General features: G+C 42.9%; 3 protein-coding genes across 9 annotated transcripts; 2 read left to right on the top strand and 1 right to left on the bottom strand.

Moving 5' to 3' along the window:
• The first annotated feature begins 11,223 nt into the window (after positions 1-11,223).
• Positions 11,224-48,487, top strand: myo7ab (myosin VIIAb). 2 transcript variants are annotated; one of them, XM_041953073.1, is made up of 47 exons: positions 11,224-11,292; positions 14,738-14,851; positions 15,751-15,903; positions 17,707-17,891; positions 19,310-19,431; positions 19,743-19,885; positions 20,055-20,168; positions 20,667-20,820; positions 20,956-21,032; positions 21,234-21,353; positions 21,787-21,929; positions 22,039-22,249; positions 22,429-22,564; positions 22,837-22,943; positions 24,782-24,919; positions 25,379-25,537; positions 25,703-25,795; positions 26,371-26,465; positions 26,650-26,734; positions 26,874-27,092; positions 29,274-29,591; positions 30,131-30,340; positions 31,196-31,372; positions 31,493-31,582; positions 32,655-32,782; positions 33,217-33,343; positions 34,345-34,464; positions 35,002-35,175; positions 35,270-35,497; positions 36,875-37,045; positions 37,131-37,248; positions 37,328-37,454; positions 38,592-38,761; positions 38,856-39,046; positions 39,416-39,540; positions 39,655-39,812; positions 40,782-40,935; positions 41,717-41,872; positions 41,953-42,058; positions 42,994-43,107; positions 43,237-43,324; positions 43,412-43,518; positions 44,299-44,484; positions 44,882-44,992; positions 45,468-45,551; positions 47,673-47,792; positions 48,102-48,487. In XM_041953073.1, the coding sequence occupies exons 1-47, from the start codon at positions 11,275-11,277 to the stop codon at positions 48,192-48,194; spliced, it is 6,537 nt and encodes a 2,178-aa protein (XP_041809007.1). In that variant the 5' UTR covers positions 11,224-11,274; the 3' UTR covers positions 48,195-48,487. The 2 variants fall into 2 exon arrangements, with proteins under 2 accessions (XP_041809007.1, XP_041809006.1); XM_041953072.1 differs by having other exon boundaries at positions 44,882-44,998.
• Positions 48,488-50,195: 1,708 nt separating this feature from the next.
• LOC121617250 (glycerophosphodiester phosphodiesterase domain-containing protein 5-like) lies at positions 50,196-60,241 on the bottom strand. Of its 6 annotated transcripts, none has more exons than XM_041952358.1 (17): positions 60,143-60,241; positions 59,252-59,374; positions 58,762-59,000; positions 57,990-58,093; positions 56,955-57,048; positions 56,169-56,228; positions 54,550-54,648; positions 54,372-54,465; positions 53,796-53,941; positions 53,570-53,652; positions 53,062-53,212; positions 52,270-52,494; positions 51,904-52,061; positions 51,676-51,823; positions 51,450-51,532; positions 51,277-51,356; positions 50,196-50,379 (listed from the first exon to the last, which is right to left on the bottom strand). In XM_041952358.1, the coding sequence occupies exons 3-17, from the start codon at positions 58,933-58,935 to the stop codon at positions 50,297-50,299; spliced, it is 1,782 nt and encodes a 593-aa protein (XP_041808292.1). In that variant the 5' UTR covers positions 58,936-59,000; positions 59,252-59,374; positions 60,143-60,241; the 3' UTR covers positions 50,196-50,296. The 6 variants fall into 6 exon arrangements, with proteins under 6 accessions (XP_041808292.1, XP_041808293.1, XP_041808294.1 ...); XM_041952359.1 differs by having other exon boundaries at positions 58,762-58,967; XM_041952357.1 differs by having other exon boundaries at positions 50,197-50,379; positions 58,762-58,981.
• A 4,695-nt stretch (positions 60,242-64,936) lies between these two features.
• Positions 64,937-68,001, top strand: LOC121617455 (aquaporin-11-like). Its single transcript, XM_041952643.1, has 3 exons — positions 64,937-65,579; positions 66,164-66,280; positions 66,752-68,001. Exons 1-3 carry the CDS (start codon positions 64,988-64,990, stop codon positions 66,856-66,858), a joined length of 816 nt encoding a protein of 271 aa, XP_041808577.1. The 5' UTR covers positions 64,937-64,987; the 3' UTR covers positions 66,859-68,001.
• The last annotated feature ends 2,810 nt before the right edge of the window (positions 68,002-70,811 follow it).

Genomic DNA, 70,811 nt, shown 5'->3' with positions numbered 1-70,811 from the left:
ATCAACAGTAATCAATGAATTTATTTATTTGAAGTGATCTCATGTGCATCTTTCATGTGTAAAGATGTGAGTGACATTCTGCTCGTGCATCCGTGGACATTAAAGGGTTAAAACTGACAAGGGGTGAACTGGTATTCATGAATGTGCCGTGTTGATGAAAGCTTTGCTCCAGTCCTCATAGATTTTATACTCCAGAGTTTCTCTTCAGCTGATGCCAGAACCGTATTTTACTTTGAGGTTTTCGGGCTTTCAGCGGCGACCGCTTGTGTTATTCCTCTGCTCCCTGAGTGTTTTATTTGTGTGGACGCGGCACAGAAACACGGCTGCTAACACACAACCTGGCAGCTCTGATGTATGAAAGTGTTTGAGCTTCAGCGTCACTGTGTCACTCACAATCCCACGGTAACAGTACGAGTCAGGAGCCAAAATAACAGCGTGTCGAGCTCGATGTGAAATCTTATCGAGGCTTTCCTCTTCAAGCTTCCACTCGTGAGCCACAGCAGTGCCAAAAAGACCGCTGATCTATGAACATGATGCATTGTGGGTGATGCAGTCACGCTGTGCGTTGTAAAGGTGTTTGATATGTAAGTGTTGGGCAGGTTCCTTATTTTGTTCTTTTTTTTTGTTTACGTCTTTGCTACGAAGCGATTCTTCTTGCGTTGCTATGGTTACTCATTGTAATTGTTGCACACTGATTCTTTGCCAAAAGTGTTATGGCTTTCACTGTTAACCACCACACACACACACACACACACACACACACACACAGTATATACACAAACACTCCAGCTACCAGACTAACCAGACGTGGTTGGAGTTTATGGACCTTGACTGGTTTTTTGACAGTTGCTATGAAGCTTATTGTTTTCCTGTACATATTTTCCGCACGGCCACGCCAAAGCAGGTTTGAAGAACACGAAACCGTTGGAATGAAGCTGAGCTGCTCAAAACGGTGGTGACTTTTGTAGGAATCCAAAAATGCCAGTGCATGTAGCAAAACCGCTTCCGATCTGCTCGCGCCATTACGGATCACAGAGTTCGTGTTTTTCTTTCTCAGTGTTGTGAGACATAACCCTGTTGCTACTTTGATAAACATACTGTGTGACCTAAGTAGAAGGCTTCTGTTGCACACTTGCATGCATTAAAGCAGTATCCAGTTTTCTAATATTTTGTATTCAGTAACCTGCAGTGTACAGTATGTATATAAAAGTAGCAGCAACTTGACTATCAGTTGTTATTATTATGGGATCCATGTTTTGATGGATGTTATACAATATATTCTAGACATTTATTTCAAGAGGATGATGTTCTTGTTCACTACTTCTGGAGATCAAAAAGAACACTTTGAGGAATCGAGTGTATTATTCACCGTTTTCCCGGCCTGATGATCTTGCGTGAGTTCTGGCCACGACTTCCCGTTATTCCTCTCACTGAACTGACGTCTGCAAGATTTAGCATTATGCTACAGGTGTCTTCTCTGTTCTTTGAGTTTTTGGTGAAATAAATAATGTGGGAGCACAGCCTGTCACTACTTAAAGGGAAAGTTAGACATTTTGGGAAATGCACTAATTGGCTTTTTGCTAGATTAGACAGTTAGCTTAACGTAGCACAAAGAGTGTAAACTGGGAGAAATGGCTCGCCTGTCTCTGTCTAAAGGTAACAAAATCAGTCTGCCAGCACCTCTAAAGCTCACGAGTGAACACATTTTCCACCTTTTTTTGGAAAAATCTGTGCACAGATTTGTCATTTTTACACCTTGTTTTGTGTGGATTTAACAAATGAGGTGTAACATGTTAATTAGCGATCTTTAGCGGTGCTGCAAGGTGGATTTTGTTGCCTCTGGACAGAGCCGGGCCCTCTGTGTCCCAGTTTCCAGTCTTTGTGCTATGCTAAGCTTCCCAGCCATGGCTTCATATTTACTGTACAGACATGAAAGTGGCATTGACCTCCAAATATAACGACTCACAAAGGGAGCGAATCAGCGTTTCCTAAAATGTAGAAGTTTTCCCTCAAACGGGCGAATGTGATATCTCTGCCTCCTGCTACTGATGGACGGGAGGCGACCTGAACAAGTGGTGCAGGTAGCAAAGTTAGCTTAGCTTTGTCTAAATCATGTGACAAGCCTGAAGTCAAGCAGAAACCTTTAAAGACTGGACAAACCACGTACAGTTTCCCCCAATGTGCAAAGATTTGTTAGTCTGTGAAGGAGCACAATCCTTACGACAGTAAATACGTTAAACACCCTGAGGGACTGGAGCTCCGGTGGCAGGCCACCCTGCAAATCCCACGAGAACACCAACTGTCATGTCCTCTCGTACCAAAACAAACATGGATGGCGACCAGCATCTTGCGCAGTTTATATGCAGAGAAATTTACTCTATAAAGACCAAAAGAAAGATGTTTTTTTTTTTTTTTTTGGTAAGCAGCTGGCAGCGACTGGATCTGAGTTAAGATTAGAATTTCTAACATATGAACTATGTAATTTAATCTGCAGACTTTCAACACCAGCCGACCCAGACTGGAACAGACCCGGTCCGCCTTGGTCCGATCGGTTGTAGTGTGCCTCCGCCTTAGCTGTAGTGGTGACGTGGAAGCAATCTAGTCTCTGAAGTAGCTCAATATGCTACCGTACGTTATCCAGGTCGTCCTTCCACTCATCGCTAGCAGGAGTTAGAGGTGTGATCACATTGTCTTGGATAAGGTGTAGCAGGTGTCGTACAGCTCCCTAACATCTAAAAACACGTGGATCCGAGTGGATCATTTTTTCCCGTTAATGACTTCCCGACAGAACAATGACATGATCGTGGCTGAGGTTTGCCTGCCTGCTGATCTTATAGCTCGCCAGCTTACGTACCGCTGCATGTGTCTGATGCTACGAGACACCGGTGATGGAGCTCCGGGAAGAGTGCACCAGGTATTATGTTTATCTCAATGACAGCGTTTTGTAGACTGTACTGAATCGACTCCGTTGCACCAGGTCACCGGATACCTTCTGCTTTCTCGTCATTGACATTTTTATCTGAGATCGTGTCTTGTTCACTCGAGGAATGAGCTTGTGATTCTTCTTGTATTTTTCTGCTGATGTTTATTAACTGGAGACTGGAATACCTACTGCATGGTGACACTTCTAGAAGATGCTACGGTCTTTATAACAAGTATCTTTTATCAGTATTTTATAACCTTGTTAATTTTATATATCCACTTGACCTTGCGTTCCAAACTGGTATGTTTACTGATAGCTAGGTTTCAGAGAGCTGTGCTGTATGTTCTGTACTGTGTGCTCGTCTGTGTGTTCCTTTCAGCGTGAGCTTTCTTTTTCTTTTTCAATGCGTGTTCGTTGAATTTGGTTCTCGGTTACACTGTGGTTATTTTATAGCTACGATCTGAAATTATTATTTTTTCTTTTGTATTTAATGTCAACTTGTGGCATGACTTTGAAATAAAACAGGAAAACCTATTCTGGGTTTGTCATCATTTTATTTTATTTCATATTTGTTCAGTCTCTCTCGTGTTTTGTGCAACCCCGATTTCAAAAAGAGTTGGGAAACTTTGCAAAACATAAATAAAACAGGATGTGATAACTTACTTTCTGACATGAGCTCAACTGAAAACAGCACAAATACAATATTTAATGTTTGACCTCATCGGTTTAAGTGATTTTTGTAAATAATCTGAATCTGATGCAGCAACACGTTTCAAACACGTTGGGACAGAAGCAACAAAAGACTGGGAAAGATGCTCCAAAAACACCTGTTTGGATCATTCCACAGGTAAACAGGCTGACTGGTAACAGGTGATAGTATCATGATTGGGTATGACAGGGGAGGATGGAGCGAGGTTCAACACTTTGTCAACACATGATTGGATGCAGGAGATTAATACATAAGACAGACTTGGCCAAAATGGCAGCGTAAGCTAGGTAGCACACATTGAACGGAAACTAGCATGAAGATAAACTCAACTCAACTCAACTTTTATTTATATATCACCTTTCATGCAATCATGCAGCCCAAAGTGCTTCAAAAAACAGAATAAAAAGGCATCAAGAAAGAAACAAAACAATAAAATGGCCATTGGAGCAAAATGATGAAATGGCAATAAAACAATTCAAGAATAAAAAATAGAAATAAAAAATAAAAATAAAAAATTCAAATAGACTAGGGCAAAAACAACAGTGTTTGAAATTAAAATAGTTAAAAACAGCAGTTTTTATCAGCCTGGGGTATAACATTATTCCAAATTAAAAGCTAGATTAAAGAGATGGGTCTTCAATTTCCTTTTAGAAATACAGAGAGAGCTCACCATTCTGATGTCAAAAGGTAATGTGTTCCACAGTTTAGGGCCATAAAAACAGAAGGCAGCTTCACCTGTTCTCACCTGGAGCATATGAGGAACTTTCAAAATAAAAGCAGTAGAGGACCTCAGTGTTCTGGCTGGTACATAAAAAGACAGAGAGTCTCTTATGTACATACTTATGATATGATTGATTTTCTTTGTTTTTGTCGGGACTCTGGCTGCAGCGTTCTGGACTAACTGTAGTTTTCTTGTGGACTTCATTGGCAAACCAGTAAAAAGAGAGTTACAGTAGTCCAAACGGCTAGTGATAAAAGCATGAATAAGCATTTCTACGTCTTTCTGAGTTAAAAAAGGTCTGACCTTTGCAATATTTCTAAGGTGAAAAAAAGATGTTTTAATGACCTTGTTAAAAATGAAAATTAAAATAAACTAGATAGTCAAGGAACAAAGAAAAAGGTTTTGTTTATTAAGTATAGTGTTTACTATGTTCAATATTGTAGTTTAGCATGTAGCATGCTAACAATATCTGAATAATAACTGATGATGGGAATGCTGTTAGTTTTGCAGGAATTTGGTCCTGAAGAAATGTTCATACTGAACATTTAAACGTCAGTTTTCAGTGCTGAGCGTCACCTCAGTTGTGTGGAGACTCTCTGCATGCTAAGATCCACTACAGGTGGGTGGGAACGTACGTCATTTCTGTGCACTGACATTTAAAGATGACTTAGTGGTAACTGAGCAACAACTTGAAAATCACGACCTGGGTCATCTCCCTCCCCACCTCCCAGCTGGTCTCCGTATCTGCCACCAACAGGCTCCACCTCCCAGCTAATCAGGATCAGCAGCCATGAATGAGACACAGCGAGAGTCTGGAGAGCCCCGTCACTGACCCAGACCGCAAACGCCGAACCACACAGAGGAGGCCGGGACCACCGGAGGGTGAGAACAGGTGAAGGCTGATGGAAAGATTTTTAACAAAGAAGAGGATTGACCGATAAAGACGAGAGAGAGAGAGATCATCCTCCAGCTTCTTCACCAGTCCTGTACCATCTTCATCACCCATCCTGCCAGCTCTGGGCCTCCTCACACCCTCCCAGGAAACACAGGACACAAAAGACGGGAAAGACCAGGAGGAAGAAGTGTGTTTAGGGGTAAGTGGGGCAGGTGAACGCGGGTCGAGGCCGAGGGTTTAGGCTGCAGCGAGGCCACGGTGCTGCTGCTCTGCTGTAGCTTTAGGCCAAAGCCTCTTACTGCTATTTGTCCTGTGCCAGCACTTAAAGGAGCCATTATGTGCCCTTCAAGTAAATACAGTAGGCTGCAGTGTGTGTGTGTGAGTCTGAATGGTTTCTTTACTTCCAATTTAGATTCCATCAGAGATTTCATGTTGCCAGATAAACCAACAGCTTTAAGCGTCTCCTGAAGCAGATCGAAATGGCACACAGGAAACAACGAGAGTAACCAAAGTGTTGCACTGAAGATGTTAGAGGAACTATAAAAGTGAGGAGCAATAATTATATGAAGCAGAGCATGAAGGCAGGAACCAGGAGGATAAGGAGCCATAAAAACTGCAATTACGTGCGTCAGAAAAAGATAAAATCAAGATAGCTTGGGAAAAAAAAAGGATCAGATAATTATTGCTTTCATTAATTATTAATCATACAGTCTATTAAATGTTAAAAAAAACAGAAAAACAACCCAGTGTTTGTCAGTTTTTTTACTATTTTTGCTTGGAAAATGACTGAAACGACCAAAACAGGAAATAAATAATAATAATTTTTCTGTTCATCGACCGAAACATCTTTTCTGAACATGAGATGCACTTAAACACTCCTGAATACGCTGCTAAACAGACCCAAAGTAGAGATTTTTAGATTCAAAGTATTTTTTCCAAGGTCAAGAATGAACTTTCACGTTCAAAATCGAGAAACTTTGTCGACAGAATAGAACAACGAGATGAACCAGTGCGATCAAAATGTGTGTTTAAAATGTCTTCGGGTTCAACAGTGGAATCAGTGGTTTTACATAAGCAACGCTGGACATATAATGAACCCAGTATTGTGACACACTTCCTCGTCGGGCCTCAGTGTTTCTGCAGCTGAGCTCAGAAAAATGTGAATTAGCTTCAAACAAAGCACCAGTTCAGCACGACTCGCTGTGCTGCAGAGGTTCAATCACTGGTCATTGTACCCAACACTGCAACCAGTGAGTGTCAAGAACATTTGATCCTATAGTTTTATATCACCGCTGACACCTTTCTCCTCATCAGGAGTTTTGTTAAAGGTATGACATTTGAGTCATTTGTTTGACATTTTGGGAAATGCACATACTAGATGAGAAGTATGGGAAACACTTAATACTCAGGTAAACATATTCAGCATTAACTAGTTGCTTAGTGTTTTACTAGCGTATTGGCTCTTTGATATACAGTGTTAACAGAGATGGCCTATGGATGCACATTTAGCAATTTTTACAGCCAGCAGCTGATTATCTTAGCTTAGCATAAAGACTGGAAGTAGACAGAAACAGCCTGGTTCTGTCAAACTGTATACAAAAAGCCTACCAATGACCCCCCCAAAAATTTAAATGCTTTGTTTTTTTCTTTTTTTGCACTTTTCTTTGTAAGGATTGAACATTGAACAAATAAGATATGATCTTTAGAGGTGCTGGTAGGCAGAGGTTTGTTAGCTTTGGACAGATGCAGGCCAGCTGTTTTACCCTGTTTCCAGTCTTCATTCTATGCTAAGCTAACTGGCTCCTGCTCCAGCTTCATATTTAACAGACATGAGAGTGGTATCGATCTTGTGATTTAACTCTTGGAATTGTTAAAAACAAGCAGTTACACAGAGGACAGATGTATTAAAAAGTGTGGCTACTCATAGAATGAAATAACTGTTTTGGGAAATGTTGCTTTATGTCTTTAACTTCTCTGCAGAAAGTGTGGTAGGAAAAGACGGATTTGGTTAAAATATTATTAATAATCAAGTAAAAAGTGACATATCTTCAGACAAGGGAGCAAAACTGGAAGAAAAATGGGCTTAATTGAAGTTATACAAGACTCAAACCAGCAACATCAGAATGCAGCTGTCAGTGAATCCTTATACAGAACTGTATGAATGATGGAAACATGATTTAAGATGTAGTTCCCAACAGTTTTTATTATTATTTAATAAAGGTATAAGTGTAACAAAACCCTTACCTGACACATAGGTTAGCTGTCAGGTAAATGGAGTTAAGAGTATGTGTCTGAAGTGAAGTTAATGCATAAAATGCATCGAATTCTGCATAAACAGTGTTATTATTACAAAGTCACGATTCTCTTCGGTGTTGCTTTGTTCTGCAGAGACCGAAGCACAAAACCGATGGAGGACTTGGAGACGCCAAACTTCCTTGGTGGAGTATGAAAGCGTGGCGCCTCTCTGTGCCTCTGAATCCCTGCCATGTGAGTCGGAAGTGACACACATACAGTACACATGCTTGTTCAGATAGCATTAAAGGCCACACACACACACAGATTAGCAGCTAAGATTGCTTTTGTCGTTACATGAAAATCTGTGATCAGCGCGATTCGGGGTCTCTGTGATGACGGAGAGTTGAGGCGTTGAACTCTGCTGCTGTCTGTTTTGACCGTGCGCTGCGTTTAGCGCATTGTTGTTATGGGTCGGTCATGCTAACCAATAGCTTTATTTGCTGCAGTATTGCACAGCAAAAGATCTGTCAAACACAACAGACAGAGACGAAAAGAAGCAAGAGATATAGAGCTACTTTCCATTCATGCTACAAGCTAGCTTAGCATATTAAAGGTGCAGTATGTGGGATTTAGAGAGATGTATTGGCAGAGATGGATTATGGAATTGCTAAGTAGGGTTTTGGTAAATGACAAAATGGCAAACAATGAACATTAAAAGCATCAAATGTGAGCTGATTATAGAACCAAGGAACCAACGGTGCTACCAGTGTGGCATGTGACATCTGGAAAGCCCCACTTTTCTAATGTCACATCAGGGTTCCTCAACCTGCTCTGGCCCATAAACATGTTTTAGCCTTGCTAGCAGTCAGTCTGTCCGTCAGTCCACCACTCTGGTCCAGACTAAAATATGTCATCAACTGTTAGATGGACTGCCATGAAATCTGTGTGCAGATTTGCACTGACTTTGGTGATCACCTGATTTTTCATGTAGCGCCACCAGCAGGTCAAATTTTCAGGTATTCAGTGAAATATCTCATCTACAATATATATATATATATATATATATATATATATATATATATATATATATATGGATTGGGATCAAATGATATGTGGACTAAAATATCTCAACACAACTATTGGCTCAATTAGCTTGACATTTTGTATTGTATTTGTAAGACATTGATTGTATCCTAATAACTTTGATGATCATCAGACTTTTCATCCAGGACCATCAAAGTTTGAATTTGTTCGAAACTTATGACCAAAAACCTCCCAAACTAATGGTATTCACAGCTACTTTGTGTTTAGTGCTAATTAGCAAATGTTAGCATGCTAACATGCTAAACTAAGACAATGAAGATGGTAAACATTGCATCAGAATGTAGCATTGTCATTGTGAGCATGTTAGCAGTCCTGCTAGCATGGCTGAAGTCTGCCGTCTGGTTGAGTCTGAGAAGTCTCCTATAGACCACCCAGACCCAGACCATGCCTGTGTCTTTAAGACCTGACCCAACTTAACCTGACAGGCACTGCCAAGACCTGAACCTGACCTGAGACCAGAGGGTGTGTTCTGCAGTCTGATGCAGCCAAAGGCCTCTGGTTGTCTGACACAGACAAAGAAAGACACGTATTTCTTCAACTTTACCCCTAAAGCTTCAAACCTGAGCATGGATGCTGTGAAGTGCAGCACAGATCTATAGGTCTGTGTTTGGGACAGCTGCCAGATTAGCACCCTGTAGTTCTGGATAAGAGGCTCTGTCTTGGCATTAGCAGAGCATATTGTGACTTGCTGCATATGGATGAACTTGGTTGGAAATGAACTGCATGCTGTTTGTCTGCAGCGCTGCTCCGCCGAAGCTTTGCTGCTCCTCTTCGAGATGTGTGGATTTTTTTTTTTTGACATATTAAATTTGTCTAAATACAGATCCCTTTGATTTGTAGTGAGGCACATCCAAAATGTTAATCTACTTATTGAACCACTAATGGATCATTAATACACTTAGCCCCTCCCCCGGTGACATGGGCTATCTTCATCACTCCTGTTGTTTGGTTTTTTTTTAGCCACACAAGCTATTTGTGCTGCCAAAAAAGAATTAACAGGGAAAAGGTCGTCTCAGTTCCTTTTCACCCTTCATCTGAATCAGTTCTGCTTCTGTGCTTCATTCAATCTGTTAGATCACATTAAAGCTGTAAACTGGACCGCCCCCCGTGTGTTAAACAGAGCATTTAAACATGGACTGAAACTAAATCCAAGTCATTTTTCTGTTTTTACTATGAAAATGATTCGTTTACGCTGCGTGGCCCCCGTACTGTACGCTGTGCTGCCCCATCATCGTAAACCAGGCTAACAAAGGAAAGACTGCTCAGCGGGGGGGGGGGGAATGATTCAGCAGTCATAACTGCGATAACTATGGCTCATACTTAAGCGATGGGATTAGCCCCAGGAATTTAAGTAAGCCTTTAACAGCCCCCACCAGACCCTTCGGCCCCCCTCCCCCTTTCCTTCACTGCTCTGCCATGTCCAGCTGAGCCACATGGCCGCTTGTCTCTGACTCTGCTTTGTCCAATATTACTGTGCAGTGTGAAGTTTGATTAACATGCGTTTGCGGGCGTCCATCTCAGACCCGTCTACATGTTATTGATTGATTATTGGCTCCCCCGCTTCTGTGCACCGTGTGGAATTTAAGTACGTCTCTGATCTAATCAGTATGTATATACAGTATGAGCGATTCATTTAACTCTTTTAGTTTATTGTTTTGATTTTCTTGACTGGAATCAGCTTGCAGCCAAAAAGCTCTGCAGACCGACAAAGTTAGCACCTAGCTGCCGGACATAGTGGAGACGTCAGCAGCTAAACAACCACGTATTTCCCTCAGGCGTTGGTGGAGGGAAAAGCAGAGCTAAAGGATAGCTTTTGTTTTTTACAACCTGGACCTTATTTGTAGCATTAAATACGACCATTTACTCACCCAGACAACTTTGGTGGCATTTGGAGTCGTTTTGAAGAAATTAGCCCCAGAGGAGCGGCCCGTATATCCGTATAATGCGAGTACTCGGGGCATCCATGCGCAGCCTCTATATAACACATAATCTGCGGAAACTCGTTCATATTCCAATATTTTGTTATGATATGCTGGTGCTATTCCCCTCTGAGCCGGCGGTCGGCTAGTTTAGCTGTAGTTTGGCACAGCTATGGTTCGTTATTGCGTATTCGTAGCCGACCGCCGCAGAGCTAGCCGTGTTTTGGCTGGCTGCTCGCAGCGCCCGGCGTTCTGTAATGACATCATCCACGTCAGAGGTAGTTGTCTAGAGACGATATTGATAAAATGCCACCACGGCAAGACCCCCAGTTAATGCTAGTGTTCCCCCACATCTGCTGGATGTGTTGATAGGCGGCTCTTTGCTAACAGGCTCACCAGAACTTTGTGACCATAACAGTAAGCCAGATGTTTGCAGCAGTTCCGCTTGTAGCACCTGTAAAGGTAAAGGTTTAGAGGCGAAGCTCGATGCTCGTCCGTATAGTTTGATATGTTGTGCTGTGTTTTGCTTTGCGCTTCAGTTCAGCTGTCACTGTGACAGCTTGTTTGATAATGTATCGTGGGTCTGTACTGATGTTCTGATGTTGAATGTTGAGATTCAGTACAAAGCTTTGTTTTTGCTCTTCACATTAATGCTCAGTGTTTGCAGAAATTTGGTTCTCTCAGCCTGATGATGTCTTTGTCTCGCCCCCCCTGCAGAGCGCACACATGGTGACTTCTGATGTCCTGCTATCAACCCGAGGCTGAACCATGGTCATTCTGCAGCAGGTAGGTCATGTTGGCTAGAAATGGCTCCATAGAAATGCCGATATTCTGACGGCAGGCGACAGCTCGCTGTTTCTGCATGTGTAGAAATCCAAAGGCTGCTTTACTGTTGCTAAGCTGTGATTGGGCAGTCACTGTTCAGGGGTGTTGCCTAGCAAACCATCACTTGTCTATTTTCTTTATTGTCATAGATAATTCTTTCTCTATCAGGCTTCAGTCAGTCACACACATCCTGATACCTGTTTCCTGTTCTGAGGGTTTGTTGGATGTTGAAGGACGATGAAAGTTTCTCTTCCTGTTGCAGACGCCGTTCACTGTTCTCTCTTAACTCATTACGCCAGCCTCGTAGGTGACACTGTTCATGAAAAGCCTGCTTGAAGCCCAGATAAGCAGAAGGCAATTATAATATCAGTAAAAGATTAGATGGAAGACGATAAATAAATGCAAAGTCAGATACGGCAAATTAAATTATGAGGGATTAATTATAGAGCAGAAGGAGGGTGTTGAGCTTAAATGGAATGTTTTAAAGGGTCAGTTCACCCAAATAGAAAAACACTGCGGAGCTCACAGCACTAAAACAATTACATTTAGAAAATTCAACAGCAGCGTATTTTTCTGCAAACAGCCGGCCTCACGCAAGAACATCTTTATACTGTGAAATCTTTTTTCTGTGAGGTTTCTGTTTGAACGAGTGTCTCAAGTCAACGTCACCAAACCCTCTCAGCTGCACACGGGTGTCATAATATACTAATAATAAAAATCTTTATTTGTGTATCACCTTTCATGCAGGAATTGCAGCTCAAAGTGCTTTACAGAAAGGAAACCCTATGCACCAAGTGAGTGCTTCACATAGAAGAGGCAGAATGGATGTAAACAGATAAAAAATGAATGTAAAATAAGAAAACCCACTTCATGAGACAATGCATAAAACCACAGAATGAAATACTAAGATCCTGGTAAAAACAGAGTAGAATAAGGATGAAAATAAAAATCAAGTGACAGCATAAAATAGTAAAATAAGAGTAAAAATGAATCATGAATCTCTCGTTTCAATCAGGGTTATTATACTTTTTCAGTTTTAAGATTAATTTTGACTTTTAGATTTCAGTTTTGATATATTTAGTTTCAGTCTTACAGTAGTTTTAGTGTCTGTCAGACGTATGCAGATACAGTCACCTGCATAGTTGTATGAACGTGTAGCACAGAGGGCTGCAGCTTTCATGTTGATGTAGCAAAATGACAGTAAATTAATATTGATATCGCTAAAAAACTGAAATGAATTTACTTTCATTCTAATTTTATTTTAGATTTTGTAACCAGACGATGCCTTTTCAGTTTAGCTTTAGTTCTTTTAAAGGTGTTTTATTTAGTTTCAGCTTGCTTTTCGATAATAACCCTGGTTTCAACTCGATGAACGCCACCTGTGCAGGAGCAGGTGCATGTTCTGTGCATGTGAGGCGATATAAGTGAGATGACATGTTAGTTTGGTTTTCTCTTGTTTCCTTTATTATAGTGAAGCAACTCTTTAGGAGCACGCAGAATTATCTCCTAACAGCTTAATGTTCGCAGTGCGTCTGTGAATTCAAGACAATACGAGAGAAGAAACGAGCACTGAACAAGGTTTTATCATTAAATCCAAGTTTTCCAGATTGCTTTTATATCATTTTATGGCAAATAAATGTTATTTTCTCAAACTTTTGCAGTCTCAGGCTTTAACTGAGCCGTGCTGTTTGTAAAGCAGGATTTGTTATTGTGGAGCAGCCGGAGGGTCTGAAGGGTTCGGATGAAATGACAACAAAAAGGATGAAAAATGTCATTAAATGAACGGGATGAAGAGGAAACATATGAACCAAGTGAGAGCAGAACATCGATGCACCGTTGTTTCACATTTCAACCAGTAACAGACTAAAAATAGCGTGAAGGCGTCCGGTCTCCTCAGCCAGCCTGACGTGGTCACCTCATATCAGGCCATCAGTAGTTTCTCTTCCATAACTGGATCCTGGTCCTGAGTGGCACGACTCAAACACACTGCGCCGTTTCAGTCCCAGCTCAGAGCCTCAGCTATGAATCTCATTCACTGCGCGACTTCTGGATGTCGTTTAATGGAAGCAGAAATAGCATCATTAAGGTCGCAGTCTAGACTGTTGGGGTGAAGGCTGAGATCTGTGCTGCCGTGTCTGCCAGCGGCTTCCTGGATGTTTAGCATCGAACAGTGGAAACCTGTGGGTGAATTCAGTCATTTACAAATAAACTGTTTACCATCGAGTGTTCCTGAGCCCATGTAGTCATATCCATTATACAATCATGAGCTGGACGCTGTTCAAAGCATTAATTAAACAGAATGTGATCACCTGCTGATCCTTTGTGACATAAACTCACCTGAAAACACACAAAGTCAATATATTTAATGTTTGACCTCATCAGCTTCAGTGATCTTTGTAAATATCTGCTGATTCTGAATCTGATGCAGCAACACGTTTCAAACAAGTTGGGACAGGAGCAACTAAAGACTGGGAAAGATGTGGAACGCTCCAAAAACACCTGTTTGGATCATTCCACAGGTAAACAGGTTGATTGGTGACAGGTGATAGTATCATGATTGAAAGGCTCAGTGGTTCACAGCGAGGATGGAGGATCACTTTGTGAACACATGATTGGATAAAGGAGATTAATACCTGGACTCAGGAACACTTCAGGAAACTGCTGTCAGTAGACTCAGTTTGATTGTTAATGACTGATTCTGGTTTCACGGCGTCGCAGCTTTTCTTGTCTCAGGGTTGTAGATGAAATAAGGATTTCAGCTGCTCCCCACTGAATGTAGACCTCGCTCAGTGTTACATCCCCAAACAACACAAAGCTCTGAGGTCAGGGGTTACATCACGCCCACGCTGGGCTCATGGTGGTCAAGTTTAAGCCTTTTTCAGACTTAATCCTCCCATTCAGAGAGTTGGCAGCTGAAAAAGTAGGCGACTGTGGGTGTGATGAAACTCTGATATTTCCTAGTTATTCAACATACATACAGACACAAAAACTAGCTCACACACTGTTAAACTGTGTTGGTATATGGACCGTAAAGGTGAGTAAGAAGAGATGAATTTATGATAAATCCTTTATTCAGTCGTGCATATTGATTTAAAACTGCAACCAGTTTCAGCCTCATCAGGGGAACTGATGAAACATGTCTTTAAACACACTGGAGGTGAACATTGTTCCAAGAAATCTGCAGGATTTTCAGTCTCAGCTGAAAAACTGAACCTTCTGTCACACAGCAGAGACTGATTGACTGATGAGTGGATGATCGCGGTCCAGTCTGACCTCTGTGGACTCTGTAATGCTTCTTTATTACACCGCAGACAGGTGACGGCCCTCCTGTGTGGAGCCGTGTGATTTCGTGTTTACTTCCTGGTAAATGATCCGTATCCAAGCAGAGCTGTGTTTTTTAACGCAGGGGGACTATGTGTGGTTGGACCTTAAAACGGGCCGAGAGTTTGACGTCCCCGTGGGAGCCGTGGTCAAACTGTGCGACTCTGGACAGATCCAGGTTCTGGACGATGAAGGCAGGGTGAGTCATCAGCACAACAGGAAGTGCACCGGCGCTGCCGTGACGATTGTTTGATCACAAGTTGATTTTATGTTTTGAATCATGAAAAGATCACATCAGTTGTCTGTAAGAAGCCTTTAAGATAAACTGAATTATAATAACACACACTTTAGCAGCAGTTACTTTTATCCCATATTTTTATAATTCATGTTTATTCTTAATGGGGTTTTATTTCAGGTTTTGTCTCATTTTTATAGTTTTTGAGCAACATTTCTATAAATAATAAAAACGTTGTACCTGCTGAGATGAGGGAATGCGGCCTGATTGAGTAAATGAAGTCAAACTGGGCTGGAAACCCAAGCAGACAGACCTCCTATCTGTCAGACTGTTACACATAGTTCAGTACAGCCTGTGTCATTTCTAATCAATAATAATAAAACTGTTAGAATAAGTTAGTTGTGGTGAAATATTTATAAAGAAGCGCGGCAGGGTGAGAAACAATAGCTGCACTCAGTCCAAATCAAAATGATCTCAAATACATATTTATTTTGTCATCATTATAGTATAATGTGTAGTTAAAAACTACACTGACAATTTTATTTTTTCACAGAAATTATTTATAAAATGATAATAATAATAATAATAATATGTGCATGAAAGCCATTTCAGATATTGTGCACACCGTCTTTAAGCCTGTCTGCAGTGACAGATTATCACCAACATGTCAGCTGTCTTCGGTTTCTGTTTCTCTTTTTTTTTTTTCCTGCTCGTGTTTCTCGCCCTGTTGGTTCCCACAGCTCAGTATAATGTTATCAGAACCAGCAGAAATTACGGCCAAAGCAACCCAAGTTGTAATAAACCAGACCCTGTCACACCGCGATCCCGCTCACCTCCTCTTCCTGCTCTCCACACTCACACAGGAACACTGGATTTCCCCTCAGAATGCCACCAACATCAAGCCCATGCACCCGACCTCCATCCACGGGGTGGAGGACATGATCCGCCTGGGCGACCTCAACGAAGCCGGCATCCTCCGCAACCTGCTCATCCGCTACCACGAGCGCGTCATCTATGTTAGTAGCTTTGACACATAACTGCGGCTTGTTACCTGCAGGACAATGAGAGCTTTTTCCTCACTTTACATGGAGGCGACCGTCCACAGCTCAGTGACGTGACAGTTTGGGTCTTTGGTTTTACTTATTTTCAGAAAAATTCATTGGTTCCAGCTCCTCGTGTGAATATTTTCTGTTTTTTTCTGGAGCAAAACAAGACTTATTTTTTCTCCTGATTGGGAAAATAATTAGCAGGTTAATCAAAACTGAAGATAATTGTTGCAGCCCTGCTAATAATTTACTCAGAATTGCGAGACAACAGGAGTTCACAGTAATCTGTGACCCATCAGATTGTTTTTATACATGCATTCGCTCATAACCTGGTAACTTTGTGACCTGGTTATGACATACTATGTAAACAGCTTCTTCTCTCCCAAACTGAGCTGATCTGTGGTCAGCTGCTCCTGGTCACACCTGTGCAGGAGCTTTACTCAAAGACCAAGCAGACTTAAATTGGTTTACAGTGGATATCGACTCACAGTTGGTGCTTAACTGCAAAGTTGACCAAAGGGGCAAAAACTTTGTGCTTGTGTTTTCCTTTGAGAGTGCGTCTAAGTTAGTTCTGTAATAGTTTTTGGTTGTTTTGTTCTCCTTCTCCATGTAGACAAATTGTGGTGGAAGGGTGAGTAGGAAACTGAAATAGAAAAAAAGAAAGAGAAAAAAATGTGTGACAGCAGATATGCTAACACAGTTTTGCTTCCTAACCATTTTTTTATTTATATTTCTTTGTTTTTAAAATGTCCCTGCTGTAACTGTAGCACGAATGTAATTTTCATTCATTTTCATTTATTTTACTCCCATTATCAAGATCATGACTGTTTATTTGTGTAGCACAGTTCATGCACAAAGATGCTTCAATGCTTCGCTGACCTTCATCCTTTCTTCTTCACATCAGATTTTTTTTTGTGTCCATGTTCACAGTAACTGAAGGCAATTCAGACGCATCTGGTCATTAATTTATTCAGTGAACTTCCAAAGAGAATCAATGTAGCCAGAACAAAGGTACATTTGGGTGCATAATCATTAATTAAGTTAACGTCATTGTTGTGCATAATTCAGTCCAATGGAACCATGTTTGTATTAAATCAAAGAGGTCCAAGGATTGAGCTTTGGGGAACTCCACACGTCACAGACTTAAAATGATCGCATCACAACATCAAACTCAAACTTTAATTCATTTGTAATAATGTCACACGACTACAAATTATTGAATACCCAACAGTTGTTGTACTGGTTGTATATCAGACTTTTACTCAGGCAAAGTTTAACACATCAGTTATCCAAAGTATTGATCGAAGGTGATTTTTTTTACAACTTTAATCTCACTTCAGTCATGATCTTGATTTTAACGTGATTAAAATTGGGGGTTAATTCATGGATTTTCTTGGTTTCCAGATGTTACAGTGCAGCCTTTCTTTGCTTTGCTGATGACTGATTTTAATTTAAAACATGCTGAACTGATTTGGATCACTAGATCCATGATCGTACATCACTACAATGAAGAATTATAGTTTCATTTGATTAATGCAGCTGACTGTCAAATAATGCAATACATTTTCCAATCAGTCAAATTAGATTGAAATCAGATGAAATTGTTTAACACTCGAAATGCAGATGAATCAAACAGAATACCAGTGACAGAGGCAGATTTTTGTATCTTATATGGTTTGATCAGTTATTCCGTCTTTAAAGTGCCTGATAGTAAATGATTGTCGTCTTTTCAGTGTTCGACACATCCACTCTTCTGTTTCTGGGTTTCTGCAGACGTACACAGGCTCAATCCTGGTAGCAGTCAATCCCTACCAGCTGTTGCCCATCTACACTCCAGACCAGATCCGCCTCTACACCAATAAGAAGATAGGCGAGTTGCCGCCGCACATATTTGCCATAGCAGACAACTGTTACTTCAACATGCAGCGGAACAACAAGGACCAGTGCTGCATCATCAGGTGTGTGTCTGCATGTGTGTGAACGAGCAGCTTCATATTTAACGCACAGACACGGATCGTATGGATCTACTAAACTCTCAAAGTGGCGAAGTTCATTTCCCAAAATGTTTTCCTGAGAGGCAAAACCCAGGGCAGACAAGTCTATAAATTACTGTTACTGTTACTAAAAAACTGAACTTGCAGCAGCTTCTGCAGGTGTATTAACATTTTAATCAGCTCCTCTCTTCTCTCTCCTGTATTTTGGCAGCAGGATGTTCAGAGGACACAGTTTAGAAAGATTTTAGTCGTAAATAAACCTGAAACTCCAGAAGTGAGAGTTTGACGTCTGCACTTCCTGGAGGACGTCATTTTGTTTTTGGAGCCCGTCAGGATTCTCCTTTACATTATGAACCTGTCGGTGTGCTGTGGAGCTAATTCTGCATGATTTATGATCCAGCAGCACATTTACTGAACGTGACACCTTCACACCTGCACCACAGACACAGTGATGGAATGTAACTAAGTACATTTACTCAGGTACTTTGAGTATTTCCATTTAATGCAACTTTATACTTTTACTCCACAACATCTCAGAGGCAAATATTGTACTTTTACTCCACTACATTTGTCTGACAGCTTTAGTTACTAGCTACTTTTCAGTTTACACTTTTTCATACCCCCCCTGTCCAGTGAAAATCACGTATCTCCAAAATTGGTGATTTTGAATTTGAATGTTTCTTATAATGAAGGATTAAATGTTCCTTTATGGCTTGAACATTTCTCCCCATTGTCCTCATCTTATAGAATATGATGCATTGCTCTACATTAAACTACCCAACAGTATATAAAGTAGTTAAACATCTACAGCAGTAACATGAAACATACACATTAATGCACCAGAAATATTACTCCAGACAGTTCATATGTAATAGAAAAACTCTGTCAGGGACCATTTTTCTGCAGAATGAGTATCTTAACTTTTGATACTTTCCAATATCCATCCAGATTGTTTTCTGTGGGCTGCTGAGTTGCTGCTCACAACAAGGTCTCTGGATTATGTTGAGGAACCGGGTCATGATTTCTGGAATCGGATGTTGCTGTTGAGTTTGAGCAACACAAGCTGAGCCCCATGTTGTTCTATTATATTCAAGAGGAGGCAAACATCTCTACAGCAGATATCTCCAGAACCCAGCAGCTCACAACAAAACGATCTGGATTTCCCTTTAAGTACATTTGGCTGATAATTTGACTGAAATAAGGTTTTGAATGCATGACTTTTACTTGCAGGGGAGTATTTTGACAGTGTGGTATCAGTACTTTTACTTGAGTAAATGATCTGAATACTTCTTCCAGCTGGTAATGAACCAGGCGAAACAAAGAGAGGGAGTGTGTGTGTTTATGTGTTGTATGAGTGTGTATCAGTCCTCTCTGTGTTGCAGCGGTGAGTCTGGAGCCGGGAAGACCGAGAGCACAAAGCTGATTCTGCAGTTCCTCGCAGCCATCAGCGGTCAACACTCCTGGATAGAGCAGCAAGTCCTGGAGGCCACACCCATCCTGGAAGGTCAGCCGGCTGCAGCGTTTTTACACCTCACCAAATGTCAACGCAAATGCACATCTGGAAAGGACATGTAGACAGGAGAGCAGTCTCACCACAGGGTTCACTGAGTAGCTGCACTGGAGCTTTCGATCGTATCACATGATCTTCAGCAGCAGATGAAGTTTGTTTGTGGACTTAAAGATGTTCAAATGTTGCACGCTGTCGATCATCACATCACCATAGTAACGCAATGTCATCAAGCTACGTCAGCAGCTCTGCTCATGTCTCTCTGCTGTTTCCCTTCAACTCACCGTATGATGTTTCCCTTCGTTCAGCCTTTGGAAATGCCAAGACCATTCGTAACGACAACTCCAGCCGCTTTGGGAAGTACATCGACATCCACTTCAACAAGCGAGGGGCCATTGAAGGAGCCAAGATAGAGCAGTACCTGCTGGAGAAGTCTCGTGTGTGTCGGCAGGTGAGAAGGATCATAGTTTAGACGTTTCTGTCCAGATCGAACACATCCTCAGTATCAGTGAAGAAAACAATGTATTGTTACTGTGAATGTATGTCATACTAGTGATACTTATATATACAATGTACAGCCTCCAAAGTTAAATAAAAATAAACATTTTTATTTCCTCCAGGCTCCAGATGAGAGGAACTACCATGTGTTTTACTGTATGCTGAAGGGGATGGCGCCAGAGATGAAGGCCAAGCTGGGCCTGGGCCTCGCCTCAGACTACTCCTACCTCACCATGGTGAGTCCAGTCGTACAGTTCCTCTGTGTACTCTTTTGTGTACTAGCTTTTATTATTAGTAGTATGTTATATTGACAAATACACATACCAATACTTCATTTTATCCATCCTTAACATCAGCAAGCCGAGGTCACAGTTAGCTAGCATGTTGTCTTATTAGACTTATTAGCATCGTCAGCTGTTATGTGCAATGAACCCTTTTCTCTTCTCTTTATTGTAATTAGTTAATGTACTGAGGTTGTCTTTCCAGACTCATGTTTCCTTTAAGAACAGAGAATAATCTTGACTGAAGTTCTACCTACTGTGCACATAAACTGAGAATAAGAGAAAATGCTGAAGAACATCAGGTTAATCTCAGGTTAACTAACTAACCTCTGATAAACAGCAGCACACAGCGGCTACCCTGAGCTTTTCAACAGGCCACATCCAAACGACCACCAACCAACCAGCCACTGCGCTCGCTCATTAAGATAACCTGAAGATCTTTGTGCCCTTTAGGGTAACTGCACAGCCTGCGACGGTCGTGACGACCTGAGCGATTACTCGAGCATCCTGTCAGCCATGAAGGTCCTCATGTTCACTGAGACCGAGAACTGGGAGATTTCCAAGCTGCTGGCTGCCATCCTGCACATGGGCAACCTGCGCTTTGAGGGTACGATGAACTGCAAAGACATCGTTAGTGGCGGCATTGTGCTGGAAAAAAATAAAACCACGTAGTGAATACACAGTGCTCTGATTAGAGGAGTCATTCAGTCTCAAGAAAAAATATGTTTTTTGTTTTCCACAGCTCGTACGTACGACAACCTGGACGCCTGTGTGGTCGTGAGATCTCCTGACCTGGTTACTGCTGCCTCACTCATGGAGGTGCGTGCATGCATTGATTTGGTGGATGAAAGATCAAATCAGTATATAGCAAAAACAAGAATCTGCTCATAATCCAGCTGTATCTCTGCATAACAGGTTCACTGTATTTGTGTTCTATACTAGAAAAGAAAAGCACATCGTGTAGCTGCTTCAAATTCTCCATTTCTACCACTTTAGTGACCATCGCTTGTATTCTTGCAGGTGGAGCCGAAGGACGTGATGGTGTGTTTGACCACGCGAACCCTGATCACACGAGGTGAAAGTGTCGCCACGCCTCTCAGTGTGGAACAAGGGCTGGATGTCAGGGACGCTTTTGTCAAGGTACTAATGGTTTACCAGAAAAACAGAAATCTCATATATGAAACAACCAAAACGTGGAAGCAGAGAAATTTTGGCGTTTCTGCTTGAAACTGATCAGTTATGAAAATAGTTTCGCTTTAAATGTTTAATTGCCATGTTCATCTTGTTAGTTTAGCAGGTTTATATTTGTTAATTAATGCTAAACAGCCTCATGGCAATGTCATTAGTTTTGCAGATATTTTGTCTTAAACCCAATGTGGCATAGACATGCCCACAACAGAGGGCATCCACTATAATCAAGTGAATCTGCTGCACTGACCATGGAAGCCATGCACATATTTACCATATGTTAACCATGAATGTGTGTCCAAAATTTCACAGCAATCCCGCCAATAGTTTTCAAGATATCACAATAAAGAGCAATTTCGTACTGATCATGAGGATCATCTTCCAGGGGATCTACGGGCGGCTGTTTGTCTGGATTGTGGATAAGATCAATTCTGCCATATACAGACCGCCATCCTGCAACAGTAGCATCATGCGCAGGTCCATCGGGCTGCTGGACATCTTTGGTTTCGAGAACTTCATCGTCAACAGGTGATTTATTTGATTATAAAGCGTCGTCACTGGTCCGTTCTTGAACCCTGAACACTAGTTTCTACTGTCAGACGCTGTTCTGACTTCCTTCTCACTTCTCCTGGTTTAGTTTCGAACAGCTTTGCATCAACTTTGCCAACGAGAACTTGCAGCAGTTCTTCGTTCGCCACGTCTTCAAACTGGAGCAGGAGGAGTACAACCTGGAGGACATCAGCTGGCAGCACATCGAGTTCACGGACAACCAGGACGCTCTGGACATGATCGCCAACAAACCCATGAACATCATCTCCCTCATTGATGAGGAGAGCAAGTTCCCTAAGGTACAGCACAGTGGAGGGTTTGACCATCTGGGGACATGCTCAGTCTTTAGCTTCAGTGATGCATCCTGGGCTGGTTTTGGTCCTTTTTTACAAGATCATTTGAAGAATTTTGGCCTTAAGAATCCATTTGTAGCTGCAGCTTTGCTTTTCTGTATGATTGATGTTTCTTTATCTTTCAGGGAACTGATGCCACGATGCTCTATAAGCTCAACTCGCAGCACAAGCTCAACTCCAACTACATCCCTCCGAAAAACAGCTACGAAACCCAGTTTGGTATCCAACACTTTGCCGGTGTGGTGCATTACGAGACCAGAGGTGCGTTGTGTTTCATCAGCCTCGTCCATGTTGTTTTCACGCTTTGTTTTGTGCTTTTTCTTCTCTCGCTCCTCTGTTGTTGGTGATGAGTTATGCTGCAGTTTTGGCTCAGACTCTCAGGAGGAAATAAAGGCCAGATGAGATGAGCTCTTATTTTGGAAAAAGCAGGAAGTGAGAAAACAAACTGGGCCAGAACTAAAAAGCAGCTGTGTATTTCTCACCTTTCTCACCAAGTGACCTCACAGCTCTTCTCTCTCCTCCTCTTCCTCCAGGGTTCCTGGAGAAAAACCGAGACAGCCTCCACACCGACATCATCCAGCTCGTCCACTCGTCCAAGAACAAGTTCATCAAGCAGATCTTCCAGGCTGACGTGGCCATGGTGAGACCAACCATTACTGTAAAACCTCTAGATTTATGTTTGCATGAATACTTGTAACTGTGGACTAATATTTTTTCGCCTCCTTTTTGACTTTTGTTAAGACTTTGAAGGTGTTGCTGTCTTCTGGTGATGATGTCAGTGGTGACTTTTGCCTCCCTTTAGCTTTTCTTCTCGCAGTGTCGGCTTTTACTAATGGCGCAGCCCTCCTCTCACTCTGCTGTCTCTTCTCTGTTTCCTCTTTTCCTCTGACATCAGTTTCTGTGTGGCTATCAGCAGCCCAGCACACCTGCTCCCAAGGTAATCAACGGCCTTTAGCAACATGTGGTCACTCTAAAACCCTGTGTGTGTTCTCTGAAACTGAATAAAAACCCATGAATCCAGATTCCCATGGTGCACCTCCAGCTAGCAGCACCCCCCCCTCCTTAAGCTCTTCTCTTTATCCTACAGGTGTGCAGTTTGTTGTAGCAGAAACCAGAGGGAAAGTGCGTTTATTTGATAAGATTTAGCTTTAAGTTGATGAAAAATTAGCCTCGTCCATCTCGTCATGACAGGCGAACAGAGCAGTTCTTGCACAATTTGAAGAACTTGTTGGAGAACCGATGGGAAGTCCCGTCGTGTTTTTATGACGGGTTACAGTGACGACGGCTGTCAGAGATTTTGTGTGTGTATGTGTGTGTGCACCCTGCGCTGGTGTTGTGTACCGCTGTGTTTAAATGTCTGATATATACAACATACCAGCGAGACAAAAATGAATCCTGATCGTCTCTAAAAAAGTCAGACGAAATGGAAACAACAGTAAAATTACAGGTACAAATTAAAATATATTAACGAACAGGTCGTTAACAGGTCAGTAAGGCTTTGCTTTGGCTTGAGAGATAAACGTCATGTGTCGGTGGTTAATTGAAATTGCAAACACGGTAATGAGAGAAAATAAAAGTTGATCAACTCCAATCAGTCTTAATGTCAAAATATCTTTGTACAGAGTGTAAAGCAGGTCTGAAACAGGACTTTTGAAACCCAGCTTTCCTAGTAATCATGTTATTATCAGTCAAGCAAAGTTTAAAGCTGAGTTTTTGATAGTTTTCCTGGATTAAAATCTTATTGATTACCTACAGCAGCGCTCGCACAACAGTTTTAAACCAAGAATCCCGTTCAGAGTGATTAATTCTGTTTTACAGTAACCTCTCGGTCGCTTTTAGTGATTGATCTTTGCTGGTTAAAGATCATTTGGCACCATCACCACATGTCACAGTGTCACTGTTTCTGAATGCTGTGTATTTGGAAAAGTTGTGTCCCAGAAAAATGTTGCATTAACTGGTCTTACAATAGCTGTGGTATAAATGCATATTTACATTTACAGCGTTGTTAGTACAGTGATTTTGATCATTTAAAAAATCTAATATATAAAAATGTAGTAAATGTACATGCTGCTTATTTTTCATGTGGTAAAATATGATTAAAAATGTACTAAGTAAATGTAAAACGGTGGAAAGTCTCAGTTTCATGTTACTACAACAATTCCCAACAAATAATTCATGTTACGCTGCCAGTAACACTGAAACAGAGAGCAATGTTGAACCGATGAAGCAAAGAAACAGTCACATGTCTCTTAAAGGCAAAGTTAATGACAGGATGAAAACATCACAGCATCATAACTGTCACTCATTAAAGGAATGAGAGGAACAGCTGACTGATTTACTGCTCTGGTTGCAGACACTTGATCATTTGTGTTGGTGAAACATTGTTTTATGTATTTCTACCTTGTGTGTGCGTGTGTGTGTGTGTTTTCTGTGTGCGTGTGTGTGTGTTTTCTGTGTGCGTGTGTGTGTGTGTCGCAGGGTGTCGAGACGAGGAAGCGTTCTCCCACCCTGAGCAGTCAGTTCAAACGTTCCCTCGAGATGCTGATGAGGACTCTCAGCGTGTGTCAGCCGTTCTTTGTTCGCTGTATAAAACCCAACGAGCTCAAAAAACCGATGGTGAGACGAACTTTAATCTGCTGGACTTTGACTGTTGTTAGCACAGGTTCAGGCTTGTGTTGGTGAAGCCTCGGTACTGGTTTGACTGGTTGTCTCTGTTGAGTGGAGGCAGGTGGAAACTGCCCACCAGCAGCAGTGAAGCTCACAGCACTGGAGTCAGTGCTGTTAGGCAGATTTTTTACGTTTAGACAGGAGCAGGCTGTGTTTCCCTTTGTTCTCAGTCTTCGTGCTAAGCTAAGTTAGCCTGCCGTAGCTGCTGCACCTTCATATCTACCAAACAGAGACTGATGTCAATCACCTCACTCTCAGCAAGAAAATGTGGAACTTTTCCTTTAAGAGCAAGAAATGAGAAACACATGTCCAATAATTAAAAACATTAAAAGATTTCACTTTGTCCTCTTACGCAGGATGTTTTGTTGCTGTTTAAACCTCTACTTTAATTTTCTGTGTTTTTTCCAGTTATTTGACAGAGAGCTGTGTGTCCGTCAGCTGCGATACTCCGGCATGATGGAGACCATCAGGATCCGGCGGGCCGGTTATCCCATCAGATACACCTTTGGCGAGTTCGTGGAGCGTTACCGAGTCCTCATGCCTGGCATCAAACCTGCTCACATACAGGTCAGAAACACAACCGCTGTTACAGTCCTGTTGTCTTCTTCAGCGATTAAACCTTTAAAGACGCGATCGGTAACTTTATTAAAGGCTCAGTTCACCAAAACTACACAAAGTCGTACAGTGTTTTTCTACTTTTATCTCTGCTGAAAGCTTTCTCTCTCCTTCCAGGAAGACCTGCGAGGGACCTGCCGGCAGATCGTCCAGGCCCGGCTGGGCAAACATGACGACTGGCAGATCGGAAAGACCAAGATTTTCCTGAAGGTTGTTTTTCTGTGTGTGTGGAAGTCTTGCTGAGACCTGGAGGCCTGAGGTCTCTTAGTGGTCTGCTCTTTGTACTGAGCCAATCAAAAGAGGAAAAAAGACAATCTTAAAAATAAGACCATGTATGTACAGACGGACAGGGTGTGTGTCCAAGAGTCCGCAGACTTTGGTCTGATCTAAATTCATTATTGATTGATAGTGACAACACAAACCCAGTGAAGAAACCAAAACCAGCGTGTTAGTCCTCTGAACCCCGTCTGCAGCTCTCAGTCCCAAACACATTCATTCCTACTGAACATATAAGCTTTTAAAACCAGGTCCTGAACGTCAGGGCCCAGTTAACTCGCTCGGGGGCCCCGGGGCAAATATGAGCTGTTTTATGAGCTGACTTTTTTTTAGAAATATGCACCATGTCAGCATAATAACTGATTATTACGATATTTTGCCAGGTCTCAAGCTCCATCGCCCTTACCTTTGGGGCCCCTGAGTCTGGGGTCCACAGTCTCGTCTGCTTTGGTAATCCAGCTTTGATCAATATATTCTTCTTTATTTGCTGTTTTGTCTCTGCTTGTCAGGACCACCACGACATGCAGCTGGAGATCGAGAGGGACAAGGCCATCACCGACAAGGTCATCCTCATCCAGAAGGCTGTGCGTGGACTTAAAGCGAGGTATACCTGAACCCGCTGAGCCCAAAAAAACACACAATATCATATTTTTTATCTTGTGTGCACAAGATAAAGAAAAATGTGGGTCAGCTTGTGTGCATAAATTCGATGAGTGAAGCTCTGAAAGGGGGATTCAGGGTTCTGTAATGATCCAGTTCAAAATCACATTTCTGTGTCCACCTCGTAGGACTAACTTCCTCAGACTGAAGAGCGCCGTGACGGTCATCCAGAAGGTCTGGAGGGGTTATCGATGCAGGAGGAATTACCAAACTGTGAGTCCTTCACACCTTTATAGATTTTCATCGGATGAAATATTCTTGGACACCTTTGAAGAGATGAATTCATTTGTTCTGATGCTAACGAGGCGCCGCACTAATATCGCTCCACCTGTGAAACTCCTCTTTCCTTCAGATGCAGTCTGGCTTCCTGCGCCTTCAGGCTGTCTACAGGTCAAGGAAGTACTACAGAAGCTACCAGGCGACTCGCCTTCGCGTGACTCTCATCCAAGCCCGTTGCCGCGGCTTCCTCATCCGGCAGACATTTTGGCGCCGCCTTCGTGCCGTGTTGACCCTTCAGGCCTACACCAGGGGCATGATAGCCAGACGCCTCTGCCAGAGGCTCAGGGCAGAGGTAAACTGTCATTATATTTACTACTGCTACTTATATCATGCTGCTGACGTGCCAGAAAGAGAGGGCGAGTGGTGCTGATGGCAGACGTGAAGAATAACGTGCACGCTGACGGATGTGATGTGTCACGCATTTGATTTGGCTAAAAGAAACTGTGAAGCCTTACTACATCTGTTCATGCAACGCCATGATTAGATACTAGCTGTGTTTCCATTACATTTATTCGCAAAATAAAAGCGATATTTCTGAAATTTCGGCAAAGTTCGAATGCGACTTGCAAGTGTTTCCATTGAACGGTGTTTTGCGAACCAGCCGAAATTCTCGTAAGTTCTCGGACGTCCCGCGAGATGTGTGTGCGTGTTGTGCGTCGGTAAAACTTAACACAAAGCCTTATAATTAAAAAGCACATGCTGAAGGTGAAATACAGAAATTATCTGTTGACTTAGAGTGATCACTGATTTTAATGGCCTATTATTGATCACTTTGTTATTACGCGAGGCTCGCTCTGACAGCGTCGGCTCGCTCTGACAGCGTCAGCTCGCGTCGGCGGAGCAGCAGCAGAATGCAGGACTGTGAATTACTGAAGTGTCCTTTGAACACACTTTCTATCAGCAATTATGTGTAAATATTAAAGTTAATGGCGTGCACGCGTGTCTCCCACATAGCTGAGGTGCACACACTCATCACAAGTTCATCTCACGATTAATGAAAACGGAATGATTAGATTTTGCAAAGTGCGCACAGGACGAGATCACAGCCGTCGGATTGTCTTTAACAGATCAGCCAGCGTGACAGCTGGAACAGCTGCAGTGTTTTTGTCTGCTACTTATTGAGATCCAGAAAACATACAAACACTACAAAACTGACAAGATGTTATATCTGACTGCATGTGGCCGGCCCGAAACGGGGAGTCCGCTGACCTCGGAGACGTGTAAATGCGAAAAAAGTGTTTCCATTACACTTTTGCGATACACGTAAATATCGACACGGCTGAAAAACCACCTCATGAGAGTGTAAAAATGTTTTTGCGATATTTGAGAGGATTTTTGAAATTTAGGTGTTTCCATTACCGTTTTTTTTTTTTTTGCGATATTTAGGATTTGCGCATTTCTAGGGGCAATGGAAACGCAGCTACTGTAGGAGGGTATTCTTGCACCAGCAGCTTGCCGAGAGTTAGACGAGAAGGTCGATGCAACTCCCATGTCTGTCTAAGGCTAAACTGGTTAGCTTAGCTTAGCATTAAGACTGGAAACAGGGTCAAACAGCTAGCCTGGCTCTGTCCAATGGTAAAAACATGGGCCGTTATATGTATATTTTTTTGACCCATACAAAAACTAAGAAATAAAATAAGTGCCTTCTTTTATATCTGTGCACACGTTGCCAATCACTGTGTAAAAGGAGCATAAATGTCAGATGTTTCGGAGGTGCAGATCTGAAAGGAGGTTTATTTGATGCACACACTGCAACAGTAACAGCTGTGATCTGAGCCTATAATGTCACCATAAAAACCTTCTTTTTGCACGTTCTTTTGAAATTAGTTTGTTCAGACCTGGTTGCATGTCTGTCTGTGAAATATGGAAATGTTTGTGAGCTGTTTATCTGCTGCTGCTGCACGTTTCTTTCTCTCTTTCTTGTCCTGAAACACAATATCGAATAAATTATTTGCTTTGTAAATGTTTGTTTAATCGCAGTTTGTTACTTGACGAGATATAAATCGAATAATATTGCCGAGCGAGTCCGCGGCTCCCGTGACCCGACATGGAGGAAGTTAAGTGGGTGAGCTGTTTGGAGTCGAGCAGCTCGAGTGCGGACCAGAGGCGGCTGCTGATGCATGTTGTCGATGATGTACATTGATCTGTGTTTATGACTTTATGCTATTCTTTATCTTGGTTCCTTGTCATGTTAGCGTGTAGAAGTTTAGATTTATTCTGCTATAGCCCTTGCTGTCCTTGTTTATATTCTGAATAGAGATATTCTGTATTATTGGCTCTTTGTTGTAGTCATGCATCTCATAGAATTCAACAAAAACTCAGTTACCTGTTTACACCTCGAGTGTTTCCCTTCAGTTCCTCTGCTCTAGTTTTAAGTAGACAAAAGCTAACAGGAGAGAATGTTAATCAGTATCACACCCCACCTGCTTCTGTGAACCCTCTCCCCTCTGTTTCCTCTCACCTCCCCTCGCAGCTGCGGCATCGACAGGAAGCCGAGCGCCAGCGCCTCGCCGAGGAGGAGCAGCTGCGAAACCAGATGACGGCGCGGCGGGCCAAGGCAGAGGCCGAGAGGAAACACCAGGAGAGGCTCGTCCAACTGGCCCAGCAGCAGGAAGAGAGGGAGAGGGAGGAGAAGGAGGAGGCGAGGAGGAAGAAGGAGCTGCTGGAGCAGATGGAGAGGGAGAAGGAGCAGCCCGTGGATCACTCCGATATGGTCGACCGCATGTTCGGTTTCCTGGGGAACTCTGGGCCGTTGCCCAACCAGGACGGACAAGCACCAGCTGGTTTTGAAGTATGTGTTTATGTTTTTTGTTGTCCAATAAAGACGTCTGATGTTTTCCAATAACTTACATTTGTTGTGATTCAACATGGATTTGATTTCAGCTGTTAGTCACGGCAGCGTACGCAGATCTGTCAGCTGGTCCACGCAAACCTGAGACGGTCACCTGCTAGACATCGGCGTGCTAGCACTGTCATTGTGAGCATGATAGCATGCTGACGTTAGCATGCAGCTCAAAGCCAAAGTGCTGAACCTCTAACGAGGCTGCAGACTCTTAATTGGCCACTTGGGGGCAGAAGAACTCCACAACAAGCCGTCAGACTCGTGGCCCTGATATATTATCACTGTATAGACGTGTTGCTGCTAGCATTTAACGAACAGTTAGTGTTGTGTTTCTGGCCACTTGACAGATGTTGACAGATGTTCAACTCTTTTCATCAGCTGGTTACTTTATCTGCTCTTCCTATTTAATTTTTATATTAACTGTGGCCCCTTACATTTTGCACACATTATTGTATTTCTTCATCTGTGTGTATTTTCCTACCGCTCAGGACTTGGAGAACACTCCTCGCGGTGAAGAAGCTGAAGAGGAGGTGCTGAATGAAGCTCCGCCGTTACCTGCTGAGGAAGATGAGGATTTGTCCGAGTACAAGTTCTCCAAGTTTGCAGCCACCTACTTCCAGGGTGTTTCCACTCACACCTACATCAGACGACCACTGAAACAACCTCTGCTCTTTCATGAGGATGAAGGAGACCAGCTGGTAAGAACCTAAAGTCCTCCAACACCCAGTTAAGGTCCTCCTCCATGTGTGCAAAGCCTTTAATGTGCTAGCACCAAGCTAACTGCTAACTCCCTTGTTCACTATTTGTCTTCAGCTGCTGGTTTATTGGAGGTTTCCAGAAACAGCTGAAAGAAAATCAGAGATGCTGAATATTTTTTAAAAGAAAGCTAAAAACTTTTCACTGTGGCCTTTGGATCTGACTTCCTGATACAGGCCTGAAACTTTGTGCTTTGCCTCACACTTATAAACTGCTACACTTCTTTATAAATGTTGTATTTTCATTCTGTGGGTTTTAGTTTTCATGTTGTTCTTTATTCTATTTCCATCTTTTTTTTTTTTTCTCATTTTTACTATTATTATTATCAAGTGGGTTTTTTTATATGAAGCACCTGGTGCATGTTACTCCTTACAGCACTTTGAGCTGAAGTTCTTGTATGAAAAGTGCTATACAAATAAAATTAAATATTATTATTAGTACATAATTATTTTGTTTGTTAATAGTTCAGCATTTCGGTAAATAGGATTATTTGCTTTCTTGCTGAGAGTTCGATATGAAGATCAATACCTCTCTCACATTCAGTGTAAAGCCAGCAGAATGTTAGCTTAGCTTTAGCATGAAGACTGGAGACACTGGAAACAACTAGCCTAGCCTAGCCTGAATTTGACCCGGTGACACATTGTCACTCATTGTGTTTATGCTGATTCTTAAACAATAATCTAATGCTGATTTATGCATGTTAAAACAATTATCAAAGCACCTTTAAGTGCGCATGCTAAGAAAACAGTGACTCACTTACCTTCCTGCTGATTTAAATATCCCGTCCCGTCCTCCAGGCTGCTTTAGCAGTGTGGATCACCGTGTTGAGGTTCATGGGCGACCTCCCGGAGCCAAAATGTCAGATGGTCATTAATGACGGCAGCGAAAAGATCCCGGTCATGACCAAGATCTACGAAACCCTCGGCAAGAGGACCTACAAGAGGGAGCTGCAGGAACTGCAGGTGGAGGGAGAGGTGAGATGAAGCCGAGAGTCAAACCGTCTCCACTGATTGTTGAGCATCGCAGAAGCTCAGGTCTGTGATGTGGTCAACAAACTGCAGAATGTGATCACGAGTCCATGTTTGTGTCTACAGAACAGCTCCATCGACAGCCAGAAGAGGAACAGTGTCAGACATAAACTCGTGTCTCTCACTCTGAAGAGGAAATCCAAGATCACTGAGGAGGTGAGAATCAAACCGGCAGCTTCCACAGATCCCACGATGCTCGCTCAGACGAACGCTGAACGCTGGTCTGTGCTTCCATTTCAAAAATGAAACACAGCGCTTTAGTTGCTGAGTTCATTCTGTTCATCCCCTACCCGAACCAGGGTTTGCATCCCCACATCCCGCTTTTATTGGTGCAGTTGGTGAGAGGCAGGAGGAGATGATGGTAGTGCGGCACTTGGCAGTTACATGTGGCATCTAGGCCTGTGGTAGCATTGTAGCAGTTAGCTAAAGCTAAAGCGATGGTATGATAGTATAGTATGGACGGTTAGCGGTTAGCATTAGCTAAATGGTAGCATCGGTACTGTATTGTCTTCTTCTGTTCTTCTTAGCAGTTAGCATTAGCATTAGCTAAATGGTAGCATCGGTACTATATTGTCTTCTTCTGTTCTTCTTAGCAGTTAGCGGTTAGCATTAGCATTAGCTAAATGGTAGCATCGGTACTGGCCACTACCTGGAGCATCTCCTAAACAGGCCTGGGTCAGGTGAACGTGGCGGTGCTGTTTAGATTGTGTAGGAGCAGTGTGAACTGGCACTGGGGGGGTGACTCTGGGCCGCCGGAGTTCACCGCCTAGCCTCCTGTAGGTGTCGTGGGACTAAGTAGGTGAAACACTGTTGAAGGGAGGTATCCACCTGATGACCCCCGGAGACGTGTTGGGAATCACTGCTCTTTGGCAGGTATAGAGGCAGATTAGGGCTCCAAGGTTCTTCACTGAGAATGAATCCTCTTTTTGAGCACAAGTATCTTGAGTTCATCCAAAATATAATCTTTGTAATCTTTCTGTGTATTAGTTTCTGAACCATCAGAAAGTGACCTGAGGACTTGAACCTGGTTCATTTGGTTGACACACGGGTGAAGTGGGTTCTTTGTCACCTGGGCAAGTTAATTAGCTCTAATAGACCACCAGTGTAAAATTGATCCAGTCTACAGTAACTCAAGCAGATGTGGGTGACAGTGGTTAATGTAAGCAGAGGGGCACATTGATGGATGGGGTGATTCCTCTCAGAGTTTTTTTCTCCCCATTGTCTGCAGGTCACCAGACGGTTGACCGAGGGGGACTACGGCCTCCAGGGGAACAGCATGCTGGAGGATCGGCCCACCTCCAACCTGGAGAAACTTCACTTCATCATCGGCAACGGCATCTTACGACCCGCCCTCAGGTGACTGCAGCACCTGAGCTCCTTTAGTGGCACCACCAGATCCAGACTCAACGTGATTCCTATTATAACTTTAAAGATTTCCACTTTTGTGAGTTTGTCCTGAGGATGGAGCTGAAGGAAAGGGGTTATGAACTTGAGGGTGGAACTAGAGGAAAGTATTGAACACGGGAGGGGCCGTCACTCTGCGGAGCATGAATGTGTGGAGTGAATATCACAGCAGTTTGGCCTTTAGAGTTTTATATTTTTAATGTGTTAAAGTTAAACCTCTGGAGTGAGACGAGGGAGATCAGGAGGTCAATGAGAACATTAGGGCTCGTTCCATTTCCCAGTTTCCCCTAAAAAAATCTATGATATGGCCCTCAGCTTCAGCGCTGCAGCTGCACGGCGCCATTTTAGACCTGCTTTGTTCAGCTGTTGATGTTCTTCTGTCACAGGGACGAGATCTACTGTCAGATCTGCAAACAGCTCACTCAGAATCCGTCCAAGAGCAGCCATGCCCGAGGGTGGATCCTGCTGTCGCTCTGCGTCGGCTGCTTCGCCCCCTCCGAGAAGTTTGTCAAAGTAAGAAACCTCACGTCGCACGAGAAAACCACCCAGTCTGAGGTGACGCTACAAGGACGCTACAAGTCAGTCAGTCTGACCCAGTGTCCCCGCAGTGACGTCAATGTAATTATGTAATTATTGATGAAAACACGCAGGAAATGAGGCTGAGTGATGAGTGAACGCTTGAAGGAGCAGGAAAGATGTTAAAAAGTCAGAAATCTAAACAGAAAAAAATGTTTTCCTAAAAGTGAGATTCAGTCCAAAGACTTCAGGTGTTTGTTTCTGTTGCTGCTGCAGAGCGAGACGCTGCTTTATTGACTGTAATTCTTTGTCATCGTCTTCATTGATCCCGTAATCAGAAGCTTTTTTTTTCTGTGGGCAAACATAATAAACACAATAAAAGCAATTTTGTAACACTGAGAAATCCAGACTGAAGAGAGGAAACTGCACGAAGGATTCATTAAAATCCAATCGAGTGTGCAGACACGACAGATCAATTACTGAAAACACTCACATCAGCGTGCTGTTAACAACAACAGCTTCTCCTCGTCTCCGTCAGAAACACCAGCAAGTTTGGACCAATAAAACAACCGAAGTTCATTAAAGGAACTAAAGTTATTAAAGATCAAATTCAGCCTCAAGTTTCAGTCCATCGACAGAAAGTTACGAGACTCAGTGAACGCAGCGTATTTTGTTTTTGGACTCTTCAGACAAACAAGACGTCAAGTTTGACTTGAGGAAAAGTTTGAGGCATTTTACACTGTTACACACTTTAATGTTCAAATGAGTAATCAATCAATCAACTAAGATAAACATCACATTAATAAAAATATTGGTGAGTGGATGACTGGTCAGCTGGTATTTATACCTTTGCTGGCAAATAGGCAAAAAGCAGAAGACTTTGTGATGGTTTGTGTTGTGAAATGTGTTTTATCCCTTCATGTGACACCGTTTGCTTCTGTCTGGGATCTTCAGTGGAATAAGGTTTTTTTTTTTATTTCCTCCTCTTCTGTTTTCAGTATCTACGGACGTTCCTCATCAACGGGCCTCCTGGTTACGCTCCGTATTGTGAGGAACGGTTGAGGAGGACGTTCGTCAACCGCACCAGGACCCAGCCGCCATCCTGGTTGGAATTACAGGTACTGAAGATGTTCTGAGTGTCTGCAGGTCCTGAAAGCTCTTAACATTTAATTCAGTTTCCTCAGAATAATGAGAAATTATAAACTAAAAGTGGGATTGTTTTTGTTCAATTCTTTCTTTCGTGGATTTTAACTTTTTAAATACATTTTAATTGGTTAATATATCCACCACCATCCAGTTTCATTATATATCTCAGAAATTATTGTTACATGATATAATGAATAAACTAGGCCATCCATCATATTTTCATACTTTTGATCATGAAACTGAATAAATTCAATTATTTGAGGTATCAAAGATTAAATGTAACTTGGTGAACCTGTGAAAAATGTTGATGCTTCAAATCATTCTGATAAACCGTTCACAGCAGATTCAATACGTCTCAACCATTTAAATAATGTCTTAGATCATTTAACAACTGATCTAATCTGAAAGGTAAATCTAAAATGTTATTTATTCATGAAAAGTCTTGAATTAAACTGATTAAAAGGGACGTTTGAATCGCTGAACTTGAGTCTGATCTTTTTTGCCTCCAGGCCACTAAATCTAAGAAGCCCATCATGCTTCCGGTGACGTTTATGGACGGCACCACGAAGACGCTCCTGGCGGACTCCGCCACCACAGCCAGCGAGCTCTGCAACGCTCTGGCAGACAAGATCAACCTGAGAGATCGCTTCGGCTTCTCGCTGTACATCGCCCTGTTTGACAAGGTGAGGCCACACGTGCAGCTCATGTCTTCACTTCTTAAAAGTCGGCGTGGTCCGATACGATGGAGCACTGATGGATGTTTACTCCGGTTGTCAGGTGTCGTCGCTTGGCAGCGGCAGCGACCACGTCATGGACGCCGTCTCCCAGTGCGAGCAGTACGCGAAGGAGCAGGGCGCCCAGGAGAGGAACGCCCCCTGGAGGCTGTTCTTCAGGAAGGAGATCTTCAACCCCTGGCACAACCCTGCCGAGGACTACGTCGCCACGAACCTCATCTACCAGCAGATCGTCCGAGGGGTGAAATTCGGAGAGTATCGCTGTGAGAGGGTGAGCGGCTGAGTTTTGTTTAGCGTGCAGCCAGTAGCTTATCGATTTCTCATTGGAGGAGAAGTCGTGAACACGCTGGCTCAATGAACGAAATCACACACTTTGATCAAAATAACCTCTCAAAAGTTTATGTAGCAGATTATAGATTTCGTGACATCTTTTAGTTCTTGTATTTTCAGTCGTTTCAGTTCTGCAGGACTGCACACAGACTTCTTTGTTCAAACAGCATTTTGCAGAATCAAAGCCCAACTTTTTGTCTTGCGCCTTCATCACCATCATCTGTGTCAGATGATTTGTGTCACATGATTACTGATGCAGTTATCTTAAAGGATAACTTTCGTTTTTTACAACCTGGACCTTATTTGTAGCATTAAATACGACCATTTACTCACCCAGACAACTTTGGTGGCATTTGGAGTCGGCGGTCGGCTAGTTTAGCTGTAGTTTGGCGCAGCTATGGTTCGTTATTGCGTATTCGTAGCCGACCGCCGCAGAGTCAGCCGTGTTGTGGCTGGCCGCTCGCAGCGGGCGGCGTTCAGTAATGACATCATCCACGTCAGAGGTAGTTGTCTAGAGACACTAGATGTTGATAACATGCCACCACGGGCTCAGAGGGGAATAGCACCAGCATATCATAACAAAATATTGGAATATGAACGAGTTTCGCCGCAGATTATGCGTTTATAGAGGCTGCGCATGGATGCCCCGAGTACTCGCATTATACGGATATACGCGCCGCTCCTCTGGGGCTAATTTCTTCAAAACGACTCCAAATGCCACCAAAGTTGTCTGGGTGAGTAAATGGTCGTATTTAATGCTACAAATAAGGTCCAGGTTGTAAAAAACGAAAGTTATCCTCTAAAGGAATCCATGCATGGTGTCTGAATGTATGGACACATTATTCCTGTTTGATTAAGGCCAAAATGTCGGGCTTTAATTCAGTAAAGTACTAAAAATAAAGAAGTCTATGAAAAGAGAAAGTCAGTGTTCTTCTGTTAAGGCTGCTGTCCAGCATATAATTGATGTGTTTGAGGTGTTTTTCTATTCATACTTTAAATCGTGTCATCGCTCAAAATCTGCTAATTCTGCTCAGAAAACATCTGCAGGATGAGTTGAGGGTGAAATTGAAAATGTGCAGCAGCTCTACCACTAATATAATATAATTCTGCAGCTGTTTTACTCAAATAGATGTGTTCGTTTTCATAGAAACTTCCTTACGTCAGGCAGAATCTGTTGATTAAATGGTCTCTTTTGTCCACTTTGTTGTGATAACGGCTGCACAAGAACAGTGTGTACAGAAAACAGAAGGTTGTCAGTCGCCATATTGGTTTTGTTTGTTCCTCATGAGCGTCTCTTCGCCCTGCGTCTGTCCTGAAGGAGGAGGACCTGGCAGAGCTGGCCTCGCAGCAGTACTACGTGGATTACGGCTCCGACATCCTCCAGGATCGCCTGCTGAGCCTCATCCCCTCCTACATCCCCGACAGAGAAATCACCTCGACCAAGACTGCAGAGAAGTGGCTTCAGCTTATCATCAGCGCCCATAAAAAGGTATCTGCTGCATTAGTGAACAGAACTGACGCTTCTTTGCTGCTTTCTGAGCAACGTGTTTGACGTTAACTACAACCGACTGCAGGGATTACACACCAAAAGGAGGCTGAACACGCAGAGGGTGAAGGAGGACGTGGTGGACTTTGCTCGTCTAAAGTGGCCTTTGCTCTTCTCACGTTTCTACGAGGCCTTCAAATTCTCAGGTTGGTGACACAGAAGCAGGAAAGTGTAGCTGGAGGTATGGGGAGGTGTTTTCATGGATGCGACACCGTCTGTCCACAGGACCGAGTCTGCCCAAGAATGACGTGATCGTGGCGGTGAACTGGACCGGAGTTTACTTTGTGGACGAGCAGGAGCAGGTCCTTCTGGAGCTCTCCTTCCCAGAGATCACAGCTGTGTCCAGCAGCAGGTGTGACAACCAGAGCATCATTTTAGTCTCATTTAAAGCTAAATTAAGCCTATTTCCTCTTATAGTGTTTCTGAAAATACACAAATCCAAGCTCTGACAGATTCTAAATTATATATGGAGAACTGGAGAGTGAGTAACTGCATGGTGGAGGAGTTTCTTCATTTTACAAACTGTGCTTCACATTTCCTGTCTCATCTCATCAGTTTCATCCAAAACACAAGTATTGCTTCAGTAAAGTGTTTAGAGATAGAGCTCCCTCTGCTGGTCTATATTATACTCAGCATCTGATTACCTGGAATGACATTATCATGGTTCATAAATGTGTATTTTAATAAATTTAATTAATGTGATTTGAAAGTATTCATGTATGTACTCCCAAATTTATACTGCAGTCATTACTTGTTGGTTCCTGTCAGTCTGTCTGTTGTTCCACCACTTTGGTCCAGACTCAAATAACTCAACAGGTGTCGGATTGATAGCCATGAAATTTGGTGCAAACATTCACAGTACCCAGAGGATGAATCCTACTGACTTTGGTGTTTTCATGACTTTTCATCTAGTGCACCATGAGGTTGACATTTCCGTTTTTTAGTGAAACGTCTCTACAACTGTGGGATGGATTGCCATAAAAATTGGTGCAGATATTCACGTCTCCCTCAGCATGAATTCTTATAACTTTAATGAAGCCTTAACTTTTAATCTAGCGCCATCGTCAGGTTAAAGTTTAAACTGCATACCTGCAAAACTGACATTCCCATCAGTGGCAGCTGTACATTCTGTTTAGTGCTCATTAGCAAATGTTAGCATGCTAACATGCTAACCTAAGACGGCGAACATATTAAACATTACAGATGCTAAACATCAGCATGTTAACATTGTAATAGTGAGCATGTTAGCATGCTGATGTTAGCATTTGGTTCAAAGCATTGCCGTGCCTCAGTACAGCCAGACAGAGCGGTTAGCATGGCTGTAGCTTTGTTTCTTCAGAGTAAAGGGCCAGAATGGAACTACTGATCACTTAGCAACAGAGAAATGATGTCTTTATGTAGTCCACATTCTAGAACGACTACATGATGAGTGATTTATCTTTCATACGTCATGAAAAGCCTCTTTCTAACGTAAAATGTCTTCTTCCAGAGGGGGTAAACTCCAGGGCCAGAGTTTTACTTTGGCCACCATCAAAGGAGACGAGTACACGTTCACCTCCAACAATGCCGAGGACATCCGCGACCTGGTGGTCACCTTCCTCGAGGGTCTGAGGAAGAAGTCCAAGTATGTGGTGGGACTGCTGGACTGTCCCAACCCCGGTAAGAAAGTTTTGATCTAAACCTAAACAAGATCTAAACCATAAACCTAACATCTTTTGTTTTATTGTTTATATATGTAATCTGTATTTTGCAGCAGGGGTAGATTCCACATTCCTGAGTTTCTCCAAGGGGGATCTGATCATCCTGGACGAACACGACGGAGAGCATGTGATGAACTCTGGCTGGGCTCACGGCATCAACGACAGGACCAAACAGAGAGGAGACTTCCCTGCAGACTGTGTCTACGTGCTGCCCACTATCACCAGACCCCAGTATGACTTAGTGGTGAGTTGGCTTTAACACGGTCACTTTGGTTTTTGTCCCTGATTGCGGGCTGTCAGGAGATGTTACACACCTAAAAACTAAATGTGGGATTATTGTTACAATCTTTTTTGTGGATTAAAAAAAACAGATGCAAAGAGTTCAACGGTAAGATTAAAAAAGTGCCAGTAGGAGCTAGCTGTTTCCACCTGCTTCCAGTATTTATGCTAAGCTAGGCTAACCACCACGTGACAGCCTTTATATTGAATGTTTTGATATGAAAATGTTGAACTTACCTTTAAAAACACACTCTATATACTAACGCTTTAGGTGATTTTCTTTGTCTTATAACTCCTTACAGCCCTTCTTTCTCTCTCTCTTTCTTCACCTCAGGCTCTTGTGATCATGACTCCTGATCAGAGGCGAGAGTCCATTGGTTTGTCCCACATGAACCTTTCTGACAAGGAGGACAAAACAAAGGCCTACACGCTGGAGGAGTTCTCCTACGACTACTTCAGGTGCATTCACATGGAGACATGAAGCATATAGTTGCTTTACAAATGATGCATTGACTTGCTGGAGGACAGAGAGTGTGTGTTATCATTTCTAACCCCCCCCCTGCATGTTTCCAGGCCTCCTCCTAAGAGCACTCTGAGCAGGGTGATGATCTCTAAGTCCAGAGGGAAGGAGCGTCTGTGGAGCTGCACCAGGGAGCCCCTCAAACAGCCTCTGCTGAAGAAAGTCCTGGTTCATGACGAGCTCTCCCAGGAGGCCTGTCTGGCCTTCATGGATATCCTTTAGTCTCTGAACCTTTTTCCCAAACTTACTTCACAGTGTTAGTCTGAAGAATACATGCAGTTACTGTAATTTATTCCCAACGGTGGAAGTACTTTTACTCAAGTTCTGTACTTGAGTACAAAGTTGAGGTACTTGAGTCTTTTCATGTCACTTTCTGCTTCTACTGCACCACATTCCAGAGAGACATACTCCCTACAGCATTTAGTTTCTTTACAAATGAAGATTTTTACATACAAAACATAAGAAGAGCTTCTAAATTATGATGTTAAATAAATGAAACTACCGAACAGTTTATAAAAGCACATTTGAAACGATTAGTCACTGTTTTGATGTCTGATTATTCCAGCTCCAAAAATGTGACGATTTGCTGCTTTTCTATTTAATTATTTTATATTTTTGATTTATTATTTAATCATCTTGAGGTTTCTGCTGTTACTGTTGGTTGGACTAAAACATCGTGAAGGCGTCACTTTGGCTCATCGTCACCACATTTCTCACTATTTTCAGAATGTTTACAAACCAAACGATCAATCATCGATCGATTAATGGAGAAAATAATCAGCAGATTCATCCAGAATGAAAAGAATCGTAGCTGCAGTCTGATACTGAGTCACTCTTTCATTGCAGAAGTATTTTTACAGTGTGGTGTTAGTACTTTTATTTTAGTGAAGTATCTGAATACTTCACTGCTTAAAAATTCCTCATACACGAGAAGCAGGAAACATCAAATTTTACTTGAAAAATGACTTAAACAATTAGTTGATTATCAAAATAGTGGCTCGTTTAATTTTGTGGATAATCTAGTTTTTTCATCTGTAGACATTAATTTATGTGTAACATCTGAAGGTTTGTCATGTTGTCGATTCTTGTCTCATTTATTGTTTTCATGTATTGTTTTAAACTGTTGCTAAACATCCGTACATATCACACCCGCCTGTTGTGTTCTTAACTCTGGCTCCACCTGTCATGAAGTACATGGGCGACTACCCGTCCAAACGGGCGCGCTCAGTCAACGAGCTCACCGATCAGATCTTTGAGGGAGCGCTGAAGGCTGAGCCGCTCAAAGACGAGATCTTCTGTCAGATCCTGAAACAGCTCACTGATAACCACATCAAGTACGTCTGACACACACAAACACACACACACACACACACACACACACAGAGTAGAAAACATCACAAAAATGCTGTATGGTGCACATAGACTGTATGTGCACTATATTGCCAATAGTATGTGGACATTTGGACATTACTTTCATAGTAATTGTTACACTCATTGTTTTTTTATTATATTATTATATCAAATTACAGTGTGAAAGGTGTCGCTCATGGTGGAGAGTCTTCACCTGAATCTGCAGCTAACCTCGGCTTTACAGAGCTTTAGCTCATTGTTTATTGTCTGGTTTGAACCTTCATTGTTCTGGTTCTCACAGCGTTGTTTTTCAGGTGTAAACCCACAGTTCACTTCCTGCTCAGGACTATAAACAACAGACACACAGTCAGAGACCAGCTGATGAACATCATGGAGCATTTAGCAGCTACAGAACCAGATATTGCCCTCCAGGGTTGGTAGAGACCAAAAACGGAGTGAATTCTGGACTGAGCCAGAAACATGACTCCAAACTGCTCGATGTGTAATAATGTAGTGAGTGAAATAAATGAGGGCTGTTTCCTGTATCAGCTTAAAATGTGGTGCTGTGTCTCCATGTTGTGTTCACACCTGGTTACCGCTGCCCCCCAGTGGCCAAAATAGCAGTTACATCAGGTCGAAGGACTCACCATATAATGTATTTAACTTGCTAAAGGGCTAAAAGTTTTTATCACACGAGAACACATTTTTAACCATTAGCTTGACCATTTCATCATTTCACTGTTGTGTGTGTGTGTGTGTGTGTAGGTACAGTGAGGAGAAGGGCTGGGAGCTGCTGTGGCTCTGCACTGGTTTGTTTCCTCCCAGTAACATCCTGCTGCCTCACGTCCAGAAGTTCCTCCAGGCCAAGAAACACTACCCGCTGGCTCCAGACTGCATGCAGCGGCTACAGAAAGCCTTACGGTAACACTACGCCGTAATATAGTCTTTCTGTCGTGTTCCGTTTACATCCGTTCATCTCTCCTCTCTATTATTTGTTGTAGAAACGGATCAAGAAAGTATCCTCCTCACCTGGTGGAGGTGGAGGCCATCCAGCACAAAACCACTCAGATCTTCCACAAAGTTTACTTCCCTGACGACTCAGACGAGGTCGGTGACGACTGTGAAATCTTTATTATCCTGAACATAATAACTGTGTACAGATGCTGTATATGTGGTGGTTAATGCTAGCTAACGTTAGCTACTTTAGCTAAATATTACTGTAGATCAGACATTAATGAGTCAGCTGACTTCCTTCGAACTTGTGCTGTTGTTGCACTGCGTTTCAACATTTACAGCCACTTTCCACTTCTCATACATCGATAATAACTGCACCTTTATTGATATTTTATATTTGCACTCTTTCATACTTGTACTGCAGCTGCTGCACAACAATCCCTCCGGATACCTGAGGTTCCATCTTATTTACCATTATACCATAATCACCCTATTGCAGTTCTTGCCATTTATAAAGTCAGACTATGGAGCATTAAAAGAAAAACAGCATTGTTTCTCTCACACATGAAATTTATTAGCAGTAAAATGAACCTTTTCTCAGTTAAATACACTGAATTGTTTAGAAGCTACAGCATTACTTCTTCTGGTGTGACCAGTAGCTTCTGGTGGCTAATATTATTATTATTATTATTAGCAGCTAATGGTAGCTAACATTAGCCTGTGACTGTTCTCTACTTGTGCATTTTTCAGCATCACCAATTATCTCAATTTGTCGCGTTTGACCACAGTCGTCGCTTTAACACTGATTCCATTGACACTTTGATCAGACTTCTTATATATAAAGAAGTATTTTTGAATATTTTCTAAAGGGTTCTGACTGATTTATACAAGGATAAATAGTTGGAAATTAATCAATATATTTCCTCATCTAAACTGAAATCATTAAAACAATCATGATTGGAGATTTAAAGTCTTCACTCAACAGTTTACCATTCCTCTCTGTGAACCTGCATTAAAAACAGATTTTCCTTATAATTTCTTCCTCTTTTGGTTCTGTTTCATATTGAAGCTGCCGTTTGTGTTTGCAGGTGTTTGAAGTGGAGTCGAGCACAAAGGCCAAAGACTTCTGCCACAACATCTCCGGACGTCTTCTGCTCAAATCCTCCGAAGGCTTCAGTCTGTTTGTGAAGATCACCGACAAGGTGAACACCTGATTATCTGCATTCTAGTAAAAATCTGTTCAGTTTGGCACATGAAAGAGTTACGAGTTTCCACATCGTCACATCTAAATGCTTCACAGAGAATTAGAGTTAGACTTTCTGGTCCTGCAGGTCATCAGCGTGCCTGATGGCGACTTCTTCTTCGACTTCGTGAGGCACCTGACGGACTGGATCAAGAAAGCCAGACACGTGAAAGACGGTAAGAAAGATTTTTGTCCTTCCTTTGATGTTTGTGTGTTTTCTACCTTCTGGTTACCGTGTGTCACGTCTGTGTGTTGGCGTGAAGGTGTGGTGCCTTCACTGACCTATCAGGTGTTCTTCATGAAGAAGCTGTGGACGAACACCATGCCAGGAAAAGACTCCATGGCTGACTCCATCTTCCACTACTACCAAGTGAGTGGCCTCACGAGTATTCAGATCCTTTACTGCAGTACTAATACCACACTGTGAGAATACTACATGTATATAAGTATAATCAGCTAAATCAAAAGTAGTCATTGGTTGAGCTCATTTGAATTACTTTACATACTGTTGGCTGGTTTAATCTACAGCGATGCATCATACTACATAAGATCACGTCCTGTGAGAACCTCGTATCTCAGAAAAACAGCCGGTTTTCAGCTTTGTGACGATGCTTTTCCAGCTGATCCACGATCCAAGTGGCTCAGGAGATAAAAAAAAACTTTATTAATCCCACGCCAGGGAAATTAAATAACGAGTAAAAAGCAATTCACTAGTCTCACCAGTTGTACATCCATACAGGCACATGATTGAGACTGGTGACGGTAAAAACACAGACAAACAGAGCTGTACAGTAAAGTACTAGAGTAAAAGTCCTTTCCACCGCTCTCAGAAATACCTACAGAGAGTCTTAAAGCTTATTTAAATTAAAACAAAATTAAAAAATGTGTTAACATGTTTTTAGAGAATTCCTTCATGTTATTGTTTATTCTGATGCTCCATTAATTAATTGAAATGCAGAAACTTCACAAACTGCACTTTAATCAATGTTAATACATTTTTCACTGAATTTATCAGTAATTAAAGCTAAGACTCAATAATACAATAACTCTGATTATCATGGCAGACCTCCGCTGACTTGCTGTCTGCACACTAAGATCAAAGTCAGTCTGTAACTGCATCCACCTCATCATCATCTTCCTCTCTGGACAGGAGCTGCCTAAGTATCTGCGAGGATACCACAAGTGTCCGAGGGAGGAGGTGCACCAGCTGGCAGCGCTGATCTACAGGGTGAAGTTCGAGGAGGAGAAATCCCACTTTCATAATATTTCCAAGATCCTGAAGGAGCTCGTCCCTCAGGACCAGATGAGACTTCTGTCCCCCGACGACTGGAAGAGGGTGAGCTGACGTAGTAAAACCAAGGTTTCATGGCTGAACAGTCCAACATTACTGATTATTCATGTCAGATTCTGCACATAAAACATACAATAGATTAATTTTAGAAAAAAAATGGTAAAAAAAAGGGCCCATTACAATTTCTCCAAAGTCTTCAAATGTTTGTTTCCAAAAACAAAAGATATTTAATTTACTATGTGACAAAGAAATCTTCATATCTGAGAAGCTGAAACCTGCAAATGTTTGGTCATGTTGCCTGAAGAAGACTAAAGCTGCTGTTGCATATGAAATAAGATCATCCAAGTAATTAATTCTAATAATATTCAGATAGAATATCTTAAAATGTAGTTCAGAGACATTTATGTCTTCCTGGTTTGTCCTCTGTGTGTCTCCCTCTCAGTCCATCATGACGCTGTTCAACAAGCACTCAGGAAAGACTCGAGAAGAAGCCAAACTTTCCTTCCTCAAAATCATCTACAAGTGGCCGACGTTCGGCTCTGCCTTTTTCGAAGTCAAGGTGAGACGTTTGAACGCAGTAAATCGGTTTAAAAGCCGAACGTTGATGTGAGTCCTGGAGCTGCTGCGCTGTTGTTGAACTCCTTTTAAAAATTAGCAACACTACAGTGTACAAATACGCTCATTACATTTAAAAGCCATGCATGCAAGTACAAAGTACTCATGATGCAGTGCTGTTTCAAAATGTTTATGTTATAATAACTGGATAATGATTGATGCATTAATGAGTAGTTAGTACTGCTGAGTAGTTGAATCTATAATAATACATTATCACTGTATAAATAATCTGAATCTGTAAAGTATCAACTAAAGCTTTAAAACCAATGTAGTGGAGTAAAATGTACAATATTTGCCCCTGAAATGTAGCACAAGTACCTTAAAATTGTATTTCACTACAGTACTTCAGCAAATGTACTTAGTTACTTTCCGCCCCTGTTTTTTTTTAAACTCTTTTGTTCTTTGTTTTGCAGCAAACGACTGATCCAAATTACCCAGAAACCCTCCTGATAGCAATCAACAAACATGGCGTCAGTCTCATTGATCCCAAGTCAAAGGTGGGTCCATATTTATGCACATTAGTTCAATGAGAATTAGCATTTTGAATAAAATGCTAAAATATTAGTTTCCTGCGATCGAGACGCTTAAAGCAACAACAGGTAGCTGCAGTCAGTCCAGTGCACAACACACGAGTCCACACAGTCAGGACGGGTCATCGAGTTCGAGCCATTTAAAGACGAGACGGCGGACAAGCTGCGTCCAATGAGAGTGTAAGAGGGCACCAGAGGCAGGATGGAGGGAGGCAGCGCGCACGCAGCCAAATTCATTACATTATTCCTGCATTAGGAGTAATTAAACGAGCTTCAAGGGGAATGAAAAGGAAATGCAGTGACATAAAAGAGCCACCGCAGCTGGTCTGAGAGCAGCAGGTGGAGGTGAAGATGGTGTTAATACAGTAAGAGCAGCTGCAGTCTGTCAGCGCGAGGACATTTAATCTCTGTTAGCCCGCGACGGCTGGAGGAATTAGCTCTTTGGGTTAGCCGTCCAGCCGTACGTCACATTCTCATTAACACGATATCTCACGAGCATCTAAAGGAGTTCAGCCACAGAGTTCGCTCTGCCGGGGAGGTGCATCGTCCTCAGGGAGGCCAGTGGAGGATGAGTCCAGTCTCCGGGCGTCTCTCAGGGACTCCAGTGACCTGCTCCACCTTTGACGGTGGGTAGGAAACACTGCTCAGGTGTCGCCCCTGAGAGAGAAGAGCTTCAGCAGCAAACAGACAGTCCACAGTTCTGGGACACCGATGTGTTGCTTGTTCTGCCTCAGGGGAACGAGGGGGCCAGTTAGCCAGTCGTCAGGTGTAGTGATCTTAAAGGATAACTTTTGTTTTTTACAACCTGGACATTATTTGAAGCATTAAATATGACCATTTACTCACCCAACAAATTTGGTGGCATTTGGAGTCGTTTTGAAGAAATTAGCCCCAGAGGAGCGGCGCGTATATCCATATAATGCGAGTACTCGGGGCATCCATGCGCAGCCTCTATATAACGCATAATCTGCAGAAACTCGTTCATATTCCAATATTTTGTCATGATATGCTGGTGCTATTCCCCTCTGAGCCGGCGGTCGGCTAGTTTAGCTGTAGTTTGGCACAGCTATGGTTCGTTATTGCGTATTCGTAGCCGACCGCCGCAGAGTCAGCCGTGTTGTGGCTGGCTGCTCGCAGCGCCCGGCGTTCGGTAATGACATCATCCACGTCAGAGGTAGTTGTCTGGAGACGCAGGATGTTGATAACATGCCACCACGGGCTCAGAGGGGAATAGCACCAGCATATCAGAACTAAATATTGGAATATGAACGAGTTTCGCCGCAGATTATGCGTTATATAGAGGCTGCGCATGGATGCCCCGAGTACTCGCATTATACGGATATACGCGCCGCTCCTCTGGGGCTAATTTCTTCAAAACGACTCCAAATGCCACCAAAGTTGTCTGGGGGAGTAAATGGTCGTATTTAATGCTACAAATAAGGTCCAGGTTGTAAAAAAACGAAAGTTATCCTTTAAGACTGCCCTCATGCATCTTGTAAAAAGTGTAAATCAGGAACAGACTGGCAGGTTTGACTGTGAAAGACAAAGCGGAGCTGTGGATTAACCGCCGCAGCGTCAGGAACATCCTGCATGTGGAGAAATAAACTAACAATGAACAGACAGATGAAAGACAGACAGCGTAGCTGGTGAGCGAGCCAGCAAGACGACGGTGCTCCAAAAGGACAAAAAGACGAGGTCAGACTGCACAGAATCTGTTTGCGTCTCCTGGACCTGCAGGCTGAATGCAGAACCAAAACATGGATCTATGGCGCAATTAACCGGCGCAGGACGCCAGACTAACGACGAGAAGGTCAAAGACGCTGGCTGGAGGCTAACTCAGGTGATTTATAGCCAGGACGTGCAGGTGACCAACAGGTCAGACGCAGCACTTTGTTTAAAGCTGCTGTCAGGAGGGAATGAAGCTGAACTTCATTACCCATAATCCACCCTTAAAAAGCAGGATTCAGATCTTAGTCAGTGTGGCTTTAAATGAGTTTATTTTCTGTGTGTGTGTGTGTGTGATGTGCACGGTGTGTGTAGAGGACTGTGTCGTACCTGTGCTCGTCTCACCTCTCACGTTTCCTGCAGGACATCCTCACCACCCACCCCTTCACCAAGATCTCCAACTGGAGCAGCGGCAACACGTACTTCCACATCACCATCGGGAACCTGGTCCGAGGCAGCAAGCTGCTGTGTGAGACCTCGCTGGTGAGCCAATCAGCACGCTGCTGTCTTCACACCGAGACCACGATGATCGCGCCTCACTCGCTCTGAGTCCGGCTGCTTGACTGCTAACTTAAATGTGGATCAATGCACACTGATGCACTGATGTTGTCATCTGAAACTATTCACACATAATCGAATCTGACCTTCAGGAATTTAACGAATCACTTCCTGTGTTGTGTTTTTAAAATCAAACTTCATTCACAGCGAGGAGCAGCAGGTAAAAAGTGACGCATTCAGGAACATGTTGCAGTGTGAAGCGCCGTGTCTGACCTTTGACCTCTGACCCCTCAGGGCTACAAAATGGACGACCTCCTGACCTCTTACATCAGCCAGATGCTGACGACGATGACCAAACAGCGAACCTCCCGCGGCAACAGCAAGTGAGCCGACGGCTGGAAACTCATCGATTACGGTCGATCGATCGATCCTGCGTTCACTCACACACACACACACTCTCACACACTAACTGTGTGTTCTTTAAATCGGCCCGTCAGGTGGTTATTAAAGCAGTTCACTGGTGATTAACTGTGACGCCAACAATCTCATTCATGGTATCAGGTATCGGCCCTGTCTTAAGACTCACATATTGCCTTTAAATGACCTTTTCCACCATCGGCACTTTGGATTCCTGTCTGTAAACATCTTCATCACTGATGCTCATTATTTAAATATTATCAGTGAGGTTTAAAATCTCTGTGCTCTCAATTTTAAGGCTTTCAATGCTGCTACAACCTGAGTCCAAAACTACGGAAGCCCTAAGTTTTTTTTTATTTATTTATTTATTTTTTTTTACAAGCCATTTTCTCGATACAACGAGAAAATGAACTTTGTTTTTTGTTTTGTTTTTTTTAACTTTATTGAATGAACGAAGAAGAAGTGGCGGGTGGATGATGTGACAGCAGGTTTTCGGTGTTCAGCACGGAGAAATGCGCAAGGTAAGATGATTATTACAGGAACACATCACCCCAAATTCATCAGTAATCATAACTAGCACGTACCAAAAAGCACCGGAGCAACAGTATAATAATCTAGTTATGATTACTGATGAATTGGGGGTGACCTGTAATAATCATCTTACCTTGCGCATTTCTCCTCGCTGAACACGGCACACCTGCTGTCACGTCATCCACCTGCCACTTCTTCTGACGTTCATTCAATAAAAGTTTAAAAAACAAAGTTCGTTTTCGTCTCGAAATAACGAGAAAATCTTATTATATCGAGAAAACTGCTTGTAAAAAAAAAAAAAAAAGTCCCTTCAGGGCTTCCGTACAAACAGCTGTGAAAAACGTAAATAAACCCAGAATCAGTCATTTACTGAAGTGAGCTGTATTTTTAGACTTTTTCTCAAACGCTGCCAACAAAACTGAATTCAAGCCTCTTGACTGATTCACAAAAACAATCTGATCTCTCACTCTCACTTTAAAGATCAGCAGTTATCATCTGGACCTGAATTAGTTTGACTTGTCCATTTGTTTGTGTTGTAAGCAGCTTCATCCTTATTTATGTTCAATTCACCAAACCAGCGTCAGTTTTAAAGCCTCATCCGAATGTTTAAAAATGCAGACCAAAGCTGACCGGACATTTATCAAACGACCCTTCAGATCTCAGTGTTCAGTTTGTTCCTGTTTGCCAATTCACGCAGTCCGACTCGACCCTTTGATGAAGAGGAAACTCCAGAGCTGTGAGCTAATCTGAATTTAAACTTATTTAAATAAAACCTGCTGATTTTTTTTATCGCATCGTTAGTCACGCGTGTGCAAACAGACCATATGTGTGCCACAAAGTTCAAACACCACTGTTTAGTTTTACATGTAAACTGTAGATGCCGACTGATTTTATGCTCATCTGTCTTTTTTTTCTTGATGTACGAACTGTTAGCGTTGATTTTAAAGCATCAAGTCAATCATAACTCTGTTTATATTAAAGAGAAATTGTTTCATCCGTCATGTGACCACATATCCTGACGTAGACGTGAATAAACGACATTTTGCCAAGAGCACAGAGACGATCATTTCTTTTCAAGTGAAGTCGTAAACAGAGAGCAGCAGTAGTGAGTTAAGGTAGCCTGTGAGGACACCTGCAGACAACACTCAGGGCTGAAAACGCCCTGACTTCCTCTGCATGTTTTTTGGGGGTAAGAATCTCGTAAACGTTTTATTTATAGTTTAGACTCAGTAACAGCCATCGATAAAAGTGTTAATAAGCAGATTTTGTTACCATGGGGCCGAAAGACTGTTTCCTGTCTTTGTGCTAAGCTACGCTAACCAGCTGCTGGGAGACAGATTTAAAGTGGTATTCAGCATCTTATTCTCAAAAATGCTGAATTTTGTCTTCATTATGAGGTGAAAATCACTTCAACCTGATTTGATTTGTGCGATAAAACAGCTGCTAACACAGCGAAGCGATGTTTAGGTCACTTTATTTCATGAAAACAAAGATCTTACATGTTGGCAGTAGGAGGCTCGGTGTTTCCGGGTCGGCTGACATCAGTGCTCGCTCACGGTCGCCAGGCCGAGCGTCCGCTCTGCTTGGCAGTTCGCACTGGACACCGACCAGATGTCGCTCATCTCTGAGGGGAGAGAAGCAACGCCGAGTTCAGACAAATGGAGCTGAAAGATGAGTCACGTCTCTCAGCAGCATTAAGGAACTGGACCGTCCACAATTACATAATTAAACAAACAAAACGTATTTTATCATTAATCAGACGGCTGATTGTGGAAACAAACAACAAACTGTCCAAACACCACAAATATTCAGTTCACTGAACAATGAGCGAAACAATTGACTATCAAAATAGAAAATTAATCTGCAGCCGAGTCGAGCTTTGATGAGGTGAGCGGGCTGTTTCTGAACGTCCTCAGAGCTGCAGACGACACCATGATGGGAACTGAGCGGCCATTTTTCTTTCTGCTCAGATCTGTTCATTTACAGGTTCCTCAAAACCCTTTCATAAACAAGATTCAGATGAGAAACTGAGCAGATCTGCACACAGATCTGCTCTGTGTGCAGATCTAACAAACATTAATATGTTAATGAGGCAGCTTCACAGGTTTCCACAGAGCTAGGCTAGCTGTTTCCCCTTGTTTTCAGTCTTTATGCTAAGCTAACCAGAAAGATATTAGATGGTATCAATATTCTCGCCTAACTCTCTGCAAGAAAGTGAATACGAGTATTTTCCAACTGTTTTCTTTAAATGCAACCTTAAAAGAACGTTTGGAACTTTTCTGCATGATTGCTTCATGTAAGTTCGAGAGGATTCGTCTTTTTTCCGGACGTTGTGCCCTCTTGGCACATTTTTTCACAAGGATTTTGTTATAAACATGCTCAAATACAGTGTGAACGGTTGTAAAAGATGCAGAAACTTTACAACGGTGACTTCTGTGGAGCAGAAACAACACTGCAGCTTCCAGGCATTACTCTGCACCAAAGGAAGAGGAAGGAATAAAGGATGAACGGTTTGATTTACCCGTCTTGAACTTGCTGTAAGTGCCGTTGTCCTGCGTGATTTTGCCGCCCGAGCAGAACGCCAGTCCTCGCTCTCGCCACCTGCCAGCAAACGCGACATGTGACGGGTTTTATTCAGACCAGCTCATTCCTCGTAGTCCTAACTGCTTTGTTTTAACTGTGTGTGTGACTCACCGATGAAAGATGAAGATGATGACGATCAGCACGAGGGACATCAGATCAGTGAGAATCCACATCAGTTTATACTCAGCTGGACTCTGGTGATGAAGAGGGACAGTGTGGAGCAGAGAGGTCAGTGTTTCATCTTCACTCACTGCTCAAACAATTCAGTTCACACGTGCAGGCGAATAAGAAGATCCACTGTGTGCCTGTGAGAGGTGGAGTAGCAGTGTGACGTTACCATGAGGAAGAGCGGGGAGCTCATGGTGCTGAGGAGCTGGGGAGCGTTGGTGGTGACCGACTGGACGCCGCTGCACCAGGCCAGCGAGTAGAGCCACGGCTGGCTGATCACATACAGGTTGGTGGAGATGTTCACTGCAGCGTACTCGCTGCACACAGGTGACGACAAGAGTCATGACGCGTTACACAACACCGTCTCTATCTCACACACACACACACACACACACACCTGATGAGCTCAGTGGACATGGCGCTGTAGTGCAGGTTGAGTTTGACGATGTGGTTCCTCTGGAGCTCCTCTAGGGGGAGCCGGCTCCCTGATGTCTGCTGCAGCTCGGGGTCCATCTCCTGGACCAGAGCCCGCAGGTCTGATGGCAGCCACAGCACCTGAGGAACACGTGATAACGTGATACTGAATTCATAACAGAGTCTGGTTTCTTCTGCTTTCATTAGACATAAAATAATCGTTCATGTCGCCATCATTCACTCTTTAACTTCTGTTCAGTCAAAAGATGTTTCTCCTAAAGCAGAGCTGTCAGTTACAGGAAGTGGCCGATCAGACTGTACCAAGTGCTCGCTCAAAGCGAAGCCTCACCTGCGAGGAGTGGATGGAGGACTCGTTCTGGATGACCTCCAGCGTGCGCTGGATCCAGGTGTCTCTGTACGGGTGTCCTCTGGGTGGACGGTAGAGGTCGAAGATCACCAGTTTGTCTTTGTGAGCGGCCAGCTGGAGGAAGGCCCGCAGGCTGCAGACCGACTGCGCCCCCGCCTGCTGGCGCCCGCCTGCTCCCAGAGAGCCGACTGTGCCGAACGGATTGTGCTGGAAGGGGACGACCATCGATCCCGAATCAATGCAGTGACACTGTGGCCAATGTGCTGATCAGAACAACCAACACTTTCTACTTTCATCGCCTCAGCGCTGCTTCTGTTGCTGCTTTAATTCCTGACCTCAGTCCTGTTGTTTATTCTCACCTGTTTGTGTCTCACAGTTATTTCTGCAGTTAGATTTTAACCTGTTAACTGTTACCTAAAGTCAGTTTGCTAATCAGGCTGCAACTAACGATCATTTTCATTACTGATGTTTTGGATAATTACCTTCTTGATTCACTGATTTTGGTCTGTAAAATGTCAAAAATTAGTAAAAAAGTCCTGCAGTTTGACCGTTTTATATCTTCGCCTGAAAAATAATTTTAACAATTAACTGATTGTTAAAACTGCAGAATAATTTTCTGACGATCTTATTATTTCTGTGATCAATGCTTCTGCTGCTGATGTTATTTAATGTGGCATTGATCAGCACCGCAGAGCAGACTGAAACACACTCAGTCTATTTTCTATATATATTTCTACTGTATGTAGCTCCATTAGCTTCCAGCACGTGACTCACCGAGAGGAACCAGGCGCCGGCGTTCAGGCTCTGCAGCTCAGACCAGGTGAACATGGCAGCCGGGATGTCGGTCAGGTTGGGGAAGACCTCATGGATGTTGGTGGTCCTCTGAAGGGTGTGGTCGTGCATCAGGAAGGGAACCCCGTCGACGCTACAACCATGAGAACAGCTCTGACTCGTGTGGCCGTGAAATGTTGCACCAACATTAATCTTCCCACCAGGATCGATTAGAAAGAATCTGGTGATCTGTTAACTTTCCATCCAGCTGCAGTTTAAAACTTACAGCACTTTAGTTTATGACAAAAAAAAACTGTAAAACTGATGACATTCACATCAGCTTCAGCCGGACTAGCAAATGTTAGCATGCTAACATGCTAAACTAAAATTTTGCACAGAAACACCTGCTAAACATTAGCATGACAACATGTTCATTGTGATGCAGAGCGAGTAGCATGAATTTGATGCAGCTCAGCATCGCACAGTGACAGGAAACCGGCTGCTGACTGACCTGATGGTGACGTCCGTCTCCAGGCCGTCACTTCCCGCTTCCACGGCCTTCTCAAACGACATCAGCGTGTTCTCTGGAGCGAGCTGCAAATGGAGATACACACAACAACAAACAGACCATCAGTAGGCTCACACGGTGAGGACGACATGGAAAGAAGCTCGGTAACACAATTAATGACCGCGGTCATTTTTTACAGTGTAAACGGTCTTATCAGGTTTTTGCTCACCATGGGGGCCCCTCTGTGGCCGATGAGGGCGGGTGCCGGGCCCAGGGTCCCCGCCTCTTTGATACAAGGAGAATACAGACCGAGGGGCACCAAGTAGAGGCCAGCCAGGACGGTCAGGTAGCCCCCCATGATGAGACCCCGCCTGACTGGTGCAATAACACTGAATCTGGTTATTACAGAACGCTGTTATTTGCTTCTGAATTATCCTTAAATTCAGTTTTAAAAACGTGTTCATGATTTTTTACTTCTTCAGGAAATAATTTGGCATTTTGAGAAACATGTTAATCTTTTTCTTGCTGAGAGAAACAAAAATTCTCTGTTGAGCCGACTGAGAAACAGACATTTTTACGTGTTTTTGTACAGATTAAACTACTGAGATGTAACATATTAATCAGCAAGCTTTAGAGGATCCTGTAGGTGGATTTGTGACCTTTGGACAGAGCCCAGGCTAACTGTTTCCCCCTGTTTCCAGTCTTTGTGCTAAGCTAAGCTAACTGTTGGCTCCAGCTTAATAATTAGCAAATGAACATTTTTTCAGTGATTGAACCTCAGAACAAAACAAAACGTGCACCTCACCTCTGCTGCGCATGCGAAAGAAATGCAATGCTATTGGCCAGGACAGCGCTGTCATCAGTAAGACTCCACCCACATGCAAATAAGGTGCGGTCACCTGGTCAGAAAACAAAACAAGTCAGGTGTCAGCGAGGAACCCACACTGAGAGCAGTGAAGGAGGAGGAGGAAGAGGAGAGTCACCTGGAAGGAGAGCAGTAACGTCGTCCATTCTTTACTCCACAGGTCCGACAACACAGCCGTGGCTACAATGGAGAAGGTGAGACTCACCAGGATCCCGATCTGACAACCAGGAAACACAGTATCAAATATGATAGAACACATCTCATTGGTCCATTTACATCATCTGTGTTTGACTTTATCCAATCAGGAACTCTGAACACAAACAGCACCAAAAAGAGTGAGAGCTTTTCTGCTTTGTTTGGTCACAAAATGTTGTCTGATCTTCATCAAGTTCACAGGAAAAAACAACAATTAAAACTGTTTTAACTGAACACGCCCAAAAAACACAGACAGTGCTGGTGGGGGGGGGGCTCTTTGGATTTAAAGGTAGAATGTGTAACGTTTCCACATTAAAATGTCTAAAATGATCTGTTTTACAGACTTTGTTGAGTTGTGCGACTTCATTCAAGGTAAAGGTGCGTTTCATTTGCTCACCGTCGCCCCCCTGTTCGCTGTGACCTCCAGAGAAACACAGGATCCTTCAGACTGAGGCAGGAAGTCAGCAAACAAATAAAACTTCATGCAAAACCTCGTCTGAACAGTTCTGATGTCAGATTTTTATTGACAGCAGCGGTTGTCCAACAATGAAAACTCCCATGATCCCACACTACTTCATGATGTCATCGTTTAACGTTTAGCAGCAGAGACCTCAGACCTGCACGCCGTCAGAGGAGGTTCTGGTTCATTGCTCCGGGTTCTGGCGGGCTGAGGTCTGGGCTTTGACTGGACCACTCCTGAACGTGGACTTTCTTCTTCTGGAGCCACTCTGATGCAGATTTTCTGCAGCGTTTCAGCTCGTTGTGCTGTTGCGTAACCCGACTTCTTGCGAAATCATCGCCCCCTCAGTGACTGCAAGCCGTCCTCCCAAACAACTCCACCTTCGTCCCCTCCGTCCAAAAACACTCCCCCAGCAGAGCCACAAATCGTCCAGATGTTTTTCCTCAGTGGCGTCCTGCCACGGACATCACGTGTGATGAAACCTTTACAGATGTCGGACTGATGACCAGAGATGTTGATCTGGTCCTGCTCCTTCAGGCCTTCAGCTCAGACCCGTCCTGGCTGTCGCCTCCATCTGTTCACGTCTCCTCCGACTGGATGATGAACATCTGAAGTCTTAATATTTCTACTTTTATATCAATCAGTTATTAATCTGAGGTCTTCTGTGAAGTCTTTCCTCGTTAGACAGTTCCCGACTTAAATCAGCTTTGGTTGGTGTTCGACTGTGAGGGTCACTGACGTTTTTCCAGCCTTTCATGGCGTCTTCAGTGTGGATGGTTTGTGTGTTACTAGTTTAAAGAGCTGGTGTTTGTTCATTGTAACATTGATGAAGATCAGACTGGATTTTAAGACAAATTGTGATGAAAAGAATCAATTAAATGACTCTTAAGTGGTTTCAGGGCAGCGCAGCATGATCACACAGTACATCTCCATCATCCAGTGCAGATATGATTGATTATATCAGGACTGTACTGTTATATTTCTGTAAAGATCACTGATCAGAGCCCTGTAGCCTCCACAGTGATCTCTTTCTGGTGTTAATGTTCAGTTTTCCTTCAGCTCTTGCAGAGGTGCAGCGTTACCTTGTGACTCCAGTGTAAATAAAGTTTCTGGCCTTCTGACAGCAGACACACAGCCAGCAGCTGCACAGAAGAAGAAAACACACACGTTCAATCTGAATCCTGGGGTTATAATCAAATACTTTCATTATCAGTTCATCGGATGATGTGATAAATCTTAATTTCCCTTTTAGTGTCATAAAGAAAAGCAGCACATTTTTGATATTTGGCACTGAAAAAATGTGAAACGATTGATCGATTATCAAAATAGTTGCCTAGTCATTATCTTTCAGTCGACTAATTGATTAATCGCTGCAGCTCTACTTGGTGCCATCAACATGTCTGTGCAGTAGTACTGAGCTAGAGGAGGCTACTAGCTAAAAGAAGTCATGGTAGGGTCTACAGGTACAGGTGTGTTACAGGTACAGGTGTGTTACAGGTACAGGTGTGCCTAATGAGTTCATAACGTTTTAAAATTTGTTCACAAACGAGATGCAGAGTGTACATCAGCGACATCTGAGGGAATATTCAGTAACTCTGGACAGGTTAGCGGTTTCTCCCTACCTCCAGTCTTAGCTTAGCTTTCAGTGCTAAGCTAAGCTAATCGCCTCCTGGCTCCATATTAACGCACAGACATGAGTGGTAACGATCCTCTCAGCCAACTTTCTGCAGCAAAGTGAATAAACTATTGATCAAAATGTCAACCAACATCACAGAATCACACAGAGACGAAACTGAAACGACAAATATTCATGTTAATGGTCGTAAATATGACGACTCTTCGTCATCAGCGAACCCTCAGCGTCTCACCATCAGAACAGTGACGTAGGTGAAGAAGCCTGCGGCGATGACCAGCAGCACCATAGACCAGGGAAACCAGAAGCCCAGGTTCCCAAAGTTAAACCTGCACAGCCAAGAACCCGTTCAAGACAACACAGAATGAAAGTCAACGGTAAACAGAGCAGATTTACAGTCTGACGTGCAGAGAGAGACGGACATGAACCAACAGTGAATCAGAGAGTTGGTAAGAACAAAAGGACAACAAAGTCTTCCATGTGACACCTCCATGCTAACAAATGTCTGACTGATAGCAGGCTACATGCTAGCATGCTAACACTCAGCTACTTTGTATTTGGTATTTTGCAGGTAAACATGCTAACGATGCTGCCTGCCTAATGCTACGTTACCAGTAAAATCTCCTGGTGAAACGCAGATAACTTTGGGTTAAAGTCTCTTCTTCGTGGTTCAGGGCACCGACCGTGAACCAGGACGCCCCTGGTCTGAGTCCAGTATCTCTGTCTCGTTTCTCATCACCTCTCTGCTATCACTGTCTGATAAAGGGCACGAATATTACCCAAAAATACAAGTTTGTGCATTTTTTCATGTGTTAAAAAGGACGATACCTGCGGTTTCACTGCACCAGTTTTTTTGATGGTCTGCTTTCATGCGCTTTGATCAGACACCTCATTTAACATCACATGCCAATCTGTGTGCAGAGGAGGCGAGTTGAACGATGTTTTCATCCTTGTTCAAAACACTAATGCACCAAAAACGCAGCACAAAAGGCTGAGGGCCCGCAGGCGGGTCAAAATCTAGTTTTCTGACCTTAAATTGAAGAAATATTGTGCTTCTTCATGTTGCGATGATTTGAATCAGTATGTGCAGTGATTGCACCTTAAATCGTTTACTGAAGTCAAACATGCACCGCTGACATGATGAGGGGGGGTCCTGCTTTATTTAATGTAATCTGGAGAGTGTCCCTGTGCCAAAATCATATTCCTAAATGTTTTCCCCCTGCAGGCCGCGGCTACACATGATTACACTGTGAACTATGACTCAACCCACCAGTCGAAGTCATTGTAGTCGTTCTTCGCTTGTCCCCAGAAGTAGAGAAACACCAGCGTTAAGCAGAAAGCCGCCACGAGCAGAGCAAAGCTGACGCCTTCCAGCTGTCGGCGGCAGACACAAAACATGAAACACGAGTCAGCGTCCAGAGTTTACCGTCTGGTTTCCTGGAGGAAAGAGTGACCTTTGACCTCTGGAGAGGAATTCAAGCAGGAAAGCTGAAAAGCTCTCGTTAAACAGCTTGGTGATGAAGTGAAACGAGCTTTACAGTTTGGCCTGTGAATACTCGGCCTTTACATATTTCAGTTTTATTGTTCATTTCCCACCCTGCACTGACGATTTATGTTCTAATACAAGAATTCATGAGTTCAATGTTTTTGTTTGGATGATCAAAGAATCTGAATTGTGTTTTCATCATCATGCATCAGTGAACCTGAACGCAGCGATTTGTCTTTAAATACCAGAAGAAAATGTGTTTAGTTTTAAGCCTCTGCTTCAGTCATCCAGCAGTTTTTCTGGCTCGGTGTGACGACTCGGGAGCTTTTTGCCAAACGTTTTTGGCTCCCGACGCCATGAAATGAAGCCATACCTGCCTGCAGCCCTCAGCGTGTTTTTACTGGAAAGATTTTTCAGCAAGTCTCCAAAACACAAAAGTGTGGTGCAGATACATGTTTTCTAAGGTTTCTGCATATGATCCTCCTCCAGCCTACTGACACCCGTGCACTAACAGACAGGAACGCGGACTGGACCAGGTGTGGGATGGCGGTCTGACCTTGTTGCAGCAGCAGTCTCCCGGCTGAGTGCAGCTCCTCTCGTAGCGTCTCCACCTGCAGCCGTACAGGCCGGACAGACACGACACGAACGGCCGGTGCTCGTAGCGGCGCAGCACTTTAGCTCGAAGGCCCCGCAGGCGGCCGAACTGCAGCTGGGATAACGTGGATGCCATGTGGTCACGCACACGCTGACACACCTTCCATCCTGCTCACACACACCTGAAACACATGAGAATTTCTGACCAAACACAACCACAACACATTATAGTGACATTATACTTTAATACAGAATAAATATATAAATAAGTGCATTTGCTTGAATTAAGACACTGTTTTCTATTTGTTTCATATTGAAACACGACTACAAAAACAACTTTACACACAAACTAACAAGATTAAATTCCAACAGTGTCTTTAAATCTTGGATTCTTTTAGGTCTCAGCAGGAAATCTGTTGAAATTCGTCCCGATTCAGCCAAAACTCACTTACTGGAGACTATTGTGAGCTTGTTTTTGTTATTTCCTGCAGGAAATCCAGGCTGCTCTGTGGTCGCCTTCACCCTCCGTTTCTTCAAATTGCAGCTCTTATGCAACAATCGTGTTTCAGCTCATTCTGTGTGGGTTAAAATTACACTTTTCACTTACACACTGAAATAAAACATGCAAACAGCTTCTATTGAGAGCATGCATCAGAGAGGAATTAGTGGTTTGTGCTTGTTTTCCAGTCATTTCTGGTCTGCCATGACTCCCATAAACAAAAAACCTGTTGTTTACATCTGCAGTCAGCTAGTAAAACGTGTTGGAGGTAGAACTGCAGCCTGTAAAGGACCATATAGTTAATGTGTAACTGCAGTCTGAGAGAAACAATCCTGTCACTGTGTCACTCTTTGTAATAAAGCAGCTTTCTGATATAAAAACTGACCTCAGTCTATTCAGGACTGTAACTTTTCATGTCGCTTTGCTCATCGGCATCAACACAACAGAATTTAAGAGCAACAACCTGCAGTTATGATGGTAAATACCTCAAACACACATTGAGCGCAAACGTTTCAACTAATTGAAATCGTAATTTGCAGACGTGTTTCACACCTTCAGTCACGTGTTGTTAGCGGGCCGAATTGACGTCTGTATCCTGATCATGAGTAAAAACGGTTAATCAGATGAAATCGGCGAACCGAATTGACCAGCAAAGCTTGATAATACGAAATTAACGGATTTTCATAGTTCAGTCTGGTGATCCACTACACACAGAGGACAGAACGGGACCGATCAACACATGAAGCGGATCACCCGAAACACATCGAGGCCAAACATCAGGTCCAGTATCTCTGATGTGACCGAGTATTATTCTCATATCAACACGTAGCGACAGTTCTCTTACCTCCAGGTCGGTTCTTCTCCCGATGAGCGGCAGAGAAGCAGCCGCAGTGCGCAGCTCTTCCTCGGATACCCGATGTGAGGCAGGTGGCATGAGGACGAGGTCCTGTCAATTTGTCTGGAGTTACTACCGATAACGGAAGTAAAAGGGTTTGTCTAACAAAATGTAGCACCGGATTTTAACTCTCATTCAACGCTTCTGGATCGCAAACAGTAAACAGATTTAACTACGTGCTGTCGAGAAACGGCTACAATAGCATTTTAGCTAGCATCAACAGCAAACATTGCAGGGGCGTTTTGTTTTCCACTTATACAGCGTGTTATAGTAAAATATGCAGCACAGAGGACACTTTAGAGGCAACACAAATACATTGCTATTAATGTTTACTAAAATTGTGACTTATACTGCAAAATAAAGTCAGTATTTTATTGGATAAAATCAGGTTAAACGTAAACGAAACGCTTTATTTTGAAAATTGTAACGGAAATGAATGTATGTTCAATTCTGCGTAGCTTTACAGAATTCGTGCCGATGCCCTCGACCTCTGTATCACCGACTGCCACCTGTTGCCACAGTGATGCAAACACAGTTACATCAGGTGAGTCCAGGTGAAGATGCTTTTCTCAGGTATTATCAAGATTGAAGGCAGGTATCAAACACACAGGTCACAAAAACACACTGATGACAATGACTGCAGCAACCGAAAGACATGAAACATCAAATGTCTTGATATTGCCTTTGTGTCTTTAGAAACACCCTCCAGAATTGTGTCTAACTGCATGTACAAGTGGGAGGAAAACCCGGGGCAGACCCAGAACTCACTGGGGGGGATTACACAGCTCATCTGGCTCTGGAAGACTGCAGAATCCCCCAAGAGGAGCTGGGAGGCTTTGCAGCTTAAAGGCTTTGCAGAAGAAAATTAATGGATAGACACCAACACAAAATATACAGTGTGCTTTCAGTCAGAACTATTTAGCCCACCCCCACAAACAGAACCAAGAGGGGTCATCCAAAGTGCAGAGAGACCGTCTGAGAAAACTAAAAACTACAAACCTGAGAGAGAAATTACACAGAACAGAGAAATCAGGATCAACCAGCCTCCATCCTTTTCTTCCAACACATTTCTAATATCGACATGTCTTTCATATGCAGCAGCGTCTCCCAGCTGTCACCCAGCTGCTGAGTCGACGCTCCCAAAGCGTCTTCTGGAATAATCTGCCTGCTAATCATTAAGGCTGCCTGGGTCCAGTCCCTCAGTCTTAGCTGCTTTTTAACACCTTCCAGCCCTCTGAAATATGTTTTTTATGGAATACAAAATGCATTCCAGTGGTGGAATGTACAAACTACAAGCAACTCAAATGTGTACTCGAGTATTTTAATGTCATTCCACTTCTACTTCTACTCCACTGCAGTTCAGAGGGAAACTTATGTTTTACGTCACAGTTATTGCAAAGCTTTAGTTGCTTCTCACTTTACAAACTGAGATTTTGACAGAAAATCATCTGGGAACTACTTTGATAATCATTTTTCCTGCAAAAACAATGTTTCCAGCTTCTAAAACGTGAGAATTTGCTGCTTTTTCTTTTAATGAATTTTAGTAGTGGAGTATTTTTATAGTGTGGTATTAGTACTGTTGCTGAAGTAATGGATCTGAATACTTCTACCACTGACTGTGACATTAATATAACAGTGAATTGATGTCTACCGTGTATATTTCCAGCAGGCTGCAGAAGCTTTTAAACAGTCTATAAAACCTACTGATACCCGAATCTCCTCCACAAACATGCCATATTTGAGGTTATCTCCAAAAATTAAATCGCATTTGTTTTATGTGATCAGATATTATGTACATCAACACAGTAGAAATCTTCTGTTTACATTTTCCCATCCGTTCCCTCCAAGCAAAGGCTGTCGAATAAATAAAAGGCAGCGAGGCAGAGACAGAGCTACACTGCAGCCTGTATGAACACAGAAGGTCTGAACCAAAACATAACTCACCAAGTTCCATGTGACTCCACACAGAGCTGCAAAATTCAACATTTACCGGCAAAAACGAGTCAGAGAGGAAACCAGAATGAAAACATGCCTCCTGCGGCCAGTCGGCAGGTCCACCAGTTCAGTCCAGTTCTGAATATCTCAGCTTTTTAATGGGCTGTTGTGAAATGTGGTACTGACATTCATGGTTATAAAAACTGTGGAAATCCCTTCACTTTGCCTTTAGCGCCACCATCAGGTGCAAATTTGTCCAGGACTTTTTTTTAATGACCAAACATCAGCTGCACTTCGTCTTTAGTGCTAAGTAGCTAATAATGACTAATGGTAAAATTTCCTGCTAACATCAACATAATCACTGAGCATTTTAGCACCAGCGTAGCCTCGAACAGCCTGACGGAGCCGCTCAGGTATCTGAGCTCCTCTGCGGTCCTCAGCGTCACCACCACATTCAGCTGCTAAACCTAATCTCTTCATGTATATTCCTACAGATTCTCAGTTATAATACTTATATGATAATGCTAAATGCTTGAGAATTAAGAATCTTATGAATTTATAGTAAAACCAGGTCTTTTCCTCCTCTGTCTCTTCCCACTGAGCAGATGCTTTCTAATCGCTTGTTTGCAGCTGCAGGAGCAACTTGCCAAAAAGCTTCTGAATGTTAGCAATGCGTCCACACAGGAAATGGACATAATAGCTTAGCACAAGTGTGTGAGACAAGTTTTGGACGTTAATGGACAATTATAGCCAAAAAGATTCTGCTGTAATGAAGGCTGTGCTGCACATGTGAGCATAGTGCTTCATGTTTACGGTTCATGCACTCCTTCCATCGCACTGGGCCTGAGAAGAGGATGATGATGTCATTTAGCATGTTTTTGGTCAAAAACCAAAGTGCTACACAAATTAAGATTTGACCTGACGGTGGCGCTGCACCAAGTTTTTAAATGTGCTCTGTAAATAAACCGGACATGCTTCAAGTCAGTACTTTAACTTCATAGTTTCATTTCAAAAGTATTGTGCTGAAGAACAGAAACAACACAGACCAGAATGTGACCATGTCCAACCTCTTTGTGCAGGAGAAGATGGCGCTGTGCATGTTGCGCCCCCTGCTGGTGTCAGAATGTAACTGCAGTCGTACCTGCAGGAGTTTTCTTACCCTGACCTGAGCCTCTCAGCTGCAGTCACTCCCAGGACACGTGTACCGCCTCCAGCAAGCACAAGCAACAAGTTCAGGCTGAACAACAGCACTTCCTGTTTCAACCTCCAAAGTAAAACACAGCCAACACGTTGCAGAGAATGTTGGGACACACCTGTTTCTTCTTTATTTTTTAATTGCTGGAGGTGTCATTCAATACTTTTCTTGTCAACAGATCTTATGAGCACCAACACATCTCCAACACTTTGACCTCTCCGCTGTTTGTGGCTCTCAGCTGCTAAACCCTACTGTTCCTACTGAAGATGTGACTCTATTTTAAAAAGCACCTCTCAAATGTTTGTTAGAATGACTCAGACATTTCCTTAAAACAACTGGAAACTTGTTTTACTATTTGCTAGGCGGACTCGACAGGACTATTTTCAGCTGTGGATTAATACACATTTGGTGCACTATTGAATGACAGCAGGATGGTGTGTGTGATTGATTCAGAATAAATTACAGGGCCTCAGAGTGAGTGACCTGGTGCTGTGGTGTGACTCATTGATCTGTTTCTTTGTGGTACAGAGGAATAATCCATCACGGTTTGGATACACACATAATACTTATCGGCAGGATAGATTTGTCACTTTGGGTCTTACATGGGGAATAAACTGTAGATCATTACTAGACTTAACCAAGAAAATTTGTTATGACTAAGTTTCTGGAGCAAAAGCTGCTGCCTCGAATAATTTGTGATTTTATTTTGAAGGCCGACCCGCGTTTCCTGATTCTGGATCTGTCTGACGCGGCAGCTTGGATGGGATTTTAGGCTCTTTGAGGGGAGTCGGATCTTGGTGAGCCATTCCTTTCAAAGAGCCGTTCAAAAAAACTGGCTCATTTGGCTAATTTTTAGATTTATTAAGTTCTAAAAAAGCAGTCTGGCCTTAACTCGTTTTATCTTGGAAATAATCACTGGGAGGAATGAATTTAGATATCCCACCAATGAGTTTGAATTATTCTGAAATACTGATAACGTTATTTGACATGTGTGGCTTAGATTTTAAAGTCAGATCTGGATTAATTGTAAATATTCCACAGGGTGGCGCCAAATCACTCTGCTTTGACAGTGACTTGAATTACCATTACAAATTCTGTGTATGTATGTAAACCACGACTTGAACACGTATAAACATTAAAAAAAAAAAAAAAACAAAGCAGGCTACAATGAATTTCTGTGCAAATTATTTGTGGGGCCTGACTTAAAAGATATTTTTTGACAAATTTTGACTGTCTGCCATGAAAGAAAATTGCATCCAAATGCTGCTTTTTTCCTTAATTGGCTCATTTTGTCGACGACGGACTGACTCTCCTCCTCCTCCTCCTTTAGACCACTCGCTGCTGTGGCTCTCCAAGGCAGGGGGCATTCACGTGTTTCTGTGTTGTTGTTTTTTGTTTGTTTGTCTGTTTTGTTACTGGCGCATTCAGTTAAGGCAGCGAGCACAACGTGGCGTGATGCTATTGAGAGGGGGGGGGGGCGGTTCCCAGCTGCGACTCGGTTCCCTTCGTTCATGTTAACGAGCCGTTCAAAAGAACCAGTTCGTTCGCAAACGTCACAACACTAGAATCAACTTAAGTTTGTCGTCGAAAAGGTGGGAAGTGAATTACCTGAAACCCTTTGCAGTTGCCCCCACCACAAAGAGTCCGTGTGGGCAGCCGGAGGAATGACAGACCTGTGCGTGTCATTGGCGGTGTTGGGAGTCGCGGTGCTCCTCAGCGAGGCGACCCGCCGGACAGCAGCGTCTCTTTCGCCCGGAGCTTACGGGATTTACCTGCTGGAAGCGGCGTCCACCTTCCAGCTCTGCTGCTGCACTCATGAACTGAAGCTGCTGGGCGAAACGTCCCGGCTGGAGCTGCCGCTCAGCGTCACCCTCACCTACACCATGACGGTTATCCACCTGTTAACTTTCCGGGGGGCGACGTGTAACCCCAGCGGGGCTCTGGAGAGCATTTGCCGGGGAACCCGCAGCGTTCGGGCAGCCGTCGTCCTCATTGCGTGCCAGTTCGGCGCTGCAGTCGCCGCGCAGTTCTTCGCCGCCTTCGTGTGGTCGCTGGGTCTCTCCGACGTGCACATCAGGCACCAAAGGTTCGGGTTCAGATGCTTCGACCCGCTCGGTGGGACTGTTCTGGAGGCCGCGGCCGTGGAGCTGGCCTGCGCTTTCATCGTCCAGGCTGCGGCCATGCACGTCCACAAGCTGGACGAAAAAGTTCGAGTTCACTTCATCGCTGCGGTCATCACGGCGCTGGTTTACACAGGTGCGTTAATGAGCGACACGGGACGAACTGTTTCATTTCATTAGACGCTTGTTTATATGTTCACAGAACTATAATGAAAGAAGAAAACTTTAAACAATAAAATAACTTAAGTAAAAATACAATAAAATAAAATATGAAATAAATTGATGAATTATTTGCGGTGTGTCAGATGGTTTGCGGTGATTTGATTAATTGTCATTAAGGACGCAGTCATCTGAAATTAATGATAAAACCCCAGAGCCACACAGACTGTCACCAGATGAAGATACAGTGATGTCACATAACTCAGTGATCAATTATCAGTGATCATATTGATCACCCTCAGACGAGGCAGGGTTAGCAGCTGAGGGCCCTGAACGCCCCACGGGTGCTGTGTAACAGTTAAATGTTAAAATTCCTGCAATCGTAAATCTAAAAATCTAATTTTAATAACTAAAGTGCTGATATTGTGCTGACATGATGCATTTTTTAAAAGTGTTACTTTACCAAAAACTCACTTACCTGTGTTCAGGTGTTCCCCTTTAGAGTGAAGCAGAACAGGATCTCTGTTAAATAAACTCAGTGCTGTTTGTCTCCCACTGCAGGTGGAGGTATTTCAGGAGCAGTTTTTAACCCCGTCCTGGCCTTCTCCGTCCAGTTCCCCTGCAGCGGCCACACCTATCTGGAGTACTGCTTCGTCTACTGGCTGGGACCAGTTCTAGGTGAGGACGTGGATTCTGTTTGTGCTGGTCCGACCCAGGCTGGCTGTAGGAAGCAGTTTAAGGTTGTCTGTCTGAATGCTGAATGACTTTAAACATTTTTTAGGAGTAAAATAAGAAATTACATTATTGATTTGTTAATCTTCGTTTAATATTTTATCCTTTTTAAAGGAAGAGCCTGACATGTGGGGGAAAATGCTTATTTCTATTAATTTCTGGCAGAGTTGCACAGCTGGATTGGTGGAATAATTCCTGAATTATCATGAAAAAACTGTCAGAAGCACTGAACAAACTCACCACTTCACATGAAACCACACCCAGGCTAAAGGCTAGCAGAGTTCTGTCATATATGAGGATGACATTTGTCATTTCTGCTTGTTTTTAATGATTCGTAACTAAAGCATCGTTGCGAGAGCCTGATTGGCTCCCTTATGTCGACCAAACTAACCTCCTGTGTCGTGCACGTGTTGGCAGGCGTGGCGAGCTGCGTCCTGCTGTTCGAGAAGATCATCCCCTTCCTGTCTGGGAAGAGCACCGTTGGTCTGGAGGTCCCGGCGGCCCAGAAACAGAAGACACAGTAGCAGAGATGTGAGGACAGGACAGGTCAAGTCAATCCCCGGCCGGTGGATGTGACTGAACAACACGAGTTAATCATGCAGCTAATTGTCCGTTCACTTGGTCAGTTACGGCACAAACTTAGAAAACATGCACTACACGCACAGTGAAAGGTTTCGCCTGGTGTTTATCATTAAAGCACAATTCTGGAGGCACAACAAAGCTGCAGTTGATCAGCTGATGGTTCAGAGATGTTGGGCAAAGATAGCGGTGAGGTGAAAGCTGCTCTAAGAAAACGGCGTGCATCGCAAATTAATGCAGAAAAATTCTGCTTTGAAATCATAGAACAAGACGCTTGTGCAGAACTTGCCTGAGAATCAGCACGATTTTAAGTTTTCTTCAGGATCAGAATCATCCAGTGATATTTGTCTGTGCATGCGTTGATACGCTGCAGGCAGGAGCTTCTAATAATCTTTTAATGGTGCAATTTTTCCAAAATGTTGGAGGCCTCATCAAACCCAAAGCAGGATGCTGCTGCTGTCACTACCTTACAGGCACTAAACAGGACTTAACTTTGAAAGCACACTAAGTAACTAAGGTGCATCTGGAGAAAAGGAAGAATACAAGGGGTTGATATGTTTGATATTTGTTTAATTTATGAGCATCAGGAATACTTGTCATTGTCTTTGTTGTTGTTGTTGCTGTCGTTGTTGTCGTTGTTGTTGTTGTCGTGGTCGTTGTTGTCGTTGTAGAGCTGTGAACTAACAGTGGCGGGAATCGGCACAATGGTTTGGTCTGTTTCAGTTGACGTTGGGTGTGTGGGGGACACTTTCAGATGTTGAGGACACTGTGATGCTGACGGAGTTTTTCTTTTTTCCTCTTAAGTTTGGACGAGCAAAGTTTTTGCTGTGTGTTGAAACTGTGCTTTCCCGCAGAAATCATGACTGCGTGTCCTGACTGTGGGTGTTTATCTCAATTATGGAGGAAGAGTTAAAGCACGCTGTGTGATATTTGCTATGGATGATGTTGGGATAACTATTTTTCCACTGGATTTTTTTATCTCTCAGAACTACAGTAGCTGTGAACCAATGACAAATTAATTTACAACTTTAATACCTCTAGAGTCTGAATGACGACGATTTTGTTTCTGACAGAATACTTGTTTCTGACATTTGTAATATCACCTGTGAAACATTTTGATTAAAACATGTGTTTGAAAAAAGGACACATTTATTTATTGTGTTTGTTTTATGCTTAAATATTTTGTGCTTTTTGGGAAAAAAAATCTCATCATTCATCTTCCCGGGAGGATGAATTTTATAGTAACTATGATCACCTGACCTTTCATCTAGCGCCACTATCAGGTCAAAAGTACTATTTAGAATATGTTAGCATGCTAACACATAGCTAAGATAGTCAACATGGTAAATATTATACTTGATAAGCATTAGCATGTTAGCATTGCAGCCTGTTAAACTGTGTCTCAGATACATATCTATACAGTATGTATGTAAAAAAAAAAAAGGAATTTCCCAGTTTCAGATTATAAGTAAATAAAAAAAAAAAAATTAAGCATGTACTATATACTGGGTGTTAGTATTCTGTTTTAGCAGTTGATACACAAAGATATCTGCAAACTTCATTTTATTGTAAGGAAATAATACTACATGTGTGACATTGGTTGGTAATGGAAACATGTCATTAAAGTGTCGCTTGGCACTTTGGCCTGCATGGTATCTGTTACACAACATGACCTTTGTGCCCTCTCCTCCCCCCTTTCTCACGACATCTGACTCAGCCAAATACCAAAAAAGAGGTCCTCTGTTCCCTCTGCAGCATAGATAACATTCGACTCGCAGGCAACACATGACAAACATGAGACTGACTCCACATGTGCGGCTGTTTAACAGGGGTGCATGAAGGCCGTGTTGGTGTGGATTCAAAGGGAGCCGCTACATGCAAAGCTACAATGCTGCGTGCACCCTGACGACCCCTGCCTCTAAAATATCCCTGTTCACAGCCACACTGAATTTGCACTTGCACTCCTCGGATTACCTCTCCATCCCGTTGACCTCCACCTCGTGCCACCATGAGACGGACATTTGTGGATTTGAATGGAATGTCCTCACGGCTTTTGAACGGTTTGCTATTAAAGTTGGCACAGATATTCATGTTCCCCCGAGGATGAACCAAAACAACTTGGTAGATTCTCTGACTACTGAATACTTATGGTTCATAGCAAAATACATGTAATAAAATAAATAAATACATGCTAACTAATGGCATTCCATCGTCCTTTAGCAAATGTTAGCATGCTAACATGCTCAACTAAGATCACGGTCATGCTAACACAGTTGCTTTCTAAACATTTTTTGAAGTTTGAACATTACTTTCTATTATCGCAATCACAATACATAAAATGTTAAAACTAGAACATAGCATTGTAATCTTGAGCATGTCAGCATGCTTATGCTAGCATTTAGCTTTAAGCAACACCATACAGTGGTTCATAACTCAAATTCCGTCATCTTTAGCCAATGTTAGTATGCCAACATGCCAAACTAAGATAATGAAAATACCCATTTAAGTTTTAATTATCATTTAATAATGTTAGCATGCTAACATTAGCATTTAGCTCAAAGCAAAACTGCTAATTTGTGCATCGCCGTGGTTCATAACCAAATATCTGATTACGAACTAGAAAATGTCGTTATGCTAAATTAAGATGCTAAAAATGAAAATGTTGCCTGCTAAACTTTTTTATAAATTTCAACACAAATACTAGGATACAAAAATATATTAGGATAGCAAAACATAAGTTCGTAATTGTGAGCATGCTGATATTAGCATTTAGCTCAAAACTGTGCCTTTAAGTCAGCAGTTTTGCTTAGTGTGGTTTATCTCTGGCTAATGTCATTAAAGCTGCAGTTAAGTAAAATCCACATTTAAACAGTGTATTGACAAGAATAAATATTAGTAATCTATTACATTCATACACTGGATGCTTTATTAAATGTATGAATGGTGGAAGTGAACAGGAAGAGCACCTTTCAGGATTTACACATCAGAAGTCACTCAAGATGGGACGACATGAGGCTTAAAACCCATTTTATTATGACAAATGTACAAGATCAGATTCATAAGAAATAACAGTAAAGTTAACAAAAATGTAAGGAGCAGACAAAACACCAACAACCAGTCTACTAGCATCTATACACAGTGGACAGGGTGTCTTTCCTCCCAGATTCATCATGAGGTAAATAGGAAACTCTGTTAACACTTCAGTCATTGGCACCAACTTCCTCCCTTAATCCCATCGCAGCCTTTACTTCACTCCTCGCTCTCCATTCCTATGCAGGTCTTGCTACAGGTTATTTCATAACCGTGAGATACACATTAATTCATTCTCCTAATCTCTGTGGAGAATTTAAAACAGGGTTACATACAGCACATAGACATCCACGTTCCTTAACGCTGACTCAATCCACCAGAACACACACTTCTATTACATTTGTAGAATTGGGTTTGCTATATTCTGTCCAACTAATCTAAAAGCTAAATATTGTGTATAGAAGCCTACGTTGTGTGCACTGCAAGCAGCACATACAATTTTGTCTTGGAAGTCATGTTTTGGCCGTAGCCGGTATCAAAACGGTATGATAAATAGAGTGGTTTATCCTCTGTGAAGACCATGCTGACAGTAATTTACAAAATATTTTACAAACAGGCCTCATTTCTTCTCTTAAATCAGATTCAGCTGTCCTAGATTTTTTTTTTCTATGATAATCCTTTCTCTCCCCGAGCCTCTGTAACATGCCTTTAGTAGGTCAGTGCATGCTTACTTATGCAGTTTGACTGCACTGATGATGAGATATCCTGCGTCATCCGTTCGCACTAATGCAACAGTTCTGGAGATCCTCAAAACATGCCGAAGTTTTTTCAGGTTTTCTTACAAAAACGGTTGTGCCAATATTACTTC

The sequence above is a fragment of the Chelmon rostratus genome, chromosome 14 (assembly GCF_017976325.1).
Source record: "Chelmon rostratus isolate fCheRos1 chromosome 14, fCheRos1.pri, whole genome shotgun sequence".
NCBI lineage: Eukaryota > Metazoa > Chordata > Actinopteri > Chaetodontiformes > Chaetodontidae > Chelmon > Chelmon rostratus.
This window is presented reverse-complemented; position numbering and strand designations above follow the sequence as displayed.

Bases quoted from the DNA above. Each gene is read 5' to 3' on its own strand.
- myo7ab (XM_041953072.1), top strand. The intron at 19,886-20,054 runs GTGAGAAGGATC...TATTTCCTCCAG, and splicing joins AGTCTCGTGTGTGTCGGCAG to GCTCCAGATGAGAGGAACTA. The intron at 31,373-31,492 runs GTGAGATGAAGC...TTGTGTCTACAG, and splicing joins AACTGCAGGTGGAGGGAGAG to AACAGCTCCATCGACAGCCA.
- LOC121617250 (XM_041952358.1), bottom strand. From the start codon at position 58,935: ATGGCATCCACGTTATCCCAGCTGCAGTTCGGCCGCCTGCGGGGCCTT. The intron at 56,229-56,954 runs GTGAGACGCTGA...TCTTCTGTGCAG, and splicing joins CCTACGTCACTGTTCTGATG to CTGCTGGCTGTGTGTCTGCT. The intron at 53,653-53,795 runs GTGAGCAAAAAC...CTCCATTTGCAG, and splicing joins GCCACAGAGGGGCCCCCATG to CTCGCTCCAGAGAACACGCT.
- LOC121617455 (XM_041952643.1), top strand. From the start codon at position 64,988: ATGACAGACCTGTGCGTGTCATTGGCGGTGTTGGGAGTCGCGGTGCTC. The intron at 65,580-66,163 runs GTGCGTTAATGA...CTCCCACTGCAG, and splicing joins CACGGCGCTGGTTTACACAG to GTGGAGGTATTTCAGGAGCA. The intron at 66,281-66,751 runs GTGAGGACGTGG...ACGTGTTGGCAG, and splicing joins CTGGCTGGGACCAGTTCTAG to GCGTGGCGAGCTGCGTCCTG.